The 60,948-nt window shown below is 37.2% G+C and overlaps 2 protein-coding genes across 2 annotated transcripts; both read left to right on the top strand.

Annotated features, from left to right (window-relative positions):
• Positions 1-29,629: 29,629 nt before the first annotated feature.
• Positions 29,630-46,027, top strand: LOC139727691 (ornithine decarboxylase-like). Its single transcript, XM_071638671.1, has 11 exons — positions 29,630-29,752; positions 31,808-31,904; positions 32,605-32,681; positions 33,962-34,134; positions 36,209-36,343; positions 37,476-37,641; positions 38,234-38,402; positions 39,067-39,158; positions 40,436-40,562; positions 41,697-41,800; positions 46,016-46,027. Exons 1-11 carry the CDS (start codon positions 29,630-29,632, stop codon positions 46,025-46,027), a joined length of 1,275 nt encoding a protein of 424 aa, XP_071494772.1.
• Positions 46,028-50,812: 4,785 nt separating this feature from the next.
• On the top strand, positions 50,813-52,108 carry LOC139727692 (allatostatin-A receptor-like). The gene has a single exon (XM_071638672.1). The coding sequence runs from the start codon at positions 50,813-50,815 to the stop codon at positions 52,106-52,108; it is 1,296 nt and encodes a 431-aa protein (XP_071494773.1).
• Positions 52,109-60,948: the final 8,840 nt, after the last annotated feature.

Below are 60,948 nucleotides of genomic sequence, written 5' to 3' on the forward strand. Positions count from 1 at the left end.
TGTGGGTGAGTTTATTATGGGCCGTTTGTGGATTACATTATACTCTACATACGTAGATCTAGTAGGTTTGAGTAGGAGTGTGAATGGTAGGCATATTCTCTAAAACATCCCCTCACCTTTTTAACTACACTTCCAGAAAGAGCATGAACTGTGACAGAAATCGAATCAAACATTAACATTTCATCCATATAGTTCATCGGTAATAATGATGATGATAATACAGTATACGTTTAATGTGCCAATTCCACATGACTAACATGCTCAAGGCGCAGTAGGAAAAGTGAGTTATGAAGTACAAAAATCATTACATAAACATGCACATGAAAATCAATTGACACAATCACAATGATCTAATCATAATACCGGTATACTATTCTATGGTAAAAGATGGAATGACAAGTAAAGAAGTATGTTGAGCCACTGCTTTTTTTTTTTTTTTTTTTAAAGAGCTCATCTTTCATACAGTTGACTACTTTACCGACACCAGAAATAAAAAATACTAGTCATTTTCTCGTGAACATGAAACAAGATAAGATATCATTACTTTGGATGCTGACTAATTTTGTTTAAAAAAAAAACACACAACAACAATTAAACAAGAACAAGGAAAATGTGACATTCGCAGATCATATTTGAGATATTGAGGTGTTCGATGTACACCTTTTATGTACCGCCTTCTCAGCATATATGGCAGTGGTCCGATGCAATAATTTCTGCGTGCATACCAATATCAGTAACACAAGGAATATTTTGCAGTTTCATTGAAAAGTCTGTGTTGAAAGTGTTCTTTTTCTTTTAAGCAAAACGTTGAAAAGCTGAGATTCCAGTACTGATTGTCCAATAGTCTTCTTGCATGTTACGCATCCTTGATTTCCTTTATTGTTTGTTTCGTTTTGGAAAAGTGATTTTGTAAATTCTCAGATCCACGGGGAATGTATTCACGGTATACATGTGCAAGATAATTATGTAATTGATTAGTAAACTGCAGGTGCCCAAGGGCAACAATCTAATTTGCATATTACGCGCGGCGAACCGCTCCAGTGTGCACAGGGTGCCGCTGCGGCAGAGTTTAGCGGCAAACCGCCGCCGCTGCCGCTGCCGCAAAACCGCTCCAATGTGAACGGCCCTTAATGCTGCAGCTAGCAGGGAGCAGCTGCTGCAGCTACGCGCGGGCTGTGTAAGAGTAGGACTGGACGTGTTAACAACATCTCTGTAACTTGTGTAGGGCCTACTCGTTGTGGTATTGAACACGCATCATTTATTCTATTTCAGAAAATTGATTTGTCACCTGTTCCACGTGTCTTGGTTATTGTTTGCTGTATCATTCCAGAAGCGGATCTAGAGGGGGGGGGGGGGGGGGGGGGGGGGGTTGGGGGGGGGGGTGCAACCCCTCCCCCCCCCAAAAAAAAAAGTGTGTTGTCAACTGGCCTTACATTGCAGGAAAATGCAACTATAGATTTTACAAATTTTCATGGGGGGGGGGGGGTTAATTTGGCAATGACCTCTGTACCAAAAATAGTGGTGTTTTAGATGCAAGAAAACGCCATTTCACACACAGATTTTCAAAAATTCTCCCTAGTATACTGTGGGAGGGGGGACACCCCCCTCCCACATCCTCCCCCCCCCCCCTTTATAAAAAGCTAGATCCGCCCCTGCATTCTAACAGCTAACCATTAGAAAATTAGAACAAATCTAACCACTCCCCACCCAAAAAGAAAACACTCAAAAAAGAAAACCGGAATGTTAGAAGCTACAAGAGAGGAACTAAGTAAACAAGGAGCTTCAATATCTGAATATTAGGCCATTGTGGATGTTGGAGTGATCGATGGACATGGAGCTGTATTATACGTGATATGTAAATGCAGCTCTATGTCGACGGACTACTCCCGTAATTCATGGTAGAAAAGCCATTAAGAACGTTTTCATTATTTTACATAAAACTATTGCGTTATTGTACAAAATTAGACAATATTATGAAGGAAAGAAAACATCCAGGTTTCCGTGGTTCATAATTTTGATCTTAGGCCTAAACCTTGTTTTTATTGGATGTTATAGCAGGTGAAAGAACTGGATTGAATAGTGGAGGTAAGCCTACCTTTCCTAAGAGACCTCCGGATGATTTTCAGATTTTTACGTTTGAACAACTTATACATTAAATTAGTAACTGTTATACAAAGGACAGAGTTTCAGAATTTGTGATAACTGGGATGAAGAATAAGAATATTTTTAAAACTTAGAACAAATTGCAGTGAACAAGGATGATAAATTGGCAGAGTCACCATAAGAATGCATGAGTTGGGGCTCCTGAGGGGTGGTATTCTGAGACCGTTTTATCTCTGTTGTAAGTCTGTTGTAACAAATCGGTATTCTGAACACCGTTTTATCTCTGTTGTAACTTCTGTTGTAACTTCTGTTGTAACTTGTGTTTTATCTTGCGCACTCTTTGCCTGCGCATACCATTGTCTTAGGGTATGCGCACGCGCGTAACAGTGGGCGCAAACCTGAAAACCCATTAGATTACACGGTATTCTGAAAACTGTTTTATCTTCTGTTGTAAGTCACGCCCCGTGCAAATTTATGCTTCTGAGATAAAACAGGGTGGAAGGTGTTTTAACTCCGTTGTAACTGTCGTTTTAACTTAGGTTAGATAGTGAGATAATTCATCAAGTCAATATTGTGGTATGCGAGTTCAAAATAAAAAGATACACAAAAAATAAAAGCAATGTATGTACAGAAAGGCAAAAGATATAGCAGTTTGACAAAATGTAAACTCATTCCACAATACAAAATTTGGTAACAGTAACACTGCAAGTATACATACGCGTTGTATAAATGAACACAAAGGTTACCGGCACCGTCGGCAATTTATTTTAAGCACTATTCATTTCAAAAATGTGTTTCCAAATATTATATGATTTCACTATCTTCACCAATTAGAATTCATTATCAGTACCTTTGGGTGTTTCAAAAATATTTATTGCTGTGAATGGCGCGAATCCTGAGAAAAGTATTAGAAGTCCAAGGTTCCATGATGGAACTTGACGTGATATTGATCTCCAAGAGATATCTTGTGAAGATAGTGACAACAACAACAACAACAACAATGATGATAATGATAATAATAACATGGCATTGCAAGGGCTTAACTTAATTTAGAAGCGTCTAGTTCCCCCTAAACCATGAAATTTGGGTTCCTCTTATGAACGCCAGATATCTTTTTATTTTTTTAGACAAAATTTCAAATAAAAAGACTCAATCTGAGATAGCTTTGCGAATCCCCTTCCGCACCAACTATACGTCAAAACCGGTAAGAAGGCATAAATGATCAAGCTTCTGTTGTAACTTTATTCTATCTCTGGCTCTCTTTACCTGCGCATGCCATTGTCCTATTTGTGCGCACGCCAGAGAATGAGCGCTTGTTAAAACGCGCAGAGTTAAGCAAGGCGCATTTGCCCAAGGGAGCAATCTTATTGGTTGAAATGTCTTAGATGCTACTTCTAACAATATTTCCTATTGGATATGATTATTGCGATGGGCGGGGTTATCATGACTTACAACACCGTTAAAACAGTTTTCAGAATACCGATTTACAACTGTTTTAGCGGTGTTGTAACTCACAGACTTACAACACAAGTTACAACACAAGTTACAACAGAGATAAAACGGTGTTCAGAATACCACCCCAGTGGATGCAGAACAAAAGAAGGCATGCATATACACAGGTGAACTCGCAAGCAAGCGGTATTGTAAATGGAAATTATACACTGCTATAAAAATTCTGAAATATGTGAACCTCCTATGTCATCATCCTTGTTCAGTGTGATTTATTTAAGGTTTTTTCAAAGTATTGTTTCTTTAGCTGCTCAAGAACCACAATAAATTCCACAAATCTATACATGGAGTTGTCGATTCATGTATAGGCCTACTACATGATGTGAAATTATGAAAATCGTCCGGAATGTCCCTTTAAAGGGGATGGCTATAGAAACTGATCAGTGGGAATACTATTGTACTATTATACTATTATACTATTGTGGGAATGGCTGGGAGATGATTGTTGCAATAAGGGAGTTCACGGTTGTGATTTGCACATGTGCAAAACAAAGGTCAAATGAGACTGTGTGTGTATTTGCCACTGACTTTAAAATAGATAGAATCCCCAGTTGGGCAACTGGGAATCTGAGTGTGTCATTACAATGTATATGTGTTTTAGACTGAATTAGAACGTACAGGTGTAAGTAATTCATTCATCAACACTTCAACAAGGAATTCTTGATCACAACACATGTCCATGTTGTTTAATAGAGTCTGTGGTGAGGGGTCAAATGAGACACGCGCTAACCGTGAACTCCCTTATCTTTATGGGATTCATTTTTACAAAGAGTGCATTATGTATCTTTCTTGTGTGAAAATTATGTACTTCAGAATGATCTCTTCACATATTCGAGTAATGTGCAGTTTAATGTTTCCAGGTTAGCATGCCTGTACAGCGACGGGGCGATTAAACTGCACATTACTTGAATATGAGACCATTCTGAAGCAAATTTTCACACAACAATAGATACATAATGTACATGTATACAGTTATGAATCCCACAAGGATTGGAACAATCACCCCCCAGCATTCCCACATTATGATCAGTTACTAGTTATTTTGGTGAAAATCACTTTAAAGTGATTGATTGTCAGACAATCAGTTACGTGATGTCCTATGTCCAAAGTTGCAAATCTTATATATAGCTGTCTTTTTATATCCCAGAAATGAAGCCACAACGGTCAAAGGAAAGCCTGGCGATCCAAATCTTGAACGGCAATAGTGTTTTAAAGGGATGATGTAGTTTTGGTCGAGATGTGGATTCGGATTTTAACTCTTTACGAGATAATTAATTGCTTATACGGAAGATGTAATATGAAAGAGCACAGTTTATTTATAATCTAAAGAGGAGTCCAAAATTTATTTTGAGGAAACTCGGTTTTAAAATGGCTGAGATATAAAAAAAGTAAAACGAATATTACTTAGTCATAATAAAAGGTGGGACCCAGGTTACTTTTATAAGGGTGTAAAATTATTAAAGATTGAATACCGGTACCTGAATCTTCGTCTCAGCCTTAACTATAATCATCCCTTTTTTATTTACTGCCGTATCTTGCCGTAAGATTATCGTTTCGCTCTCTGAAATAGTCTGCAAGAATCTTCAGCCTATTGAAGGAGGCAGACTTAATCAGAAGAAGAAGAAAAAGAAGAATATTCTTTATTATTATTATTTTTTTTTTTGAGACAATTTACATGAAGTCCAGTTTGTCGACCAATTTTCCAAAGCTGACGTTAGAGGGCGACATTCCACATTGCCAGCGCATTCGTAAATTAGATTTTGTGCATATAATAATGTGTACACGTACTTGTACGTGTGTGTAGTCAGTGTGGCGGTGCTGGTGCGTTGGCTCTCTTAGCTCTCTATCCACGCACAGCACGGTCGATCTCTGCGTGATAAAACCTCGCCTCCACGTTCGACACGATACTAATTCTCTACGTGTGAAAGAGTTTCTGAACTGACAAAATACTTGCTAGTGTACTTGTGGTCCAAATTACTCATTGGCTCTTCACGAAAACTGGGAAAGTAAGGTGGAAGAAGAATGTATTGTTTGCAGTGGCTGTTACCGGTGCTGCTTATGCCGCTACCGAAACCGAACGTCATCGCGCCGTTACTACATCACCACACGATGTTTATTGTGTTGTATCTGACGGGCTTCTTCCTGGAGCGCAAACCGTGCACGATATGCAGTGCCGTTTTCATAGTGGCAATTTCGCTGATTTGTTACAGCTGCTATGGTAACTGCGTCTTCTTCTGCTGTGGAAATTCCTGTAATGAGACGTGACGACGAGTCAAGAAAATGGAGCTGCTTTCACTGAAGTCTGATTGTCGACTGCCAACCTGTACATTCTCATCGATCAAAGCAATAATTCATATCCCGGCCGGCGCCGGCCCCGGCCCAGCAGAGTCAGACCGAGACCTCATCTGCTACAGTGCTAGTGCCATGATCAACTGTGCATACCACTGCACTGGAGCACTCCAGTCATTTAGTTAGTGACACTGCAATCGTGCTCATCATATTCACAGTAAATTTCGGCGAAGATCGTTCGATCAGAAGCAGGTAAAAAAATAAAAAAATAAAATAAACAGTGTAGTTCTATACCTGCGTATACATAGGCAGCTGATGTAAAGATAAACTGGTATATATTATAAATTTATAAGGTGAGAGCATGGAGACAATCACTGAACTTCAGTCAAACCCAACCAAGTAATCTGTGCTTTTGTTAATGTGATGGGCTGACTTAAAATTCGCGTTCAAGTTGGAAGTTCTCAATCTCAGTCGGGTGTCGGTGAACATGATCATACCATGAGAATATTATGCTGAACATTACCATCTTTACTTACAAACAATAACTTGGTACTCCACATGAATGTGCTGCAGATCAATCAGAATTGAGATCTCACTTCAAACTAGGGCAACGTCTACAGCTACAGGCCGGCATTTCAACTTCACTCGTGTGTAGTCAGTGAGCATTACCATGTCAAGGGCAACCAAGTTACAAATGTACATTCTGATCCGCTGTGATCCAGTAGAATGTATTGTCCAGAAAGGGATGTGGACAACTGTGACATGTTCAATTTGGACATGAAGTCCTGTAGCTATTTAAAAGGAGTACATCCAAAGTTTTCCCTCACTTTACCCAACGTCATTTGTTAGACTAACACTGCTATGACATGCAATTGCAAGTACAATATGTACATGTACAAAGTGTACAGTGAGTGTTCTGTTCAGCTGACGTCGGTTGCAATGCATACACTGTATGTATTTCATAATGAACCGAGTTATAGGATTGATCTTGCTAATTAAGTTGTGCAGATTTACAACGTAGTGATGCAATACCATGATCCTGGTGAAATTAGTCTACATTGTACAATCATATCTGACTTGCCTTGTCACATCATCTTGCCAAGTGGTATGGCCTGCTAAAATGAGCATGTTTTTGAAAATTTGAGACTACATTTCCACTTGCAAGTACTATTTTGTTTTGAAGTTTGGTGACTGAAATCAGAAAAGTCTTGGTGTCCATTCTTTAGTGACTTGATTGCATTGCGGCATGCATATTAACATCAAGGGATTGCCATGGCAATGGGGAGATGGTGTCCAGTGGTGTGCAGAGAAGAGAAAATGAACTTGAAGATCTACAAGCATACCTTTCCTCCTAGGACACATGTATAAGCTTCAATTACAAATGTCTGCCGTATGATATGGCATAAAACATACGCTGTTTGGTCTACCCATAATGCCCAGTAACTGTCCAGTTAGTAACATTTACTGTACAATATCACACTTAACTTTTTATACACAGGTCAGATTCCTTTAGACTAATATCATATTCCCTTTAATAATGGAAAAAAAAAGGGGGAAAATGGATAAATCAATTATAAGGTAGATAATTGAGGGTTGTAATTTGGGGGGAAATTAGCTCCTGTGAAAAATTTTAGAAAGACATAAATTTGCTTTGACTAGCTTGAAGGATTTAATGCTGTCAAGTACATGTACATGTAGATATCTTCAGCAGACTGCCTTGTCCAATTCTTTGGTATTCCTCTCAACCATTGCCTTGATTATCTTTGATTATTGTCTGACATTATTATTCTTCAAGCTGTACATCACAATGTAGAACATTCGTGCAGAACATTGAATCATTTGTGTTTGAATCAAAGATAAACATTGCTGCAGGTGTCAATGAAATTACATGTACTGTGTTTAGGCCACTGAAGAATTGTCAAGTACTGTATTAACCTGCTGAGGATAAACTGATATTGCATTTCCCATAGACACCTGCCCAATTACTGAATACGGTACATGTACTTGGGTCTAGTCTTCAATGAGTTAAATGCATACTAACAACTGTAAATGTGAATAGGGTCCTAGAACTTTCCAGCATTTACATTATACTTTTAGGGTCTACAGTGTACGTGTACAAGTTTACATTGTAGTCTTTCATATTATAGAAATGTTGTCAAGAAGATTCGTGTGTTTGTTGGTCAATCAAATTTCAAATTCAAGTTCGAGTTTTTCGTTCAATGCCAATTCTGAACTACATTCACTGCAATGTGCATGCCTTTGACATTGAAATAGTACAACTTGAATGGTTCAAGTGTACACGTACAATATTATCTACTCACTTTGATACTTGACAATCACATTGTATAAGTGATGATAGCTTATTGTCCAGTCCAGAGCCTGTGTTAGCTGTGTGCTTTTTAGGTTTCATATACATGTATACTGTACTGTACACTTGCATCATGTCTACAAGTCAAATGAAGGTTAACAAGTGGTTTAAAACATACACAACATACAGATTAGGGAGAGCGTAATTTTGAGCTGATGGATTGCAGTGTTCATCGTGGAATGTCTTTTTTTATTTCTTGCCTTTCTTTCCCCATATTCATGTTTTGATTACAAAGTTTCTAATTAGAAGGTGATTGTTTTCATTTAGTTTGCTTTTATTTAATGCCTATAGACATCTCTCTGAATTTAATGCTACACTGCATGTGCAGCATAAAGGCCAAGTCTGAATTTTATTGACTCAGATTCAGCCAAGCAAAGTTTATAATTTTAGCATTCCATCATATTTGTCAAGAAAAACAATGAATGATTGGATTTGATTGATTTCCTCTATCATGAAAACAACAAAATTTAGCATTGTAGATAAACCAAGGTAAAAATATTTAGCTTGCCTTGTAGACTAGCAGCTCCTGTGGACAAAAACAAATTTCAGCCTTAGAAAAATAAATGAATGTACAACTGTACACATCTCATTTATTTACAGATTGTTTACTTCTTTTGTGCAAGTACAGTGTATGCATACAAACACCACATGCTATGCATTTTATGTAGGAGGAATATGTTGGATGCTTGTTGCAAATTGTTGCATTAGGGGAGACGGGTAGTTTATTAAGTACAAGTGTACACTTGAAGTGGTTTGAGGAGTGGTTGAGAACCACCTTACATACAATGCATGCAACAATCATGTGAGGGCTATCAAAGGAACAAAGTCATATTCATGTAAGTAGCGTCCAAAGCTTACACTTACATGTAATCCCATGCACTTGTTTTGTTTCTTTTTGCTACTTCTACGTATACATTGTATGCATTTAAAGAGTTGTAATACATTTCTCAGCACATGTTCAATGCATTTCACGGCACTTACAATACAACTGATAAGACATTTTTTTCAATTGTGAATATATTTCACAGTATATGGAAAACACTTGTTATGTATATCATCAGCATTTTTCAGCTAGATATGCCTTCAAATCTGTAAATGTGTTCACATACATTGTACCCTTACATGCTGTATGGCATGCAGACAATTCAATGATTGGTTGTGCCAATTGTTCTGTGAAAGTTTCACAAAATTATATACTTACAGAGGTTGTTAGTGTACATCACACAAACTACATGTATGTTCATACTTTTCATTGAGTGCCTGTTTTTTAGTACATGTATTCGCAAATGGTGAAATTTACTGACTGCATATGCGGGCTGACAAATTACAATGTAGTCTCCTGTTTCATGTTTACATAATTATGTAGGCATCATTGCCTACTGGTGAATGAATGTACAGTTGTACTTACAATGTATAACAGAATTGTTTTGTCACAATTAGCATTGATCATCTTCAGTATTTTATTCATTTATTGTTTTGTTTTGTTTTTGTTTTTTAAGCAAGTGAGTTGAGCTGCAGACTGCTGAGCAAAATTTTTCTTTTTGCATTCAGATTCAAGTCAGTAGTCAAGACAATAGCTCGTCCATTCTGCAGCATGTAAGTTTGCATGTCTGCTGCTTGGCTCACACTGCAAGGTAAAAAGGAAATTAAAGAAACACAAAAACAAAAGCAAAGCACAGTGAATCATCCACTTACTGTTGACCAGGGCCCCGTTTCATAAAACCTGTTATCAGTGACAAGTTGTCATAACTTATAAGCTACACATTGTACTGTAATCCTTGCATCTGATTGGCTGAGAGCAAAATTGTCGTAGAAATGTGGCAGTTGTCACTGATTACAAGTTATGATATGAAACGGGACCCTGGTCTGTGTAGAAGGGAAGTCGGGTGCCAATTGTTGATGTTCACTGTAACAGAACGGGACAAACTTGATCAGATGATAATGATAAAAAGCAGATTTGTCAAGTTGCATGGAGCCTACAAATATCTTGTTGACTTACAACTTGCAACGAACTTTCAATGGTAGCAGTGTCACTATAGTGTGTATTATCATCTCTAAAGCAAAACAGATATCCATATTATGTGAATGCTGTGAATTCAGTGTTGGTTATAACAAACAAATATTATAGTATGAAAAGTCAGCCAAGAAGTAAAATCCATAGAATGCATAATTTTATCATGCGTACAATGTACATTTGTACATACTAACTATGGATTGAATCTTCATCGTTTTTAAACAAAGATTCATTTCATTCGTGTAAGTTAAGATGATTTTACCATAGACTATGTGTTCTGTAAACAACGTCAATTTTTTTTTTCCATTTGCATTTTCTCGTACTGTATCTGTTTTTACGACTGTGCCTTTTCTATACATTGTACATGTAAATCTTATGCGGTTCAGCATTGTAAGGGAGCACTTTCATTTTAGTTGTGTTTCCTATTAAATGGCAATTGCTGGTTTTGACGAGTTCAGACAGCATTTTCTTATGAAAATCAGGTATTTCAGCAATATAGTGTCATGTCTTTTACATAACATTCGTGATATCAACGCTCTTCATTGCCTGCGATTACTTGTTCCAAATTCCCATGGTCCTCGTACAAAGTGTAGTTTAACCCTCTATAATATTGTACCCAAATTATTCGGTCCTCTTCTCTCCTCCCCTTCCCTGCTACAGTATGTACATGTAATTACCCATGGCCGGCGACACTTCAGCGCATCTTTCACATTCTGTTATCCGTGTAGACTAAACAGCCGTTTGAGTTACAAGTCGTCTTCACAAAAACACACATGAATATCATGTATACTGTATAGTGTTTGTGAGTGTTACACGTTCTGGCATTGCGTTCTTAAAATATTCCTTAGAAATACAATGTATGGGTTGTTTTTCTGTTTACATGTACAAATGCTGTCGATGTCACATTAATCTATGATATACCATGAAGCTGTTATGAAATCTGTTAATATGGGCATGACGTGCACTCGTGAATATCCCGTCAATATACAGCTGTAATGATGGAATATGAAATATAATGTATGACAATGTACATGATGCCGTAAGATGCGTTTATGTGTTTTCTTTAATTATAATATATTTTGATCATGAATATGACTGTCAAGTATAGTCTTCATTAATTGCCTCTCATGATTTTTTTAGGAGAAACCCAATGTTATATACAGGTGTATATATTGTATATATATATATGTATATATAAGATATATATATTAATGCATAAGATATATATATATATATATATATATATATATATATATATATATATATATATACATGTATACATATATTTATTATGAAAAGTTTGTTCGCAAAAAACCAATAAGTCCATATTTGCCAAATGGGGATATTTGCGATAAAAGGTCAAGAAAAATAAAGAGAATAATAAGAAATTCTTTGCTTCTTTTGACCATAACTTCAAAAATGGACATCGGTTTTTGCGAACAAACTCTTATAGGGCCTATATGTGTGTGTGCGTGTGTATGCAGGAATGTGATAAGTGGGCTTATAGAGGTATCCAGAATATGTTGCACAATTATCTTTATACAACCGTCTGTTTACATACGTATTATGTGTGTGTGTGTATATAAACATATCCATGCACAAAAGTAGGAATGAAGGTGAAAATTAAAGCAAACAATATCACTGACATATCATAATCTGTGCGGTAAGTAGAGAATGATATTTCAACAAAAATTCAGCAACCAAGAATAAGAATTAAAAGGTCCGTATGGGGGTATTCTGTACAAATTTTAAAAGATGTCTTAAAGAGTAAAATAATATCTTTAAACCATACAATTTCTTCAATCAGCAAATCCATTACCTCGGGTAAAGTTCTAAAAAAAGAAGAAAAGAAGACTAATAGCTTTTTTCACTGTAAAAGGGAGACAGATCAGTCCCAACTATCTATCGAACGAATTGCAATATACGTACCGTCATCCAAAATCATACAAAACAACTGTTTAAATGTTTGAATAAGAACAGTATACTTTATACTTGATAGACCAATAGGGGTTTCGTCAAAAAAAAAGAAAAGAAAAGAAGAAGAAGAAGAAGTGCTTCCACGTACCTAATATTCTTATTCACCAGTTTACGACTGAGCGGAATCGACGACGGAGAATACAGGCCGGGTACTGTCTTCGCAGATGTTAAACAAGTCCGTACGTGGTTGATGCTGAATGCCTTCTGCTAAATGTATAATGGTTAAGATTGGAGTCAGGGCACTTATGAAAACTACCATTCGTGAAAAAGACAATGAGTTTTTAAGGAGTTGCCATATTTTGTTCGGGATCCCAATGATCCATCCTGTAGGGAAAATGGTATTTATCATCTTTAAATATCGATAGTATGTTTCTGTGTGTGATTCATGCAAAATTCACTTGAATGCGGATGACACGGTTGTACATTTTCTCATTAAACACACACACAAACACTGAAACATACATATAGACTAAATCAGTTTTACACAATGGATTCTTAAGCCTTGGCAGGTGGATTGCCCCCCCCCCCAAAAAAAAAAAGAGAAAAATGCAGGAGAGTTTAATATGACAAAACCGTGACCAAGCTTAACAGACTTATTACGCTTAAATAAGTGTAACAGATTGGATCTAAGGAAGTTAACGCAGTTGATAGAATGGGGAACGTAAAATGTAGGATTGTGTATTGATCATATCCTGTGTGGGAAAGATTGACGGCTTGATTTAATTTACGACAAATCGTAAATCAGAAACACTTAAGATTGCTTTACCGTTTACCCTCATGTTGCTTAAGCGGACACTATTGGTAATCCCCATATGAACAACATTTTGTTCATCAACATCAAACAGAACAGGAAGGATCATCATGAAAATCAAGCCACCATCACAATTTTCTTTTGCTTCAATGAACAAAATATTACAAACTAAAATATTGAAATCTCGCAAGAGAGTCAATATTTACGTCATGATATATGGATTTCCTGAATCCTGCACAAAGTTACTTCTATTAAAGAAAGACTATTCTAGTTCCATAAACCTTACCAGCTCTCCTTTGAGCAAACAGTTGCAATGGACCTTGTCCGTAATTTATTATGGAGAGACAAGCTTTCCTTCAACTGTCTTCAAAACTGTCTAATACAAATAGGTGTAGTTACAACTTTATTTACGCTATTTTTTGCATTAACTTGGCCGTCGAAGCTAAAACTCGATAATTAAAGATAGTTGTTGCGGAGATATCAACAGCGCCAGCTCTCGGGGCACACCAACACTCACTGTATGTGCATTGCTCGACGTATTACCTGTTCATGGATGATATCAACCCCAACGTAACAGGGCAATTACCCCATGAGTCAAACTACCACCCGGCTAAATACTTGTTAGTGATAAGGCTGTAGTAAATATTAGGGTTAGAGTTTGGGTTAGGGTTAGGATTAGGTTCATAGGATTAGTGTTAGGGTCAGGGAAAGTGTCTGCACAGGATAATTGCCCAGAGGGTAATTGCCCTACAAACTAGACCCGTTCCCCACAATGGATAGGGCGAGTTTTGCGACAATCGACTGTTCAGTCTTTCAGATTTCAGGTTCACAATACCCAGGGCCTACTACTCAGGCTAAATAGCTATTGCGTCGTCTGCTTCTCCGATTCGTATAACCACCAGTCAAATGGCAGTAGTGCATAAAGAAAGCTTATACTAGTATTATGTCTCATCAAAAATTATAGGCTACAGTTGGTTGATAATACTATAAGGGAATGGGTGAGGTTATTCAGTAGTGGGCTGTTTTGTAGGATTGTTTATGTTACTAATGCCCATGAACATGGGTATACTTTCTAACTAAACATCGTGTCGAAACGTAGCTATATCAATTCGTTCATAAGAACTGCATGGAGATTGATGCATCAGTTCTGGGAAGCTGCAAGATATAAATGTCCATTAAATGGAAATTATCTTGTTCTTGAATTCATGCAAAGAATGCAGTGTATAAATTTTGTATTGCATTTGCATATGGATTCAAGAAAAGGAGTACTTATCTATGGGCCTACATTTTTTTTTAAAGATATAAAGAATTAGAAACTGGAGGATATCTCTTTCGGTGGGTTTGAAGTTTACGGTTATTCTTCCTCAACCTGAGAGCTATACATGCCAAAGTATATAAACGTTGATCATTCTAATCAAACAAAACAATACTATACGTGTTCATATTCATGATACTGGTTCGTCACTTTTCTTGGGGGGAGACGAATTTCACTTTCTTTCACTTCCAGAGGCTGCCATCACCATAAAGCACCTACTTATAGTGGCAGACTCATGTATTTCCTTTTCTCTCTCAAACTGGAAATAAGTGTATCGTTGACTTCTTTAAAGATTATCGTAATCGTTATACTGTGAATAATTATATTCTGTAGATTTTTGTTCACATTCATGTACCGTTGATTTATGCATGACTTTCACATGGAAAATTCAGAAAGAAAATCAAACAAAAACTTAAACCTTCTGTAACTTGGAGGCATTCTTTTGTACGTCAAATGGCGCACGACATTTACTCCTGCGACAATTGCTCCAATTCTTTTTTTTTCTCCAAGGGCTTATAGGGTTAGAGTTAGGCTTGTGATAGGGTTAGTTTTATGTAAGGATTAGGTTTAGTTTAGGGCTTAGCTTGTGGGCAGAATTTATGTTTGGCCTAACGTGCAGATAACACATGAGAGCTATTGTCGCAGAAGTAAATGTCACGGAAACGCCTTGCTCTCATGTAATATTGGAAAGGACAACATGTTTACTTGAACTGTGGATGATTCAATCAAACGAAATAACTACATAGACATCCCCCTTTCTGAACAGAAGAGTAAAAATCATAGAATGCGGAGACAAAAGGCAAGATATTTCTAAAACTGAGGAATTTACATCAGAACTTTGCATATCATTTTGATAGTCTGACCACGCAAAGGAATGTAGCACTCGTGATCTATAAAACAAACACAGTGAACGAAGGAAGGAAAATCATAAACTGCTATAAAAGATATAAAAGGTGCTGAAGGACATACACAAAAGTACAGATAATGTGAAGTCTCATATTTCCAGAAGGTATTAAAAAGTAAGCGAAACAGCCTTTCAAGACAGCATGTATTAATAGCTTTTTCTCCCTCTTATGATCAGATATTTGCAAAATGGGGAAAGGATATTAATCAGATTTGGTAGATAATATTATGATCCTATATGATAGCGGACAATTTGCAATATTCTCCCGTTACAACACGAGGTTTAATGTGTTGGTATTGTATTGCTTTAATAGTGTCAAATTCATGGACTGTATATATGACTCGTGAGCTGTATAACTCGTGCATGTGACTCGTGGGGGTCAAACTCATGACGTGCACCCGTCAAAATCGGTGTGGGAGGGGGTGGGGGGGGGTAATTCATCACACCATCTCTCTTACACGTATCTGATCATAATCAGACGCGTTTTAATACTGTAGTATACAAGTGTACCAATATATCTCCAATTATTATGAGTACAGAAATGTTCTTACAGACAGTACACCTACATAAACTGCATCTGTCTGGCAGTATTTCGCAATCAGTCAATACCTGACAGATGAAATTATCACAATATCTGAATGACGACCGAAGAGCTGCTGTGAAGCACATCGAGGGCTCTGCCACTTGGCTGGTTTGCTGAAAAGATGAATCCACGGCAGGTGAAATAAAAATCCTGTAATTCCAACAATGAGGGTCCCGGGTAGAGACAGGTAGATGAGAAACACGATAGTGATACCAACTACTTGAAAATGAACATTTTGACAAGTACTATTGATTCCTACATTTGATTTTATGCATAGATGTTTCGTTCGTACATTTTTATATACATTGTATATCCAAACGGTTTTTATCATACTGCACCAATGAACAGACAAAAGAGCATGCCCAATAGATATAGGGTGGACTGCAGAGTGCACTATAGAGTATACACATGAAATATCATAATCACATAATATCATTATCATTATTATCATTATTAGTAGTAGTACTATTGTTGTTATTATTATTATTATTACTACTACTATCATTACCATTATTATTATTATTATTATTATTAAAACAAATACATATACATATACTTATACAACACCTTTTAAAAAATACCCAAGCCAGACGCTATCTTTAAAACCAAACGTAACGGAACACATATGGAAAGGTTTTTGGCCAAAAGTCTGCTAAAATCATTCTACAGCTGAGAGTGCACGCTGCCCGCACACACAGAACGCCAAGGTGCACGTTTTGAATTATTCATGAGCCTACACGGTCTGCCACACACGTCGTGCACACACCAGTGATACGGACTGGTCCATTGTCGAATATGGGTAAAATGCTGCAGAAACAACATAGGGGCAGTCATAAACATAGCATTATATGGGTTAAATCTACATTGACAACATGAATTACATGCTTTTCATGAAATTGTTTACATTATCTGCTTTTTAACTGACCACACACTCACACACACACACACACACACACATATACGCACACACTCACTGAGGTATCAATCTTATATTGCTGACAGTCGCTTTCTGGTCATGTGCAGCAACTTCAGTAAATTAATAGCAAAACCCAAGTACACTCTAAAAGATGCACAAATAGAAACTGAAAGCTGATGTAGTGTAGATTCACAATCATGTTGGAATGTTGACCACTGCAAATTCCACTGGCACTACACTGCACTGTGCTTCATGCTCCACTCGCGGTTACCTGGGCACGTTCACCCCCATTACACAATGGTGCACTCTGCGTATATATATTATGTGCTTGCCGAGAAAGATATGATCATCGAACATCATCGAAGAAGAAAATTCCCGTTTTCTATATCTTCTCAGCAACATATAAAGTCATAACTGGTACAGTAGGTGGTCAGTTAATACAAGGGTTCACCACTGACTTCAGGAAACTTAGAAATGAGAAATACATATCCAATTTACTTTATAACTCACGGTATATGAAATCATAACTCGTCCAAATGCAGCCACGAATAAACAGTGACGTCATGTTTCATATGATAATGAGCTTCTCTGAGTCGCTGATTGTGATTGGATTGAGGACGGGACCTTCTCAGTTTTTTGCCAATTCCGACAAGACCTACAATCCAATCACAATGAGTTTGACATATATGATAGAGAATTTTTTGGCGCGTAATATGGTAGAAGCCACAGCTTCATGTGCCATTCGGTTGCTTTCATATAAGGAGGTATCACTGCATTACACGGCGAATACTTCAGGAAGTGTGTACAATCCTATGGGGCAGTTATTCTGTAGTGAACTCACAAAGCTGTTTTTGAGCAGCCAGTCCGACGTTATTAGAAGTCCATTTATCTTCTAATTTTAGTATTCTACAGAAAAATGTCCTAAGACTAGAAAACCGCTAGCCACAAGTCCACGGACATTACTTACTTTATGATATTTTTCCATTAATGACAGTAAGTCGGGTTTTGCTTGTGCGTCACCATAGGTTATAACACAGGGTGCGCGCGCGCGTGTTCTGTGTGTATTAAAAGAGACAACCTTTCCATATGCGGAAGTCGGAAACAGTAAACTGTATTTCCCTACAAAGGGCAAGCACACACACACACACACACACACACACACATACACACACACACACACACACTTGTATAGGACAATAACTTTTAAACAGGAGTCTATAGTATCTCTGGTATTGGTAATCTTTTTGTAGAACAAGAACAAAACAGATAGACAGATCTCGTCAGAAGATGCTCTTGAATTATTCCTGCTATGAGTAACGGTTCACACATTATCCAGGTGTCCGTTTCATGAAAGTCTCATAAGACACATTTATGAGAGACTCTATGAAGTGAACTTCACTTCTCTTTGAAAGTCTTTCATAGCTCCGAGCGACTTTGGTCATTCTGGGACTTATGTGAAGATTTTTATGTGATGACTTCTTTAAACGGACCCCAGATCAATGGAAGTTGTCAGTGCTTCCAGTAAGCTCAATAATTATTGACGATCACTATACTATACTTTCATTCCACTGAAATGTTGCAGTCATGGATAATAAGCATATGATAAGTAGAAATTAAACCGACTCATATCAACCAGCATAATGGCATGATATAATACCCTTATGATGGAGAATGACATGGTAACTCGTAAATCTACGGTAAGCTTCTCTCAGTCAAAGCTTTCTTCCACTGGTATGTGAAAACTTTGATGGCAAGAACAGACATATTAATTTCGGTTACCGGCCTGTATTATGCTGTGGTATGCTCTGTCATTGCAGCTACCCGCATTTTTTTTTTTTTTTTGGGGGGGGGGGAAGGGTGGGTGGGGAAGGTATTTTCATTTCACAATACAAGGTTGTATATATATTTATTTAATTCGACAAAATAAGTGTATACAATCTTTTCGAAAGGTAAAGCATGTATCATGGGAACAAACACTTCAATGTAGACTTTTCATGATCATAGAACATAACCAACACGTTTTCGTTTTTAAAAGTGATGATAGGCTTGACGACCTTCTGGCTTTAAGTATGAACACCAGTGTACTATTAAGCTACTCATGCAGAAGACAGAAGTTATTCAGCTTTGTAACAAGGACAGATTAAGGTTACAGACTACATAAAAATACATTTTAGCTGTTTTCAGGGTTTCAATATTGGAAAATAATATTGAAGAACTGAAAGTAAAGAGATATGAAAATAATATCCAATCGGATTTCGACAAGTTTTATCAAATATAATATATCATATACATGTATTTGATAAAATTTGTCGAAATACTATTGGATGTCATTTTTTTTCTCTTTTCTTTTAGTGTATATAATCTTTTGCACCAAAGACTCCTGCCTTTACAGAACACAGTAATCCATAGTGTGAAACACATGTGAAACTCAGTGGAACACATTGTTACACAAGTACATATTCTCTTCTCACATAATCTATACTAACGGTGCCTATACCTGGCATATTCATGAGTGTTGTCATTATCACTGCGATGTCTTGAGTTTGAAAATGTTAAGATAGTAGGCAGAAATTTCGTTATTCGTTTTTCTTTTAAAGCTACACAAAATTGAGACAACTCGTGTCAACAGTCAGGACCACTTGTCGAAAACGGCAAGTCGCATATTTTGCCAGAAGTGGCAAGAATTTCGCACTGCTGCCGATAACGATACTACTGACGATACCACTGTCACGAATGTGCGTGCTTCGTCTATGGAAATAATTCTCCGGGAGGAGTCATAGTATATCGCTGAACAATGTGAGCAAAGTAACGGACTGTGCATTTCAAAATTCTGAACACAGTATGTTACATAAATAAACTCCTTTCTCAAGTATTTAGGGAAAAATTACCGCTGAACCTTCGGCGAAATCGTTTACAAAGCATAGCGATGTTGAGAAATTTTTTTCGAAAACGAAACGGTCGTTTTCCGAATAGTCTTATTTGCCAGTCGTCTAATGAAAATATACGTGCGTCACTTCTTATCGTGTGTGTGGAGTGTGTGTGTGTACCACCACCACCGACCACTAACACACGTACACTCATGTATGAAACAACTGTTGTGCACTGGGTTCGCACCAAACGTTCGTGTAGGTGAATGCGTGTGTGATGCTTGGCTAGTCGACACGTTACAATGGGGGTGGTGCCTTCCCAGCGCGGTGCGGTGCGTGGAGGGACATTATTGTTTACCTAGTTTCCCACGTACGTAGTATGTTGTGTGTGTATGTGACAGAAATCTGGTCAAATTTGCAGTTTAGATGTAGTTTAAGACCTCATGATTACTTAACAACTTTACTTCATCGCTATCAAGCAGTTGATTACCTGTGCACAACACGTGTGTACAAGTGCAGGACTGCACGGCAGGTGGCAAGCGACCATTGCTCTCATTTACTAGTACATTATTCACCTACGAAGGAAATGCACCAGTCTGGCTGTAAGAAGAGACGGAAAGTGGAATTTCTGTGGTTGTTTCTGCTCCGAAATATAACAGTTATTTTGGTCATCGAGGCTAACTAAATAATGTCTCACATACATAAGTAGGTCCCTATCTGGACATTAACTCGAATGTGTATTGATAAGAAACAAAAGATTAAAAGAAATTCACACTGTTGACAGCGGCAAACCTAATTGTCAACGACTCAAATTTTCGTGATGGGCAGTCCCGTCGGGAGATAGTTATGTAGGCCCTCTGGTTGTACATATTTCCTATGCCAGCAATCGTGATTGGGAATTCTTACACTGTCAAGGGCGTCGGACTGCTCAACAAATGAAATTGATTTTTTTATCGGTATGTCACATAAAAGAAAAAGAAGAAGAGTAGAATCTATGCTTTCGTGCGACCTTAAGCTTCCAAACTATCCCATGCAAAAGAATTGGGCATGTTGGGAGACAGCAAAATGTGCTCAAATTTGGACTGCTTGCTATCTCTACAAATAAAATCATATAGAACCTAGGTACCTTAATTGCTGATCAAAAAGTGCGTCACCGCTATATCTTACAATAATTACATGTACACTTAGGCCTAGATAATCCCTGAAGTGTACACTTTAAGAATCTGGGCACGGCAATTTTACCACTTGAATGGTATAAAAGTTATGGCAGATTTTGTGTGGAGAGATGCTTTGATTTTTCAAACCATTTTATGTGTTCAACTATATTTCACTTATAGAATCTATAACGTGGCAATTGTAATGGGCATGATGCTAATGCAACCAAAGAATTTATTGCCACATTATGACATAATACATTATTGGATCATGGGACGTGGGAGCAAGTTGAATCGAGCTACTCAGTATGGTAGGTCTAGACCCCCCCCCCCCCCCCCCCGTTCCGTAGCCACTGAATATCACTTGCATGCAGTCTGCCATGACTGGCGATGATGATCATCGCACCCTCTGCAGCAGTTAAAGGCTGCAATCACTCAAAAGCACTTCTGTTGTTCTGAAAAGCAGGGCAACCTAAGCTGCAATAACTGGTACAGTATTATTAGCTCTTTAATTTTCTTGATAGTACAAGCGATAAATGAAAACGCTCATTGAGTATCAAGAATTGTTTAGGAATTTTTGATTTGCATCCAGAGTTTTGATTTTGTAGGATCACTTTCGGTTTGAAATATCACCTACTGATTCAACGTCATACTTTTCATTTGTAAATGAATGAACAATATGTATGATTAGCCCACCCAAATAGAACAAAAGTTGGCTTCCATATTAGTATGTCGATCATTAATGTCTTTAAATCAGGTGCGCTCTTTGATTCTGCAGCTCCAAATCCATATGTGATCAAAGCTATAGCTGTACAGTATGTGTCTAGCAGATTTGATACGGCATGTGCATTTGCTGTAAACAAAAAGTCATTGGGGGAGCTGCCTTCACAGCCTACTTGCATGGTCAGCATCAGTGGTCAAGAGCTGATTATTGGTGGGGTCATGACACAAGTCGCTCTTCCCGCCCGCGCCCTTTTGGAGTTTCACCTTCAAGCCTACCACCGTGACCATATAACTGAAGTGAATCGCCTAGTATACATTCAGGTACAGACATACACATTATAGTTCATTGCATGGAAGTGTCTGGATATGCGGACAATCACTGATGATGCCGTCGTGTAGGATACAGAGATGATAGTTTTGTTTTGAATTGTTTGTTTGTCTGTTTTTTGTCCGTGGATTGATGTTATGTTGTCAGGAGTTCATCGGCATGATTCTCGGGAAAGTAGGAGGCAAACTTGGGGTACATGTGTCAGACTGACTGGACTTCCTCTGTTTTACACCGAGTGTTATATAATACGCCCTACTCCATCCACACTCCCTTCTCGATTGATCCTCTCCCATGCATTCGCACTCTCTTGGAAGATTTTTATGCGCGGGATGTTTACATGAAGTAGACTGACTGGAGCATCTTTGTTTTACATCTAGTGTTAATAGGAAGGGGTACTTATCCTCCTCTCCCATTCACGGAGGATACTTCGTAGTGTGATGTATTTAAACCTCCACATGGATTATAAAAGCTTCACGAACAAGCTCGATCGGATCACATGCACATCAGTTATCACTGTCAATGGGATAACACGTCACTTCGATTTTCTTTTATTTTTCGCCCTGTGATCGCACTATTTTCTGTCATTAGTTTTGATGCCTTCCACGATGAAGCCGAGCTCTTTGTCGAACCACGTTATGAACGAACAATTTTGTTTTCGAGGTTCAATGTCGCAAGTACTTTATGAATGGAAAATGTGCCGTGATACTATCATCCGTAACAGTGCTGTGAACCGTGAGAAAACAGGTGCAAGGCTGTTCCATTGACCTGTTGATCATTATAGTGTTCAAGTATACACAGAGGAATCGTCCCATCATCATCGATCCCTGATATACACTGAGTGTTTGATCATCATGGATGCTCTAAGTCAAGGTAGGAAAGTCATTAGTATTTTGACTAATCCTCGTCTAATCTCATGTTAGTAACGGCAGACTCATCCTACCCGATACGATGACACTCGCAGGTGTAATGTACAGCGAATGGCTCGCACTGCGAAAAACCAAGCAGTGAGAAAGCCCGTCGTACGTTGTTGTTAATGAAACGACTGGATATTTGTTTCTGTTACGCAGCGATCGCCGATAGCTAAGCGATAGTTTTCCGCCAATCGTCGCATGATCGCACAGCGCCGCCAGCGGCAGAATCCATTTACTTGCCGATAATGGGCTCACACCCGTAAATACAATGGAATGTCCGAAACCCCTTCACAAATTCGTACCAAAGATACCAAAATAAATGAAGAAAAAAATTAATTAAAAATCAATGATGCAGTTTGGCAAAAAACTGAATAGCTGTAGATATTGAGTATGAATTCCTCTACAAATTGCATTTTGGTTAGAAGATGAAAGCTTTTCTGGTGGAATTTGAGGGGACTATATTTCATTGGGTACGTGCACGGAAAATGGGTGACTTTTTGAGTGACAAGAACTCGTAGTCTGGCTTTTCGTACCCCTGAACAGAATTTGAACTGAATTATCCACCCTGAGAATTTGATGGATGAAAGGGTACATCTAACTTATCCAGGTTAGTGAAGCTGAAACACCTCATTTCTCCCAGCTATTTTACAGAATTTTTTGAAATTTGATTTTTAACACACGTCCCTATGGGGAAATATTTATGGGTGTGAGCCCTATAGAGGATGCAGGCAATGCACACAAGTCTATGGGAAGTATTCATCCCATACAAATTCTGCTGGTTTATGTTGTTGTATTGTGTCAGATCTCTTCCTCCCACCCCCTTCCCCTTCCTACCCCCTCCCCCCCTTCTCCTCTACCCCCCCCCAACTCTGTTTGGCTATAATTTGTTTTCTTATTATGTTGTTGTGTTGTTGTGGTATAGATAGATCTTTGTACATAGCAGTCATCAGTATCACACAACTTTGAATGACTGTGTTATTTTAATGTATTTCTTTGTTTGGCTACCACTGGAAGAGGTCAAAATTCATAAAGTTAGTCTGTTTGACAGAACAAAGTCTTTTCAAGTATTTTGTAGGCAATAATGTGATGATGACACCCCCATAATCAAAGATTACTGTCTGCATCTAGGTATTCATCTTATGAAGAACTGATCAACACTACATTTTTATTTCTTTAAAAAACCTCAAAGGGTGTGAGTTTCAAAAGTGTCCCTTTGAGAAGCTTTATAACCCTAGAATGTGTAATTTCCCATATGATGTAGGTGCAAAATATCATCAAAAACACATTTATGATGTTTAAAAGTCAAATGAGAAATATGACCTTCACTATAGGGCTCACACCCGTAAATACAATGGAATGTCCGAAACCCCTTCACAAATTCGTACCAAAGATACCAAAATAAATGAAGAAAAAAATTAATTAAAAATCAATGATGCAGTTTGGCAAAAAAACTGAATAGCTGTAGATATTGAGTATGAATTCCTCTACAAATTGCATTTTGGTTAGAAGATGAAAGCTTTTCTGGTGGAATTTGAGGGGACTATATTTCATTGGGTACGTGCACGGAAAATGGGTGACTTTTTGAGTGACAAGAACTCGTAGTCTGGCTTTTCGTACCCCTGAACAGAATTTGAACTGAATTATCCACCCTGAGAATTTGATGGATGAAAGGGTACATCTAACTTATCCAGGTTAGTGAAGCTGAAACACCTCATTTCTCCCAGCTATTTTACAGAATTTTTTGAAATTTGATTTTTAACACACGTCCCTATGGGGAAATATTTATGGGTGTGAGCCCTTAATGGCAAGATTTTCACTTGCCGAAAACGACAAGTGGTCCTGACTGGTCAATAGCCATGTTCATATTAGGCCTAATAACAATAGTAATGGCTACCTAGGCATGCTAGGGCTGTCTTGTCGCTAAGCACCAAAATTTGCCACAATTTTTCGAAGAAGCCTGTACGTCAAACAAGCTACAAACAAGCCAATTAATATCCTCTGTAAAAAAATTCCCGGTATGAAAACAAAGTATATATACATGTATAACATTTCCGTTTGGTTGTTGCTAGCTGTAGTTTGAGCTTCTGTTCAAACTGAATGTATGACGTGGAATACTGATAAAATAACAACATCCCCAAAAAAGTTTCTGAGAGATCACAAGGATAATTACCATTCTAAAACCGTAGTGACGACTGTCTTGTTTTCATCGTTGACGCTTCATACAGTCACAACGACAGTGCACTCTCCTTTTAACGAAGTCCTCGGGACCGACGGCTCTTTCTCGTTATATCGAAATTTCTTTGTAATAGATAATAATTTTGGAGAATCCTGTAATTCCAACAATGAGGATCCCGGGTAAAGACAAGCAGATGTTTTGTTAGAAGTGCGTTCGTTCTAACGGGAGTGCACCGTGCATCCACTCATTGCTTCAAATGTAGAACGAGACACTAAAGGACACAGTGTACACATGTGCCTGGGTCTCTATCTCTCTCTAAAAAATTATACGTCATAACTATTATGTGAAGAAAAAGTATTAAAACAGACTCAAACACAAACGAGGAAATACTTCATAGTTGATACTTATCTAGAGTATGATACATTACAATATGGTATAGGAGAGCGACAGACTTCTACTGATGGGTAACTGCAAGCATCAGTGGCGTATCTAGGGAAAACGGCGCCCGGGGCAAGCGCGAAAATTGCGCCCCTAATTTCTGAAAAAGTGTTCAACCCCAACCCCATCCCGGTAGGGACTTTAAAAAAGTCTACATGATATGCCTTTTCAAGGACTTAAAAGGGGTCTTTTGAGGGTGATTTAAATGTAATAAATCTGGATAAATTTTGGCGAGCGAGCGCAGCGAGCGAGCCGAAAATTTTTGTATTTAAGCTTACAAAACATGGAATTCTTGTCTTTTTTTGCTTATTAAATCTTACAACTCTAATCAAGAAAATTAATGGTGACGGCCTTATAGATAACGATCTATACCAACAAACTGAGGACTTGAAAATATACCCCAAATTAGTACGCACGAGTGAGCCGAAATTTGTATACATGTATTTCCGCGCTATCATCACGTTTTGTTCTTATCTCTCTTTTTTTTTTGGGAGAAATTTTAGCGAGCGAGCCGAAAATTTCTGTATTTCAGCTTACAAAACATGGAATTTTTGTCATTTTTTGCTTATTAAATTTTACAATTCTAATAAAGATATAGTGACGGCCTTATAGATGAGGATGATTTAAATGTAATGAATCTATGAAGATAGATCTTTGGCGAGCGAGCGCAGCTGGCGAGCCGAAAATTTTTGTATATTTCCGCGTCATCATCACGTTTTGTTTTTATCTTTTTTTGTGTTATAAATTTTGGCGAGCGAGCGCAGCGAGCGAGCCGAAAATTTTTGTATTTCAGCTTACAAAACATGGAATTCTTGTCATTTTTTGCTTATTAAATCTTACAATTCTAATCAAGAAAATTAATGGTGACGGCCTTATAAATAACGATCTATACCAACAAACTGAAGACTTGAAAAAAAATACTCTAAATTAGTACGCACGAGTGAGCCGAAATTTGTATATTTCCGCGTCATCATTATACGTTTTGTTCTTATCTTGTTTGATTTGGTTTTTTGCGCCCCCCACCCCCGTATGTTCAACACCTTTGGCGCCCTCGTTTGATCCAATGGGCGATCGCTTCAGAACGAAAGAAATAAAATCGCAGCCGCTGCTCCGTGTAACATTTTGCCTTCTAACGATGGCATGTGTGAACACAATATACATTGTCATTTTGTCCGCGTCATCATCACGTTTTGTTCTTATTTTCTTTTTTCATTTTGGCGAGCGAGCGCAACGAGCGAGCCGAAATTTTAGCTTACAAAACATGGAATTCCTGTGTGAACACAATAAACATTGTCATTTTTTGTTTTCATCTTGTTTGATTTGGTTTTCTCCCCCCCCCCCCCCCCCCCCACCACCATTCTCCCTCCTTCCCGGTCCGGGCGAGTTGTTTTCTTCTTCTTCTTCTTCTTCTTCTTCTTCTTCTTCTTCTTCATTTTCCCTTCTTTTTTTCTTTTTCTTCTTCGTTTTTTTTTCTCTTTTTTTTTCTTTTTTTCGTTTTCGGCGCCCCCAAAGAGTGGCGCCCGGGGCACGTGCCCCCCTTGCCCCCCCCCCCCCTAGATACGCCACTGGCAAGCATGTCCCATAATACATATTCGTAAACACCCGCAGATTGATCAAAGCCCTGTTGTTTGTTTGTTTGTTTTTTCTTTCTGTACCCCGTCTATCTCTTTTCTATTTAAACCAATGACTGCGACTCATGCGCACTTCATTAGATGATCAGGTATCCCACATGTGACTGGATGGACCGTGGTGAGGGCAAGTGTTACGCAGCCAACATATTCCTCATGTAAATTTTGTCCTTCCTATACCAAAAAAAAAAATGCACCCTACGATGTGACCGCTTATTTGAAAAGCATTTACAAACTAATCTATAAGATAAGTGTGTTTTATTGTAGGGATAGTGTCACTTGATTGTTGCCAATTGAATATCGACTAAACAATTTAGTGAAGTTTGTTCAATATCGCAAAAACAAAACAACCTGTCAATTGTGAACTTAAGTACAAAAAAAGGCACAACTTCAAAGAATCAAGCCAGTCAAACTTTGGATAAGTTTCACACAGTCAAGTAACTTGATTTTTAATATGATACACCTTTCCCCTCAAATATTCAAAAACATATACTATCAATACAATAATCACAGTCAAATGTACTATTTTGGTTTACAACATAGACCGTATTTTCATTATAAATTTGATGGTTTTATGGTTTTGCAACAGTTTCAGTATTCAAAAATCTTACAATATATTTTGGGTAACTTGACCTAAAACCCTAAGGTGCACCAATAAAATGATACCGACTTTACATGGGGGCGGAAATATACAGCTCCGCGATGGGGGAGATCACGCGTGAGTAATCGTGGTGGTAGAGAGTTCGTCGGCGAGTCGAAATCAATGACGAGGTCGTTGTCGGAGATAATCGAGGTCGTTCGAGACCAATTTGCCGAAAGCGTGGAGTTCGAGGAGTTAACAGTCTTGGCCAATGGCCGGCGTCTACGAAGAAGACATGGAGCTTTATACTTAGCCCAGCTAAGTTTGTAGTAAGACGAGGAACGGGATGACTGTATAAAAAATATACCAAAATGCTTTCTAGAAAGTGTTCGTAACATTCTCATATACAATTACTGTTGCTTTAAAAGAAAACCGATTAACCATCAATATATAAAATTATAAACACTTCACTTTACGGTCATCTAATGTGTCTGTATAACAATTGTTTTTCTTTCTTTTCTTTTTTTTTTGGAAAAACCACTTGCCAAATACGAGCGTAAAAAGTGGACTCAATCTGAAGTGTCAATTCACACAGAAAGCGGACACATTTTAAAGTGTCAAATAACATAAAAACTATTGTTTACACCGATTATATTCAATTGATACATGCAAAAAAAAGACCTTATGAGTACAACCGTATAAACAAATGCAACACTATACGATAATACTTATACGGAGCAATTAATGTCCTTTTGTCTTATCACCAAATGAACATGATAATTTCATCTGCCATATTTCCAGAGCTCTGTACAAAAGACTAACAAACGTTTTAACAAAAAATGTAGTAGCACTTATCAACAACACTATTGTACTTGCTTTCAATGCGCTATCCTAAATTCATACCAGTTTGAAATTATAACTGTTACATCTACTGCAATGTGACAAAAATTTTTAAGCATTAAAACTATTCCTTTTTATGCTATCAAATTACACACTCTATATCATTACAGCTGCTTAACAAATACATAAAATGTCAACTTACGGAATCTCTGTGGTCTTGGGTTTGGAGATGTGCTTTGGTGTGCTGTGGCAGCCAAAAGGAAGTCCCGAAATTGCAAGTCTGACAATTACTTGCTAGTGGGGGGATCCAAGTCGTGGCTTTCTCACACCCAGAATCCACACACATCCAGTCACACCACTGTGAGGATGAAGAGCTCAACCTCTCAACTCAAAGGTTCAATATGGAGTGCACCGATTTTCCCTCACACAACTCTCTCCTAAACACAGGACTGCACACACCCAAAAAAACTTAACCAATTATCTCCTACCCTGCCAAGTAACCTAGCAACTGAAAAACACTTTAATTACCGCATTCCTATGCCTATATCAACTGTGCACAGCCCCAGCACAGCTAGCTAAAACACCTGACTGAGACTTTAATAAAATTAGCCAAGCGCGGAGACCTACTACAGCACTAGGCTGAACAAGAGAGAATGCAAATGAGTATGCCGTGCCAGAGTGAGGTTAAGAAATGAAGTAAAAATGCAAATGAATCTGCCTTGCCAGAATGAGCTTAGGGATTAGGGATTTTTTCTTTTTCTTTTTTCTTTTTCTTCTTCGTTTTTTTTCTTTTTCTTTTCTTTTTTTTCGTTTTCGGCGCCCCCAAAGAGTGGCGCCCGGGGCACGTGCCCCCCTTGCCCCCCCCCCCCCCTAGATACGCCACTGGCAAGCATGTCCCATAATACATATTCGTAAACACCCGCAGATTGATCAAAGCCCTGTTGTTTGTTTGTTTGTTTTTTCTTTCTGTACCCCGTCTATCTCCTTTCTATTTAAACCAATGACTGCGACTCATGCGCACTTCATTAGATGATCAGGTATCCCACATGTGACTGGATGGACCGTGGTGAGGGCAAGTGTTACGCAGCCAACATATTCCTCATGTAAATTTTGTCCTTCCTATACCAAAAAAAAAAAAAATGCACCCTACGATGTGACCGCTTATTTGAAAAGCATTTACAAACTAATCTATAAGATAAGTGTGTTTTATTGTAGGGATAGTGACGTACAGTTTTGAGACAGCCTTGATAATATTATGGCAGACTTTATATCGACAACCACAGCGGGAGAGGACCACGATGACGGCAGCGGCGACATCGTCATGAAGACGATCCGAGACGTCATTGAGGGTACGCTAGAGGACGAAGATCCACGAACGGTAATGGTTTAATATTGTTTCTCAGGTGTGTTTGATTTGGTGTTGTTAGGACTTTATGAATTCATGTAACTGATGTGTTCCTTTAAGATAATGAGGTCATCAATGCAAAATTGTATATAAAAAACACGTCACAGTAAAGGGAATTTTGAAAATGAAGAAAGGCTTTGTGCACACTTACGTTTTTGCTGACAAATATTTTCGCAAATAACACTTAATCGGGCATTTTTCCATTTAATTTCGAGGTTTGTGGTATTGTCAGTATCGTAATGATTAAAACAACAGTAACGGTCCACAAAAAGCATGTAACTCCCCAAAGAGACGGTTTTGTGATGTCATCATTTGATTTCATGTTTCTCAGAAAAAAGTAGGAGTATTTCAATGATTTGAGGAGGGGACTCAAAACCAACTGGATTAGTATTCACTAGATGTTGTGTGTGTTTTTTTCTCACTACCAAAAGCATATTTGCAAAAATTTGCAAAAATAAAAACAATAAGAATGTTATTCAAGTGTTTTCATGCCTTCACGATAATTAAATCTATACGAGTTGAAAAATCTGTGGGACCCTTCATTCTTTTGCCATGGAATTTGCAGATATATTGTGTCTGATTGGGACCAAGTGAATGGCAGGTTGCATTGCACGGGATTTCTCCAAATGTAAAGTAGCAAGAAACTAACAAACAACAACAAATGGAAAATGATGCCACGTGAATCTGCACTTAGTTTGTGGAATCATATACATTTGCAGCAATTTTGCGAAAAATAAACCTTGTTTGCTGATTCATCTTGGAGGCTCACCATTGCGTCTGATTTCAGTCTTTTTTAAAGCAAACTCATATATGGTTTAATAATCAAATGACATCTTTTTTTTCTGTGATTTTAGTTTTATTTTCATCTATTACCAGACTGTTATATAAAGTTACACACAACTGCGCCCTTCTGAAGTCCCCTGCATGATTTATTTTTATTTCGTTTTTGGCGATTATATACCTTGTTTTGATATTCATTTTTAGTTTGTGTCATATCATACGAACATGACATTGTGACCTTGAATAGTTTCGATAAACGTGTGATTGATGTCAGTGGTATCAGATTTTCCTATGGCTAATATCATAATATACTTAGTTGTATATGCTTACTTATTGTGACAATGTTACCATTTAGCACAAGAGCTTCAGAAATTTATCTTTAGATATTCTACCGTCTTACTACTTTCAAAAGGAGGCATGCTCATTTTAACAAAAAGCATGTTTACACCAAATTGGCCTATATCACACAATTTGTCTTTTTTTATGATAGTCCTACAACTGTTTTTCTCATCTGTGCTGATTTATGGCAATCATCGTACAATTAGCACATAATTTTGTTGTATACATGTCTGGGATATACAATATGGCGTTTTTCTGTCACAATAACATTAAGACGTTTTCTGAACATTCTTGAAACGTTCCAAGTTCGTTATTTGGACTTTTTGTCAAAACGTTCTCAGAACGTCTTTTTGTGGAAGGTTTTCGACGTATTTAAAACGTTTCAAATGGACGTTATAAAAACGTTTTCTAAACGTTTAAAATACCAATAAAAAACCTTTCAGAATTTTATGGACCTGCAGAAAACCTTTTGGACGTGGGAGTAGCAGGGGTTAACTCATTATAAAAAGAAAGTAAATGATAATTTACGAAAGTATATTATTGCATATATTTGGCACTGTGATATGTATTCTGTTTTCCTTTGCCAAATGCTTGCCAAAATAGGCTCCTGACCTTTCATTTTGTAGGCGATCGTGATCGTGTTAAAATCAGAAACAGCTGCTTTTCCGGGCTTAGAAAAAAAAAAGAGAAAAATAATTGAATGTTCACTTTTCTTTAACCTTTCCGGCAACCATGATGGATGTATGCCTACCTATAGTATGTTAGTGTAATATTGATTTCATGTAAACATGCATGCACAAACATAACTTCACGCACGCACATACACACACACACACATATTATATATTATATATATAGTATATACTATGTATATAGGTAAATTACCTTTTCATTCTATATTCCTACCAGGATTCCGATGACCCATTCTACATCTGTAATTTGGATCAAGTAGTGAAGAAACACAACCAGTGGCTAAAGGAACTCCCGGGCGTTCAGCCATTCTATGGTGAGCCAAAGTTATAATCCCTAAACAAAAGTCGAGAAGTATAACTATTGTATTCAACCACATTTCCATAATCGTTATAAACATTAATCCCTTTGTCTGGAAGGTTTCAATACGAAACAACAGGCATGTCACTACTGCTGTATAGCTTACTGTCAATATGACTGTAATTTCTAAACGTGATTGCTAATACCAACCAGTAAGACATGCAATTCATTCCATAGAAGAAACAGTATGATCGTCCTTATGAAAGCTGGTCATGAAATTACAATATTTTTGTTTCTTTGCCTTCTTATACTATGTTAAAAAAAATGTGAACAACTGAAATGTAGGAACAGAGAGTATAGTTGCAACATGTACTGTTATTTTGCAGTCATCAATCCGTTGCAACACATTACTCATGATTAAAAACAAAGAGCCGCACAGTTTTGTTTTAATGTGAAAAAAACCCAAACAAACAATAGTTAAGAGAAAAATGAAGAAGCAGACACAGAACCTATAAAAGAAAGCGCCACAAAAGCATATAGCATTCGAAGAAAAAATTATTAGTGATACGCTGCATCATTTTGACAGAGTGTAATAGCTTTATTACCAGTATACCAACTCCTCAATACCGTCAATGTCATGGAGTTGGATTGGCATAAAGTGCACTAAAACCATTGAAAACAACCATATGGATCATTAACTTTGTGTCAATCTCAAGCCGTAAAATGCTTTCCGGATCAGCGAATTATTGAGACCTTAGTACGCCGAGGAGCTGGCTTTGACTGTGCAAGTAAGGTATGGTGAACTTTAAACTATATTTTAGTGGTGATGGTTTCATTTAATGCACATTCATTCATTCATTCATTCATTCATTCATTCATTCATTCATTCATTCATTCTTAATTGGTCTATGTCAGACATAGAAATTTGGCTTCCATTGACATTACATTGTACCAAAATGATCATGACAACACTACACTTGTAAAAAAAAAAATAGGGGAATCAAGCGTCATCATCACCTTTTTCTTTGTCTTCTTCTTTGTCAATACAATTATTTTTTTTTTCAGTATTATCATCTTCTTAACGTAGTCCTCATTTATTGCTCGAAGTCCGCCTATTTAAAACTTTGCACATCATAAGAGAGAATATACATTGAAAATAAGAAATTGCAAGGATTTCTTCACAAATTTTCAAACACCTGAAGATTCTAACATTCCATTTTCGCAAAAAAAAACATGTTACATATCCCATTTAACCTAAAGATTCACTTACATAAAAGCATGTAGGCCCCTATACATAGATTGTTTGGCTGTAAAGCAACAAGCTAAGACTTCAAACCACCAGCAATGACTGCATGTCTCTCAAAAGCTAATTACCAATAAACAAGATTCGTAGTTGTTCTTATCCAACAATATAGATTTCTCCATTTCTGTCCTTTATCATTCCATCCCCTTGAGACCATTAACAATAATCAGCATGAGTTGTTCATTGCATGTATGCAACGATATACAAGACTGCATTGATTTCTCTTTTTTTTGACACCTGACCCCTACCACCAGTCTCTGTCTCTCTCCCTCTCTTTCATGTTTTGAGTTTAATCTTCACTCAATATCGGGGTATAAACTGGTTATTTTGTTATTGAGGAACCACTGACTGACGAATAAAGAAACTCATATTGAAATTACCTTCTCGAATCTTCTCCCTGAAACGTTCGGATATGGAAGACAAGAGTCGTTGCCATACTACACATTTATTCTACTTTTGCCAGTTTGCTCAATTTTCTTTCTACATGTATTACTAATGGATGTTTTCCCTCTCACGTTTCATGTTGATTACTGTTGATTCCTGTCATTGTTCTCGGGCCATGTACCATTTGGGAATGCAATAATCCCGTGTGTGCGTTTGTGTAATATGACATTTTTTGTGCGTTTTCACTATCTAACTCTCTTGCTGCGTTCCACGTGTATTACCTGTCCAAACGTATACGTGTTTGAACTTTGTGCACAATTGAGTAGTTGGCATAGAAGGAGTTATAAAGAAATCAATGTTTGAATAAAAATTGCATTCCGTTTCAGACGGAGATCCGTCAGGTTCTCGGTTTAGGCGTGTCACCTGACAGGATTATCTACGCGAATCCGTGCAAGGCTATCTCCCATCTCCAGTTTGCGAAGGAACGGGGTGTGTCTCTCATGACTTTCGACAATGCCTCGGAATTAAGGAAAGTGAAAGATGTCTACCCCGAAGCGAAGTAAGACAGCAATGAGTTTACATTCATGTACATTAGAATATTCGTTTAGGTGTTTGAAAAAAGATAAAGCTGGCAAAAGTTGCGTAATCATCTTCAGATGGATAAGCGTAAAGTATTGTTTGATATTTTCAGGCGGTCAAGCAACTGCAAGTAAAATCAAGACGTCAACTCCACCACTTAAAACTTACGACGTCATTACTAAAAAGCAAGTCATTTTTTTCAGGATTAAAAAGCAGATTGTATGTTGTTGTTGTTGTTGTTGTTGTTGTTGCTTTTCCTAAAGTGGTACCCCTCCTGTTTACATTGAAGACCCTGTTCAGAAACATATTCAGAACACTACCAGTAAAGTTTGCAAATGAAGTCTTATCGTTTCCTGACCTCTCATATAACCAGTTACATCCACAGAGCTCGGTGCTGGTAGGTTCGGGCTCTTTTTTTTTTCTTTTTTTATTTGACAGGTGACTTGAATAGATGATTCCTTACGCCTGACCATGATGCGGCAAAAAAAAAGAAGAAATACATAAACAATTGCAACATGTGTAGAAGCTAGATGGTCTGCCCGGCACGCTGCAACGTTATCGCGTCTTCCTCTCATGCACATAAACCAGTGTTACAGATTGCTCTTGTCTTTGGTGAAAAAAAAAGAGTTACATGAAAATGTTCATGGTTGTAAATGCTTATGATAAAGGTTTCCCCCGGCCATTTTCATTGCCATTGAATTATATACATATAGTGTATATTCTATAGCTTCACCTCCATCCGTCAGCAGCTCTTTCTGAATTCAAATTCGGACATGGACGGACAAGTCCATAAAAGGAGCACTCAAATTAAACCTGTACGATGTCCTTCAAAAAGTGCATTATCTGTATTATACTGCGTTTTAAATCAAATGTTAAAAACATCTACAAGAGGATCCCACATGACGATCAACGCAGATCAGAAAGATGTATGACAGTAGAATAAAGATGTCAAGTGAAGATTAAAAACACGTGATTTTATTATGACAATAGATATGCAAATTAAAATGACAGTGCTTTATAAATGCAGTCATAAAAACCCGCAAACACACATTCACGCACATTATAACGGTTGTTTAAAGGATCATCTATAGTTTTCCTAGAGATGAAAATTCAGATTTCAACGTTTTACACGATAATTAGAAACTTCTTTATATCAAAAAGTTTCTTTGACAAAGAAGTGTTTTGAAATGGCTTAGATATTCATAAACAGAAAGTTAGGAACACTGTGTTTTACCTTGTTTTGTTGTAAAATCCAGTCATTTCAAAACCGATTTTCGTCAAACATATTCTGAATTTCTCTTAGATTATAATTCTGCTCTTTCGTATTTCGTATTGTGGTTTCTAATTATCTCGGGAAAAGTACCAACCAAAACTATACAATTCTTTTCAAACTGTAAAACTCTTGGTCAGCGCGCTCGCCAAATATAATGATGAAATAAAAATTGAAATAGAATAAAAAATAAGAATAAAATACTAGGCCTGTTCATAACAAACGACATTTATGTTGAAAGTCGTCCTTTTTCATATCAACTTTCACCGAGGTTGCATTTCCTGCACTTACTTCAGTGTGTGAAGAAAACGTTATATTGTAATATTGAAGTATAAACCTGTCTGATAAGCATTTTATATTTCACATGAAATCGACCGACTCCTTTAATACGTATTCAGTGCAGGGGTAAGTTTGAAAACATGTGACGGATTTATAGGCTATGCCTCTGTATAGGTTCCCCAACAACTCGCTGTGTCATACCTACATAATTACGACATGAACGAGTTAACCGACAGCTTGCTTTACGTCTCAGTTGACTTTAAGACCAATATAATCTTACTGGTATCACAGTGTCGTGTTCTGAACCCGCCTTTTCTATAATCTTCGACATCGTTCGATGAAATGGGAGAGCATGATGACCTCATTTCTTGCTTTTTCTGTTTCCAGAATATTTCATCACATTACATGATATGTATAGAGGAAAATGTGGTCATTCAACATATGCTTTTTGTCCTCATTTCAAACACTCATCGCTAATTTCTCCGGTTTTCTCTCTTTCCTTCAGACTAGTGCTACGTATATGGGCCGAAGACCCAGCAGCGTACTGTCGCCTTTCGGTGAAGTTTGGATGCAGATTTCACGGGGTGCCAAGCCTTTTTCGACTGGCACGTGAATTAGGTCTCAACGTCTGCGGAATCAGGTCAGAAAGAATCAAACAAAGACTTACTGAAAACTTTCAGAAAACAGATGAATGGAGGATTGATACGTCAATATATTCCAAACTTTGTCCAAGCAGTTCATACAGTAGTCAGATTTGTAAATAGGTCCACACACAAATATCTCTGTCTGCTTGCCCCCCCCCCTCTCTGTATCAAGAGTGTTTGATGGCAAAACAATCTCCACTTCTGTCAAACTCAGATATCTGTAATTAAAGATGCAAAAGGAAAAGGCAACTAATGAGAAAATGTGTGGTATCATTTTTTGTTGTTGTATTTTTGTATTTGTATTTTTGTATGTTTTGGACTAAATAGTAATTTTCCGGTAAACTGTGCGCTTAGAATTAACACCCGTATTAAGCGCCTTATAAATGTATTGTAATATTCTTCCTCTTCTTCTTCTTCTTCTTCTTCTTGTTATTATTATTATTATTATTATTATTATTATTATTATTATTACTATCATTATTACTATTGTTATCATTACTCATCATAACATCAAGAATACAACACTTTATACCCGTTTTGCGATCGAACTCTTCATATATATATATATATATATATATATATATATTGTTTTCAACTCTACATTACTTTAGCAGGGTTTAATGTTGTCAAGTGTCTACAACTTCTAGCACTTTCATGTATAAGGGCCTATAGATAATAATCATTATGCCCTATATAAATTACGTTCATTATTGTCATAGGTGTTTAGCGTTGATATCAAAGTAAAATTAATTTCCTATTCAAATGTCAACACCATATACCCTTTATCAGCTAGTAGACTATAGTTATTACAATACGTGTGGCATACAATACTATTAATGGTAATAAACAGCTGTATTATTCAGCTGTATTATTGCATTGTTATGATCATGCATAAAGAGAGAGACCTGTCCGTGAACATCGTGATACCAATTAGACTCATGGGATATCATATTCCTGTTTTAGCTGTTTCGAGTTGGGATCAGGTGTATTAAAGATTATCACACTTAAAGATGCGGCGTTACCAAAAACAAATTTAATGTGCAGTGTAAAACACGAGAGGACAAGGACATTGCATGTTTCGTACTGTTATTTATTGAACAGCCATTACCTCTGATATCCTTTCCGCAGCTTTCATGTTGGTTCTGGGAGCGGCAATCCTGAGACATACTATGAAACACTCAGAGACGCTCGAGCTGCGGTCGACATCGGAATCTCCCACGGGTTCGACCTTCAACTAATCGACGTCGGAGGTGGTTTTCCCGGTGTAGACACAGACACATTGGGATTCGAGAAGGTTTTTTTTTTGTTTCCAACTTTTGTTTTGTAACGGAGGTACAAAATACGCTTTATTATGTCCACTATACAATTATAACCATAATCAACACCATGATATCAAAAGAAAAACAAAACACGATAAATACTTCAACGACCGAAATGAAATGAAATGAAATGAAACGAAATGTAGTGTAATGTAATGTAATGTAATGTAATGTAATGTAATGTAATGTAATGTAATGTAATGAAATGAAATGAAATGAAGTAAAATTGAATGAAATGAAATAATAATTAAAGTAAAGACGCAAGGACAGTGTATGGTGCTTTATAGTATTCTAGGAAGGGAAGTGACATTATACCAGCCCATATTCCACATTGCAAAAGGAAATAGAATATTACACAAACAGCGAGAAAAAGCAATTGAAATCTGATTAAAAGTATTCCATCATCAAAAGAATAGCTGATTGTCTTTTTATGAATACATTGTACAATCTGTACAGTATATCTTAAGTGGCTGAAAGTAAACTTATAGATAATCATGAATACATGTGTATAAGTTGTAGAAAATGATGTTTTACCAAATACTTCTCTATTGTATTTTATTTGATTAGTTTGCCGCTGCGTTGCGACGGGGCTTTAGTGACTTTTTTCCGCGTGGCGAGCGGAGCATGCGCCTTATCGCCGAGCCTGGAACATATTACGCCACATCAACAACAACGCTGGTGATGCGAATTATCGGAAAAAGAGATCTTTCCCTTAATCCTCAGCGATATTCTTCAGGTAAGATAAAATTAACCCTTTTGTTAACTCTCTCCCCATTAGGACATTACAGTGAAACGCTCCTTGAAAATATGTATTGTCCAATTTATTTGTCATACAGAGACCGGGATCTCCGGAGCGGGATCAAACATGAAGAATACAATATTTAAGATATAAATTGTAAAAAGTATTTATGTAGCAATTACCGCGGTTACTCAACAGAGAAATGTGCTTCATTCACATTTGCTTTACAGCGAATATACAATCGCGAGGCCCTATGTATCTGGTGTATATGATGATGATGGTAAATCAAGTTCTAAGTATAATTGTCAGTGGGAGCGACACTTTTCAGGGCCGGCGCAACCAGGAGGAACCGCCATCCTTTTTAACCAGAAATATGGTATCTTCCCGTAAAATGTATTTTCTCCTCCATCTTACAATGTCTTAAGAATGAATTGACGTCACTGTTCCCATACAGTGGGCTCCCTCACTTGGCACCGGCCGCGCTTTAATCTTTTAATATAGGGACTGAAAGCATTATATTCAAGGCAGTTCATTACCAACATGACCGAGTGTACCATCATAATTCTGTTAGTAAAATGTCATATACTTGGGCAGGAAAGCCTTTTTCACAGTGAGGTATTGCTGGTCCGTTCTTACCATGCTCTTGAATCAACAAATGCAGGTCACATTGAGGAGGTAATAAAGGGCGATGCCTCTCAGATCCAAACAGCCTACTACGTCAACACCGGTATCTACACGACAGTGAAGGATGCAGTAATGAGCAACCTTGAATATTCCTTACAGTCATTACCAGTTAGTACAATTCCTTTTTTTCAAATGCTATCTTCTTTGCTGTCGCATTATTCTACTTCATCTTTTTGGATCATATTTTGTTTTCGACTACATCCCTCGTTACCTCCTTTGTTTGTTTTTTTTTTACATTCTTTTGTATACATTGTTGGAGTTTTGATATCAAAAAACCCCAAAAACAAAAACAAAAACAAAAACGGTCTCAAGTCTTCAACAATAAGAAGTATTTATCAAGCCGTCACACATGGGCTACACAGTTGTCAACAACTCATCACCACAGACAGACACAGTAAATCATCTCAATATTCGAATCAAGAACCTGAATTGCTCTCTCCGAATTCACAAAACCACAAACAATTATTTTGTTATAAGTGTACCACATCATACAAAACAGTCAGTATGCCTCCTAACCCCAGAACAACAGACCCTGGCCAATGAAAAGTTACACACTCTTTTATCCAAGCCTCGTTCCACATCATTCAAGTTGTCACAGTTGAAGATCATCACAAGACCAACGTCATCCCCTACAGGCAGCAAATTGGCAATGCAGTTGCAAGTCCATTAACCTAAGAACGTAGGGAGCAATTACAGATTTTATCGTCTACCTGCAAAGTGATGCCAATAAATTACCACTGATTTTGTGAAGACATTGTCAACTGTTCCATGAATTTTCCACTCTCCTCTTGCCTATAGACCTGCCAAAAGTCATAGGACGACTTCTTGGACCCTGTGAGACTGTGTCACATGCACCCTTCCGATGCTTTTTAATTCTTCAAACGGCAGGGCAATGGCGGAGATATCTCGTCCCACACATGTCGCTTCAATCGCCCCTTCGATCACTCCCTCGCTCGCGTATCCCCTCCCCCAAATATCCAATAATGAAATATTCTTGTCCTTCCCCCGCACAAAGAAGAAGAAGAAAACAAGTACACACACACACAACACAACAAACACACAGACAAACAAACAAACAAACAAACAAACAAACAAACAAACAAACAAACAAACGGGAATAAGATACGACCATAAATTTTTAGGTATGTTTTAAATTTCTGGTGCTATTTTCCCGAGCAAGGTATATAACTACTTCGTTTTCGTCCTTAGTTGCCCCACTCGTTTAACGGAATTACTGCCAATGATAAGGGATTGATCAATAATGTACATAAAATACCAAAGTTTTTCTTGGGATGTTTTCTGAAGATACTGATTATGAACACATTCATTTCCTTCTTTTGCCTAAGACTGGTGAACGCCATACGCCGCTCTACCCATCCATCGTGTGGGGACATTCAACAAGCGGCATCGACTGCGTCAATAAGCGTTGCCTGCTTCCAGATTTACAGGAAGGAGACTGGCTCTTCATCAGGGGTGAGGAATCCTTGTTTTCTATCTTTTGTTGACAGTAATAATAATAATAATAATAACGATAATAATAATGATAATAATAATAATGATAATAATAATAATAATGATAATAATTGTACTAGCTAATAATGATAATGATAATAGTAATATTTATAGTAATAATATTCATAATAATAATGATGATGATAATAATAATAATAATAATAATAATAATAATAATAATAACAAGAACAATAATAGATAAGGTCTTATTTTTACAGGGTAGCCTCTTCAGTGTTACCACTGCTCTACCAGTGGGCCCTGTTATTATTATTACCCTAGCGTTGCCAGGGTACCAATTTATAAACCCAGGTTGTGTCAACATAATCGTAGGAATAATCATTATCATCTGCAAATTTCAACTTTTTCAATGATCAGGAAATCCACTTGGCTCTCCATAATTATTTTATGAAACAGGGTCCGGCTATTTTGTAGATTAGTGTTAAGTTTGATATTGTTTATGCTGACTTTTTCCTCCTCAACCATCGTATTGTCATGTACTTAAATCATATTCTTACATGTACATGTTCTTTAGACAAACCACAGTGGACGATAAACAAAATAAATACTTTTGATGTTTCGCTTGCAGACGTTCTTCACATTCTTACAATTCTGTTATTCGAAATCAGGGTGAGGTTATACGTGAAGATAACATGCCTTTGCCAGATTTATCTTACGGTGGTCTATATGAAAAGCATAAGCTTTGAGCACAACTTTTGCAAAAGTAGGACGAGTAAACAAATAAATGTGCTTTGATAAATGCCCTACACACTTCTTTCCTAAGCTGTATAATACACATTAAGAAATAGTTTTCTTCTCATCACGGTTAGTTTTGTTATTCGAAGTCAGGGTACGGTTATGAGGATAACATGCCTTTGCAAGACATTTTATCGATATGATTATTGCGTTGGCGTCACTATAGTGATTTTGTTTTTTTTCTGGAGCTCTGGGCCCTGTTTTATGACAAGTTGTAATTGATTATGTATTTGATTTCTATTAAAAGTTTATGGCAGCCTGTGTAGTAAGGGAATTTTTGCAATCGACTATATCTTTTGATAAAACGGGGCCCTGGTGACGCACATTATTCTCTTTCACCAGATATTGGAGCGTACTCGAGCTCACTGTCCTGCATTGATTTCAGTGGTTTCGAAAAACCGACTTGTGTGTATTGCGGAAAAGCGAATGAGGAATCGGTAAACATGGTGAGATACAGTCAACCTCGCGTAAGTCGACATAATTGGGACTGAGCAAAACACGTCGACTTACGCGAATGTCGACTTACGCGTAAGTCGACATTTTGTCGACTTATAAATGAAAACTAATTTCCCCTGTACAGAGTAAGATTTTGATCACGATGCGGATCGCTACCCAAATCTTACTCCTTTTGCCGCCAAAACATGCCTACTGACATCAGCAACAATAATGTTTTAGTTCACGCATAAATCTCGCGCGGGTTAGTAACGACAACGCACAATTCCCAAATCTCTAGAGAGATTTTGAGAGAAGGGGATCGGAAACCTAAGCCCGTTTCTAGACACTTTACGTTTTAAACTTGATTTTAAATATCAAACGCAAATTCCCCCAAATTGCATTAAACTTTGCGAATTAAGTTCAAGTGCGTTGCTCCGAAGATGTGCGTGTGATTTCGCATGATTCTGTCAGATAATTTTTCAGTGCCGACTGAGTTGAAATATGTGTCGCCATATTTGTTCTGTTTAAATTTGTATTGCCATACTCTGAAAATGAATTGTTCTCGCGCTCCGATTCGCAACATTACCGCTCTGTACGGCGCGGGCCCGTCTGAAATAAAAAGAAGAAAAGTTTGTTTGAAAACGACATCTATCGGACTACTATAACCTTCGTAAAAACAAACCTCTTTCCTATGTCGGACTAATTTAACTTTGGACTGAGATTTAAACCTTCGGCATAGCGAACTTTAACAATAATTCGTTGTCATTTTTTCATTGACATTTTGTGAAGCAGCATGCGTTTCGGCAGTTTGAAACGTGTGAATGTTGCGATGTCTTTTCCCTGCAAGTGCAGGCTAAGTTCGGTCTCGGCGAAAGTTCCGTTACGAAATAAAAAATAATGCGAGCCTTTTCTACGATAACGCACTTCCGTAAATGTTTATGCGCTTAAACGCAGTTTCTGGTTTCGGACAAAACCTGCAAGTCTTTTCTGCAACGCTCTTGCTTTTTAAATACAGCGTTGCTTGTGATTTGACGGACTTGCATTTGATTTTTAGAGTTGCGTTTAAACGCAATTGAGTTTAAATTTCATACAATTTTCTAGTTTTGTATGATTATCAAACGCAAGTCTTTTCAGCGTTCCTTGTGATTTGATGGACTTGAATTTGATTTTCAGAATTGCGTTTGATTTTTAATTTTGCTTACGAAATGAAAAATAATGCAAGTCTTTTAAACAATAACACACGTCCGCAGATGTTTAGAGATGCGTTTAAACGCAGTTCTTATAGTTTCGTACAAAAACCGCAAGTCTTTTCTGCAACGCTCTTGCGTTTGAATACAGGGTTACGTGTGATTTGATGGACTTGCATTTGATTTTTAGAGTTGCGTTTAAACGCAATTGAGTTTTAAAAAGTTCCCTGCAATTTTCTAGTTTCGTATGATTATCAAACGCAAGTCTTTTCAGCGTTCCGTGTGATTTGATGGACTTGCATTTGGTTTTTAGAGTTGCGTTTAAACGCAGTTGAGTTTAATTTTCCTACAATTTTCTAGTTTCGTATGATTATCAAACGCAAGTCTTTTCAGCTTTCCGTGTGATTTGATGGACTTGCGTTTGATTTCTTATATTGCTTACGAAATAAAAAAAAAAATGCAAGTCTTTTAGACAATAATACATCTCCGTAACCAGCTAGATGTTTAGAGATGCGTTTAAACGCAGTTTCTTATAGTTCCGTACAAAAACCGCAAGTCTTCTCTGCACTGCTCTTGCGTTTAAATACAGCGTTACGTGTGATTTGATGGACTTGCATTTGTTTTTTAGAGTTGCGTTTAAACGCAATTGAGTTCAAAAAAAGTTTCCTACAATTTTCTAGTTTCGTTTGATTATCAAACGCACGTCTTTCAGCTTTCCGTGTGATTTGATGGACTTGCATTGGATTTTTAGAGTTGCGTTTAATTTCTAATTTTGCTTACGAAATAAAAAGGTAATGCAAGTCTTTTCAACAATAACGCACTTCCGTAGATGTATAGAGAGGTTTTTAAACGCAGTTTCTAGTTTCGTACAAAACCGCAAGTCTTCTCTGCAACACTCTTGCGTTTAAATACATCGTTGCGTGTGATTTGATTGACTTGCATTTGATTTTTAGAGTTGCGTTTAAACGCAATTGAGTTTCAGGTTCGTGTATTATTTTCTAGTTTCATATGATTATCAGACGCAAGTCTTTTCAGCAACGCACTTGCGCTTAAATGCAAAAGTTGCGTGTGATTTGATACACCTGCATTTGATTTTTTTTTTTTAGTTGCATTATTAATTTTCTAGAAAGGGCCCAGGTTTTAATACCGCTTCGGAATAATTAACGTCAGAATATTCGGATTTACAAAAATATTTCATGTTCGGATAATGAATACCTACTGGGACATAGTTAAGTGTACAAAATTTTTGCGCTTTGAGAAAAACGAGAGGGAGAAAAGGGGTAAAGTGAACTGCCTTGGGTACTAAATACTCCAGTGTAAATGAGTGTATGCCCTTTCTATTCTGGCATACAAGACAATGGACGCATGGCGCGAACGCTACCGCGCCGTACACTAGCGAATTACCGAGTAGAAATGCGGCGAATCGGAGCGGGAAAACAATTCTTTTTCAGAGGATGGCGATAAGACTTTGAGCGAAAAATTATGTCGACTTAGACGAGGGAATTAACACGTATTTCAGCTCAGTTGGCACTGAAAAATCAGGTCGACTTACGCGAGTTGTCGACTTATAAATGTCGACTAAGACGAGGAAATTTTCAAGGAATAACAAAGGCAAAAATCGGGACTTTTTTATTGTGTCGACTTAAGCGAGTTGTCGACTTATGCGATGTCGACTTAGGCGAGGTCTACTGTATCTTCTTCTTTTTCCTTAATTTAAGATGCTGCGTGTTAGACTAATAGTTGACAGATTTATCAGCACATAAATAGTTATTCGATACATGATAAATGTTATAAAGTTTGTCGCTGCTGTTTGATTAATCTCTTTGTTCTATTATGTTATAATATAACGTTAGCATTTTGTATTGTTAATGGTATTTTACAGTATTGTAATTACCAATACTATTTTTTTTTGTGTAATAGTGATATCGTAAAATCCACGAGCTCTGTACAAGAAGAGATTGGCAAAGTGAGATAAAGTGTGAGTGTGTTTGTGCGTGTACGTGTGCCTAATGGGAACCAAGGGAATAATAATTCATATCACACGAGGAATAAGAGCCAGTCCCACCCCCCCCCCCCAAAAAAGGGGATGAAATCAAATAAGGTCATGATAATACACCAGGAGTCTTTTCCTTCAGACTTCATACATTTACACACACACACACACACACACACACACATATACATAAATGTTATACTATATAGATATTATATATATATATAGGGTTTGTTTTGATATTTTTACTCGGGTAGTATTATGGAAAATAGCATCGTTTCTTGAGAAAGGTTGCAGTTATCTTCTTCTTTTTTCTCTTTCAATGTTACTTTGAACAAGAAATCACTTACCAAACCGGCATGTGATGCATTTTTTTTTTCATTATCATTTCTTAGGAGCCGTCTGAAACAACATCACCCCCGAGCGACTATGTCAGAGGCTAACACTCCCAATGTCGCCTTCATCTTCATCGGATATTGCCGAGGCTATCACCGGCACTTCCCGTTGTTTCAGATCCACATCAGTGAAAGTCACCGACATATTCCTTGCTTTCAATGAAAGCGAAAAATGCTGTGCGATGCAGCATTCCTCTAGTGTTTGTCTTCAACGTGGATGCTGTGCAAGTTTGTGGATGTGTGTGATGTCATGTTATTTTGGCTACTTTTTATAAATTCGATCTGGCCAATGAGCTTACGTTTCTGACGGACTGGATTAAACAGTTCGGTGCTTAAATTTTGGAAGTGGTTGTGACTTTTACTTTGTGCAATATGGATGTAGAGACCGTTCATGTCACCTTCAAACTTTTTTTTTTTTAAATTTGAACCGTGCGAATGCGTAAGAACCTCCGAAAACGAAGGACGCATTTGAATTTTCCCCGTATAATTGCATTTTAGTTTGTGTCATTCACAGCTTTCCACATGGCTGCTATACATTCACCAGATCGTGAATCAAGCGCTCACATGGGACAAAATATTGAAGTCATCACATTTAAATTCAGCAACCAAACAAATCGGTTCTTTTTCTCTTTCTCTTGTTTATTTCCTCAGATCAAACCATAAAGCACCGTAGGGAAAACTTCAGGTAGAAAGTTATCGAAATGAAATGCTGGCGTTTGATACGAGGATTTGTCATTTACATCCAAGTTGGTGTAAATCATTATGATAGATAAGGGAATAGAAAGGTGTACGGACACAGGTATTAGAACTACAATCTTTGCTCTATTGTGATTATATTCGTACTTAGATCCCTCCACATAAAATGTAAACAACAACAACAACAACAACAACAACAACTTATCTTTATGTGGCGCTTTTGCGTTATTGTTTTTTTTTGGCATACCTGTACACACACACACACCCACACACACACACACACATATATATATATATATATATATATATATATATATAGGCCTATATATGAAGAGTTTGTTCGCAAAAACCGATAAGTCCATTTTTGAAGATTTTGAAGTACGGTCTCTGTCATAAAGTACAGAGTAATACCTTTTAAATGATATATTGTTTACTACATACAGAGGTACATTTTTGAAGTTATAGTCAAAAGAAGCAAAGATTTTCTTATTATTCTCTTTATTTTTCTTGACCTTTAATCGCAAATATCTGCATTTGGCAAATATGGACTTCTCAGTTTTTGCAAACAAACTCTTCATATATACCCGCATACCTGCTTTTGGTTGGAATGATAAAAAGAATTTAAAAAAGGTACAAGTGTACAATTAATGGAAATAAAGTAAGGAAAATGGTGAAAATACGATTATTTCATGAGTATTTTACTGTCAGGTCTGTGATTCAGATACCACTTTGAGTATTTCTGTTTTTATCACATTGCTTTAATAATCGTCATAATGATAAGACACTGTGTCTCTTTTTTCTCTATATTTGAAGAGTTCGCAAAAACCGATAAGTCCATTTTTGAAGATTTTGAAGTACGGTCTTTATCATAAGGTATAAATACCTTTGAAATGATATATTGGTCACTACATATAAAGGTATATCTTTGAAGTTATGGCCAAAGGAAGCAAAAATTGTCTTATTATTCTCTTTATTTTTCTTGCCATTTCATCGCAAATATCTCCATTTGGCAAATATGAACTTATCGGTTTTTGCAAAGAAAAACCTTCATTTTGATAGAAAATATATATTTTTTCTATTATTGTATGCACCTGAAAGATATACATGTATAAGCAATAGAAATGTTACACCCACATGTTTCATATAAAAAAACTGTTGCAATATCCAACACTGTCTAAGGTAGATAACCCACATTTCCCTTACGCTCTCAATGTAAATAAATTGTCAAATTTAATTGCATTGATTCTTTAGAATGACATCCTTTATGCTGATACCATGAAACGATTGTAGATATTTTAAGTTTCGTGGTTTATGTAAAAAAAAAAAAATATGGAGTGTAGCAGTAACAATGAACATGTTCTTCTAAAGAAAATTGTACAAACAAGTGTGGATGCATTATGATTGTAATACGGGTATTTAAACTTTAATAAAATTTAGTAGATATATCATTTAATGATATATCTCGGAAAAAATGGCAAAATGAAAGAAAAAACTTTGAGAGCTTCTGTTTCTTTATTTACTGTTATTTGCGACCTTGAAAGGGCCGTAATGACGCTGCGAAATGACATTATTCCGTTAAATAAAAGATAACTCTTTGGCAGCAAAACCCCCAACATAATATGAATCACTTAATTTTCCTACTTTTTCTCCTAGAGCTACAGAAATATTCTTCAATTGATCTAACCGCTCCAAGATAGATTAGACATGGCAAAAAGCCCTATTGTTCACATATTACTGACAGTACAATAACAACAGAATATTCTTTCTGAAATGTTATCGGAGATGCACGGCATTGTGAGCTTAAAATCTTTCATCGATCCTATGATCTTGTAGAAGAAAACAAATATACATGAACATTAAGATTTTACTTCTGTCGTATCGGCATAGGCAACGACTGACCCTCCTCCTCAACCATCCTTCCCCCCTGCTAATCGATTTGAATGTCTCATTCGCTATTTTTTCATTCGTTCTTCCCCCATTTCCGTTCGCCTATTGTTGCTCCAACATCAATCGATAACTTGTCTTCACGTCTGTTCCTTTTCAAAGTCGTGATCTGTTCTCTCTATTTCACCGCCGTTGGATGATTTCAGTATTTTGTAAAGAAAGTGCAATACTTTGAAAGGTTTATGATGAAATTTGTTTACCTTTTCGTCGTCTTGCTTTGCATCGTATCCTCAAAACCTTACCCCACCCCCATTAAGTCCACGATACCTCTGTATAGTATGGCAGAAAAAAGCCAGAAAAAAAGGTATATAGAAGGAGGCTTGAGAGAAGAACAGACAACAAGGTGACTTTAAATACTAAAAAGGACTCTCTCATAGGCCCAATATAAATGTTTCAAATGTTTTGAGTCAAGGCAGTGGCATGATTAAAAGGAGAAAAATGGCCGCTGTATTATATCATAAAGTCAAATGTGTGAACACACATGTAATTTATTAAACACAATGACACAACTGAACACACATACATGCTACATATGTAGGCTCAACATGATATTTTTTTTTCTTGTGGTGCATCGTGGCTCATTTAGTTAGGCCTCCAAAATCATTAAATTTCACTTGTTGTCGGGCGACATTTAAATTTAAAAATTTGAAAATAGTAAAAAAAACAGAATGATAAATCACAATAAAATATATTAACGACTATTTGACATGTGTATTAAGGAGCTCCAAATGCGTATCGTGAGACCAAAAATGAAGAAAGAAACACATCACAAATCGAAGTGATTTGATAAAACTTGAAAAGAATTAAAGGCCATGCTAATTGTCGATATATATATATATATATATATATATATATATAAAGCGCTAAATCCATTGGAAAATTATGGATCTAGCGCTTTTTGGAAAGAAGCTCGTCATAATTATGGTGTATGAATGTGGTTGACATTAATTGTGATCATGGGTGTTTGTGCGTTTAAAATAGGATGAGTGTGCATGAAAAAAAGAATATGTGTATATAGACCATTTGCACAAAGGGTTGTACAGTATTTCAATTCATACATACTTCATACGTTTTATTCAATAATGAAATCATTTATAAAAAGAGTAAAAAAAAGTATTCAAATATAACAGGTACAATAAAATGACAGCGTGCTTTTCTTAAGATCAAATGCACCCTTCTGCAATTGTCTTGAAATTATCCATAATACGAATTGTAATTGATACATCAAAACCTAAATGACAGAAGTTAACGACATTTGAAATGAATCACAGTGAGAATAAACACAGGCACATTAAAGAAAAACTAAAAACGATCCTACAAGAATACCTATTAACAGTTTTATAGCAATAATAATTGAAGCACATGTTAGAGACTATATTATAGTTTTAATATGACAGTAAGATTATGATAGCGTATGAGGGAGGAATAGTAAGAAAATGTTTCTTCTTTTTTTCTTAAAACGGTGTAGAGGCAGACTTCAGGTTCTATACACATTAGACCCATGGAACTATACAGACAATGTTAGGAAAGACGATTTGAACACAAGATGAACAGATATCTGATGAAAACTCCAGCAGGCAGTGAATGGAGATTGACTCATTACATCGGACCACCAAATCTTCCTTATGCACGCTACCCAGGTATTTGACCAACTTGCTACAATTTTTATATCAGGCTCTTGGTTGCTGTAGTTTATATTTACTGTTTGTTGTGCATGATGTAAAATCATGCAAAGAGGTACAGCTTTCTTTAAACATGAGAAAAAACATATTCATGGACTTCGCAACCCTAAAGAAAAAAAGATATAAAGCGCAGAAGAAACAAGGCACATTAGGCCTAACGTAAAAATATTCTTTCTATCTTTCAAACTCACTCTATCTTATTCACTACCTTAAGAGAGAGAGAGAGAGAGAGAGAGAGAGAGAGAGAAAGATTGGTCATTTCAACCGGATACTTTATTGGCTATCTTTATTACACATGCGCAGATTCATAACTGGCAAGATGGTCTCACAGTTTTAAAATACCTGTGGCTGCACTCGTGTAGACGTATTTCTGTATAATATCAACCAACCTAAGAAACTGATGTATACGTTGCGTAAGCAGTGTAGCACAGACTAGTGTTATGCCAACAGCAAATAAAGGAACTGATCACAAGTCTCGTTTAAGTGAGTATGACAATTTCTTTTCTCCCACCCATTATGTGTGTATTCGTACATGTAATTTTACGGAACAAATGTCGAATATAAAGGAAAAATAACAAATTGATCTGGGATTACTTTCAGTTATTACTCCAATTTCATGTGTGCTTTCAACGCTTACCGTCAGGAATTTCTGTGCAAATACCAACAAGTTTTCCATGACCAAATCGTCTGGAGTGGCATGACAGGAACGAAACCAACCGTTTTTCATAGGGCGTTGCAAAAAGTTAAAAACACTAATATCTATCAGCATCATTTTGTTAAAAAGTCACCTATGAAAACAAATCTTAACTTATCTGAATTTTGATATGCCCCCCCCCAAAAAAAACACCCTTCTTTCTGTAAAGAATCACCGTTGTTCAATAAAGTTCTTGTTTTAAATAATGCCATCAAGGGAAAATCTTGAGAGATTTAGTTGCCTTTGTAATGACGGAGAATCTTCCTGCTTGATATGTTGTGAGATATATTCGTAAATGGATAAGTATTTATTTTACAACTTATTTCCCCAGTGATAGTATTATCAAAATTATAAAATTTGTCTGTTTTTCCAGGACATAAACAGAGTATGGCAATGCCCGCTTCTATTACATTTACAAGCATTCGACTAGTAATGCTGTTTTCTTACTTGGGAAGAGGCGGAAGCAGTCCTTCTTCATTCCCCGCCTCGCCTGCGACCGATAAAGGAACAGAAAGCATGCTGTTGAAAACCATCCAAACCGAGCTATATGATGTTACAGCGTTTGGAACAGAAGCTACAACAAAGAACCCTGGAGAAAACTTTGGGAAGAGAGATCTCTGGACCGCGACCTCTGGAGCACATTTGTCATCTTTAAGATTTCAGGATTCTGCGGCGAATTCCAGTGATGAATTTCGGTCTAACATCATTCGTAAAGTCAAGATGTCGTCTGGGTGGGATTGGCAGGCAGTAGTATGGTCCTGGTGGTTGATCATTCAGATGTTCACCGCCATGCTGGGTATTGTGGGCAATTCCCTGGTGATCATCGTCCTTTTCACCCGAAGACAGCTCAGTCGTTCCACAGATACCCTGATTGGTGCACTAGCTGCAGCGGACCTTCTAGCATCCGTCTTCATGTTACCACATCCAGTGCCACTTACGGTTCCTTCGTCAGTTCTTGGACAGTTGTATTGTAAAGTTGTGTACACCTCAATGTTCCGATGGGTATCGTTCGATGCGTCCATATTTACCCTAACAGCCATCGCTGTGGAAAGGTACATTGCGGTGGCCTATCCTTTCCATTTCAAGCATTTGGTAACTCGGAGGAGGGTCGTCGTCGTAATCGTAGCGAGTTGGATCCTTGGATTTGTAGTCACGTCTTTTTTATTCAAAGTCGTAAGAATTGATGGCTCTACGAAATACTGCGCTACGGTGTTCCCTTCTGCAGAAGTCCAAATGCTCATCGGAACGATTTTGTTCTTAATGCTCTTCGTTATACCCACCTTGTTGTCACTTACCATGCAGGCAATGACGGCCCACGCCCTGCATCGCCAATCCCGGGTGTTCCGTAAAGAGGGCAATCAGGAGGGTGGATCGAACCCGTCGGCTAGGCATTTAGCAGCCAGAAAACGCGTCTTACAGATGCTCTTCATCGTGGTGCTCGTCTTCATTGTGTGCTGGGCACCATCACAGTGTGCCTACTTCGTCTTTAACCTAGGATTGCTCCCAGTTTCATACTTGTATAGCCCATTAGACAACGGGTTAGTCGTCCTCTCCTTCTTGAACTCCTGTGCAAACCCTATTATCTACACCGTTCGTTACCCAGAATTCCGCGCGGCGATAAGAGAGCTGTTTTCTGCAAAGAAAGGGAAAACTACGGCACCCTTGTTCAGTGAGCGGACAGAGGGGAAACCGGTAAAGTCTGTTGAATTTGGATGCAATGATGCCTAGTCGTCATTGGGGTGCAATATAATTTATGTATAGAAATAAAGTTGTAGTATTATGTAGAATAAACATTTAATCCCCCCCCGAAAAAAAGAAGATCATCAATACAATTAAAACCGCGATGTACTTCAAACAGTCACATTTCTGTCAGCTCGCAGGCCTATATCGAATTTCATTTACTCCCATCACAAAGGAAAATTTAGTCAATATAGAATACCATGTTAATTGTTATGAAAACAACATGGCAGTAATATGAACTAATAACAGCAAACAAAAACTAATACAGCAATAATTTTTTTTTCAACGTATAAAAGGGTGATTGTCCCCTCCTTGTGAAATCAAAGTTATCCCATCTTCATCACATGCCTATGACTCGATCCTGGCCAAAATTGGACTAAAAGTCATTACAAAAATTGTCATTTTTTTTTCTCTCGTAAACCGCAGGCCTGGTACAATGCATGATCGCACGTACGCAATAAGGCAATTCTAGAAATGTCAACTTTTAGTCGCCAGCGCACTTGATGTGTTTCATTGTTTCCTTCAGTTTTAATGTTAAAATCTTACTTGGTTTTCATTCATAACGAAACTGTGCATTAAAAAAAGAAATCCGATTTTACATGTGGACTTCTAAAGATGCGAAATTGACCAACGCAGTCAATTTCCAGCTTTGTTATGATTTTCAAAAGAGCAAGTCTCCCTTATTTTATAAAAAATTTTACGGGAAATTGTCATTATGTTATGATTATACAACAAATTTGTTCCTTTCTGTGTATTTGCGAGATTTTGTCATAGAAATTCTATTTCATTTCTTAAAAGCTCTTTACATTTTTTCCGACTCTAATAACTTTTGAAAGATGATGCGTTTTCATTAGAAACTGATCTATAGTATGTAATGAATAGAGTGTCCTTAAAAAAAATGTGCAAAATTTCAACTTAATTTGATCGTTCCATCGCAGTAGTTTCTTACGTGGAGTTTTTATTAAATGCAGACCTGCCTTGTCAATTTATCAGTGCACCGAATGGCGATGTCAAACGTTTTGATAGACACAAGAGACAAGAGACTTTATAATGTGGTAAACTTCTTTACTGGAGAAACGTTAGGTTCTACAACTCAGAAGTCGCCTTCTTCTTAGTACAAATCTTTCGTTACACTATTTTGTCGGAATGATAACGAATAGATACTGCACAGTTCTATTACTATGTAATTACTTAGTCACGTACACAGTGCTTGAGATGCAGATCTCTGCATCTATTGAGAGGTTTTCCATGCAGATTTTTAGCGGATATTAATTAGCACATTAAGAAAATTAATCACGGCTTGCCTTCGTCCACGAGCTTTGGAACTTACCCCGATGGACTGCCATTTCGTTGACTGAAGAAAAGGGTAAAGCTCCTGACTTTTAACATGCTATGTCGTGACAAAGTGGTTGATGAAGGTAAAGAAAAAGTATCTGCAATACTACAGCCATTTTTTTTTACACGTTAAAGCAAACGGGGATATTCCCCAGAGAAAAAGGCTCCTAGAGTCTTTGCGTTTATTACTCAAGTCTCTGATGATGAAAATTGTGATATTGCACATACAAGGGAATACTGTGTTTATACGTCAGTCTTAAGGACGATGAACTTAAATGTATTGTTTGATTGCGTGTTTGTGTGTGCATGCAAAAAAAAAGAAATATCATATGATGAAGTGTGTGAGTCCGTGTGTGTGTGGTAGTGCCTACAGGTAGTATAACATGTTCAATGCCTATACTACGAGAATTTTAAAGATACTGCAATCGATGTTTACAATGGTATTTAACGGTTACTTCTGTGAAAGCAGTTATAACATAAAAATTAGAATACAATAGCAGCGTCGGTATATATGGATTGTATGCACGTAATACAGAGAGTGAATAAAGGAGCTTTGTTTCAAATCATCAAATCACGTTTAGCAATGGCTTATATTGAATTGGTTTATTTGTTTAGATTTAACTTTATCGCTCACTTTCACCCTCACCTTCCAAGTCTAAAAGATAAGGAAAACGTTCTTGAGCATACCGAGAATCTTGCCGTTCTTGACAAACAGAAAGACAATGACGACATCGGCACGCCCTCCTCAGACCATTACCACGTGATTACCTACCACGAAAGCTGATAGAAAGCTGTCGGTGCCAAGAGTGTATCCATAGGTCTCTAGAAGTCGAATCTTCATTCCACAAATATCATTTCATATGAAAAATACACATTCCATGGACCTCTGATTGACATATGTCAATGTTAATGTTATTCCTCCTGCTCTCTGAAAGAGGTAAGTCTACAGTGCTTATTCATTATGCAAGAAAAGTCAAAAAAGTTCATTTTTTAATATTTCCCTTATATGGTATTACATATGTGACATCACGATCCATAGTGTGTATAGTCTTCTAATGCAACGGTCTCATCACAAAAACCTTTAAAAATTCACAGCTTTTGAACGAATTGTCCTATTTTCTTCAAACGCTCATTGATGAATTCTCCTAATATTGTTCCATTTGTTCACTGAACATGTATTTTTGGGATTCATTCTCCTTTGAATACATTGTAACGTGAAGTTGTTCTTCAGATACTGACTATCTGTAGCCTCGAAGACAATTTCTTCCGTTGTTAGTAATTACATCCTCCCACAAAAAAGCACAATGCTTTCAGTTGTATTTCAGTTTGGTATTACTGAAATGAATGTACTTGGTTTTCTAAAGATCTGCAGACAATTCATTAGCTTTTTTTCTTTTTTTTTTAGATATACACGAAGACCTGGTAAAATTGTTAAGCATCTTTAAGTTTTCTCTATCTTTATATTTTTGATAGAGCAACTCTTCTGCATTATCTAGAATAAAAAATAAATAAAAAAGAAAAAAAAACTATTAAAAACGAATGGAAAATTGTGGGTTTGTTAACGTTTCTAAAGAACACGTTTTTTTTTTTCTAAAGTTAATATAGTAAAATATGTCTTAGAGGTCCCGTATTATTGTCTTATAGCCCTTTACACACAATTCACTTTCAACACTGTTCAAGGCTAATAACGTTTGAATAGATAACAACTGCTTAAAAAGTTGGTATATGAAAGTCATAAATGTGGCCCGTCATCGCAAGACGACAAGAAGTCACATGACATGGATTCTTAGGTAAGAGCAGATATGCTATAATTAGACTTTCAGCTTAAGATCTATCGAGATAATGCAAGAAAAACACACTGTTAGAAAGTGTTTACTGAGAATGGAGACTCAAATACGGATTTTAGATAAGGGCGTAATCTCTCCAACATGTGCTACAGCAGTGGATAGGACCAAAAAACAGGATGTTTATCTCCAAGGCAACCTCAATGAAAGGAATATCAGATTGAACTGAAATTGAACATTATTACGAGATACATTCTATATGCATGAAACACATTATATTAGTTCAACTTAGTTCATTTTTTATTTCCATTTCCATTGAATAAACAAAGAAAATTAATATACAATACATTAACAGAACATATTTGCGACAATTTCAAAGAAAACGTACATGTGATCACGAGCAACAACAGGAATTCCTTTTCTAAGGTATATACAAATACATAATACAAAGATCCCACTAAAATATTCATACCATGCAGATTTGCATATTTTTGTAAACATAAATACACAAGATACAATGGTATACAGGTATACGGCAAATACATTGTAGTGTTGGATACATTGCTCCATACTTATTATAAAACCAGGCCTATGCATATGAATTTAATTCAGAAGAAACAGGTGCAATTTTTGATGTCGTGGATGGTAGTTTCTTTTGTTATTGAGTGCTCTGTGTTATTTACATATGAATTAATGACACGTGTGTTGTTATATTATCTTCTCTGTTTCATTTTGAAATGTGTGCTCTATTTATTTGTAGTTATTTGTGCCAATTGATTCATGAACAGTTTCCACTTATGGACAATAAATGAATGAAATGAAATGAAATGAAACGAAGTTCTATTCATGACTAATAACTACTTTCATAATAGTAGCATCATCGCACTAATAGTTTCGACAAGAACGTGCTCGTTTTGTCTCATTTCTCCATTTGATAAGACGGATGGATAGCCCATATTCAGAAGTATTCCGCACTAGCTGGTCTCCCATTACATAGGGTCCAGCTGGACGTGAGGCAGGAACACTTCCACGGGTCATGCATCCTGCTCTACACGATAAATGACTGAGTGAGCGTTACGCGTAGAAGTTGTGACTTTCTCATGCACGGGAACTCTATTTTATGTCCTATCCGAAGGAAAAAGTGTTTGTTTCTTATACTAGAGGGGACAAGATAATTTACATTGCCCAATATGGGCGGTGGAATTGAACCCGGGTCCTCTACCAACTGAGCCAAATCACCGCCCTCCTATAGACCCACAACACAGCACTTGAATAGACGGTAAACTTCAAAGCCATTTTCTTCACCTTTTCAGGGTGAGTTTCTTCTTTCTCTCCAGTATAAAGGTAGAGTAAGAAAGTCCATTTGTAAAGTTATACATAATTCTAAGGCGTCGATCAATCCGTAACGAAAAATCCATGTCTGGATTTTGGATTTTGGTCATTTTGTGATGCAGGGTCACATGTACATGTGCATGTATTATTCGCATTATAAATATGTGTGTGTGTGTGTGTGTGTGTGTGTGTGTGTATGTGTGTGCGCGTGCGCGTGTAATTTGTGTTCGTTTTTGATCATGGAAGTGCAGTTTAATTACATTATAGTGAATTAACACCCTTGATAGGAATTTAAAAAAACACACGACAAAACACAACAATAAAGCCGATGAAAATAAGTCTTCAATAGTTTAAGATTTACAACGGCAGAATGTCTCCTTGTCGATAGGCAATTGGTTTTCTCTTCACAACAGATGATTGAAAATTCCCAGCCATTGCTAATACAAAAAGTAATAACTATAAGTTTTAATTGCATCCTGTAATCTCGTAGAAAAAGGAAAAAATAAATCAATTAAGAAACTAAATCAGAAAAGAAAGTGAAGTAAAATTACGTTATTTCGAATTGAAACAAAAGAAAACAAAATCGACAAAACAAAACAAAATACCTAAGCCGATATTCTTTAATACATCAGGTTAATATGCAATGGATGTTCTCTTCAGAAAAGATGACTGCAAATTCCCAACCTTGTTCCAAGAAACATGAATGATTATGAGCCAAAATCGCTCCTGTGATCTCGTAGAAGAAAGCAAAACTAAATCGACAAAAAAAAAAAGCTTCTGTCGTACAGGGAAGGGTGACTCACCGCCCAATACGTCGTCTTTCCCTCGATTTAAAGATTTCATTATTGTGGTTTCATCTACAATCGATAACTTGTCTTCCTATTTTCACTCTATTAGGATGTGGTTTTGCTCTCTCCCTTCAAGCGCCAATTAATGGTTTCAATATTTTTTAGAAATCACAATCAAAGGGATTTGATGTTACTCATATACCTACTTTCCTCCTCTTGCACTGAAATCTTGTCCCTCAAAACCATTCTTCTCTACTGTTATGAAAAAAAAATCTTTGTGCCACAAAGAATAAGCATGCGCTATTGAGCCTCATGGAATAAAAATCAAGTACCTGAGAAAAGTGAAGACAGAGAGACCTTCAAAGCGATGATGGATACTTTAGACTCTTATTATCGGACCAAAATTCAATTACAGATAGATAAACAGATAGATAGATAGATAGATAAATAGATAGACACATAGGATAGATGGAGAAACGACGGTAAAACATTGACTTTGTGACTAAGCATCAACTTTTTGATAGACAAATGGATAATATATCTACATAGAAAGAAATATTTTTTTTTTTGTACCTTATCTCCAGTCAAAAATAAAAGAAAGGAATTGCGCATAATTATGAATGAAGGAAAATGTTATCCCATTAATTATCGTGTGTATGGGCAAGCAGAAAAATAAAATCCCTCACATCACACAATTAAGAAACACGGACCGGTTACTAGATCAACAATTGGCTGTCTAGTGCTTTTCCATCATTCTTTTCCACACTCATGCATGCACACCACCTCGAACTATCAAGTCACCATCATCATCAAAAAAGGGGAAAAAGGAGGGGGGGGGGGGGATCAACATTCTTACTCCGCTATCATCAAAAACGTCTGAAAGACACTAAAATACTTCTGACCAAATCATATTTATTCATTTACCTACTGAACTATTCTGTATGTGAAATTGCACAAAATATTTACTCGTATTATGAACTTTCAGTGATATTTGTTTTGTTGTTATTTTGCATAGCCAGGGGATATTACCTTTTGCTCAACAACAGCATGTATTTGATAATGTAATGAAATTATAATCAACGCTTAACGAAAGTTCTTCAATTTTCTCTACTTTTTATAGGTTACTGCTTATGTTGGAAGACATGTCAATACATATCTAGCCATATGAGTACATGTATAAACTTCTCTATTCAAACCTGAAAGAGACAGATATATGGATGAAGTGTCTTTATGAATATAACCCACAAAATTATAATAATACAGAGCATTGATAAACGTGACACTATTGATGAAAAGTACTGGATTGCGTTTCAGCTTTCATTCCTTCTCTCTCTCTCTCTTATACCACAACTTTGCAATAAATCACATCATTGGCTACTTTTTGACGCATGCGCAGGTTGACCATGAGCCATTTGACATTTCCCATTGATAATCTGGGAGTTAGGCAGCTTTAGCTTCACTGTTGCAGGAATATTTCTGCGAAATCAAGTGCGGAAAGGACCTTTTTTTTCACTCGCACGATAGATCGCTTTTCAACAGCAGTGAAGAAGTTGAACACAAGTGAAGTTCACAAATGTTTTTAAGTGAGTATCATTTTTCTTCTTTTCTGCAAAGTGTACGTATACATGTATATATAACTTAGCCATGCCTCCAGTGTAACGATGATTTAAGAATGATCTTAGATATTGGTACGTATTACCTGCCTCTTGGTATAAAAAAACAACAACAACGACAACCCAAAATATTGCTATTGGAATTTTGTCGAATGGACACCTTCCGTGAAGTCGATATTTAGAAATCTTCCGCTGTCTGACTTTTTATATGGCGAAATCGTCACCTTTTCGTGCCTGTGTAGTCAACATGCACGTATATCAATTCAAATCATTTCATCGTCTTTTCAAATGAATTTTTGATAGTTTGAGCCTCAACAAGTTGGACGCTTTATTATAAGATCATTCTGTCCGAGAAATATTTCACATTCCCTTGTCAGAAGGAGAGCCCTCCCGGTTTAGGTAAATTTCATCACGAGAACAAATCAGTAAAGATGTTTCTTTAAAAGTTTTACCCCAAGAATATCATGTATTTGAAAATTTTAATGTTTGTTTCTTTTTTCAGGATAGACAGAAACTATGGCATTGTCTACCTTTGCGACATTTAGAAGCATTCGACTGATAATGCTGCTTTTATGCTTGGAAAGAGGGGAAGGCAGTCCGATTAATTTCAACACCTCACCTGCAACCGATAGCAAAGCGGATGGCATGTTGTTGAAAACAATCCACATCGAACCACATGGTGTGACTGTGTTTGACAAAGAAGCAACAACGCAGACACCTGAAGACGACCTCGGGAGCAGCCGTGGCGGCTGGACCACGCCCTCCGAAGTAAAATCAGTTGCATCTCTAAAAACAGTATTTCTGGACTCTGTGTCGCCTCCCGCTGACGGCTTTGGATCTGATTACTTTACTGTCCGCACGTTTTCCAGTTGGTCCTGGCAACACACTGTGTGGTCATGGTGGTTGATACTTCAGATGATTATCGCCATGCTGGGTATTGTGGGCAATTCCCTGGTGATCATCGTCCTTTTCACCCGAAGAGAGCTCAGTCGGTCCACAGATATTTTGATTTGTGCACTAGCTGCGGCGGATCTTCTTGCATCCGTTTTCATGATACCACATCCGGTGCCACTTACGGTTCCTTCGTCATTTCTTGGGCAATTGTACTGTAAAGTTGTGTACACCACTATGCTCCGGTGGGTGTCATTCAATGCGTCCATATTCACCCTAACAGCTATAGCTGTAGAAAGGTACATCGCGGTGGCTTATCCTTTCCATTTCAAGTATTTGGTAACTCGGAAGAGGGTCGTCTTCGTAATCGTAGCGAATTGGATCGTCGGGTTCCTGATCACTTCTTTGGAATTTGAAGTCGCAAAAGTTGATAACCTCACAAGTCATTGCACTTCGGTATTCTCTTCAAAATCTGTCCAAATGCTCACTGGAATAATTTTATTTCCAGTGGTGTTTGTCATACCGGCATTGTTATCACTCACCATGCAGGCAATGACTGCCCACGCCCTGCACCGCCAGTCTATGTTGTTCCGTATGAAAGAAGGCAATCAAGAGTTTGCATCGAACCCATCAGCTAGACATTTAACAGCCAGGAAACGCGTCTTACAGATGCTGTTCATCGTGGTTCTCGTCTTCATCGTGTGTTGGGCTCCATCGCAGTGTTCATACTTCTTTTACAACCTAGGATTGCTCCCCGACTCGTACTTGTATAGCCCATTAGACAACGGGTTAGTCGTCCTTTCCTTCTTAAACTCCTGCGCAAACCCGATTATCTACACTGTTCGTTATCCAGAATTCCGCTCTGCGATAAGAGAGTTGTTTTCTGCAAAGAAAGGGAAAAATAGGGCACCATTATTCAGTGAGCGGACAGAGGGGAAACCGGTAAAGTCAGTTGAAAGTGGATGCAACGATGCCTAACCATCATTGGAGCTAATATAATTTTGTATCGAAATAAAAATTTTAATATCATTTCAAATTAAACACTTGAATTCCTCCCTCCCCCCCCCAAAAAAAAAAAATTCATC

This window comes from Diadema antillarum, unplaced genomic scaffold (assembly GCF_040938485.1).
Source record: "Diadema antillarum isolate AM-2024a unplaced genomic scaffold, OU_Dant_1.0 seq00000143_RagTag, whole genome shotgun sequence".
In the NCBI taxonomy this organism is placed as follows: Eukaryota; Metazoa; Echinodermata; class Echinoidea; order Diadematoida; family Diadematidae; genus Diadema; species Diadema antillarum.

What these genes read in the sequence shown, in the direction of transcription:
- LOC139727691 (XM_071638671.1), top strand. Translation starts at nt 29,630, where the DNA reads ATGGCAGACTTTATATCGACAACCACAGCGGGAGAGGACCACGATGAC. An exon ending in GGGCGTTCAGCCATTCTATG is followed by an intron (nt 31,905 to 32,604) that starts GTGAGCCAAAGT and finishes GTCAATCTCAAG; the next exon opens with CCGTAAAATGCTTTCCGGAT. An exon ending in GATGTCTACCCCGAAGCGAA is followed by an intron (nt 34,135 to 36,208) that starts GTAAGACAGCAA and finishes TCTTTCCTTCAG; the next exon opens with ACTAGTGCTACGTATATGGG.
- LOC139727692 (XM_071638672.1), top strand. Translation starts at nt 50,813, where the DNA reads ATGCTGTTTTCTTACTTGGGAAGAGGCGGAAGCAGTCCTTCTTCATTC.